This window comes from Molossus molossus, unplaced genomic scaffold, assembly GCF_014108415.1.
Source record: "Molossus molossus isolate mMolMol1 unplaced genomic scaffold, mMolMol1.p scaffold_m16_p_4, whole genome shotgun sequence".
In the NCBI taxonomy this organism is placed as follows: domain Eukaryota; kingdom Metazoa; phylum Chordata; class Mammalia; order Chiroptera; family Molossidae; genus Molossus; species Molossus molossus.
In genome coordinates, this window is record NW_023425377.1 from 64,848,051 (window position 1) to 64,920,139 (window position 72,089).

At 39.3% G+C, this 72,089-nt stretch overlaps 2 protein-coding genes, 1 non-coding gene and 1 pseudogene across 3 annotated transcripts in view; 2 read left to right on the forward strand and 2 right to left on the reverse strand.

Moving 5' to 3' along the window:
• Positions 1 to 1,816: 1,816 nt before the first annotated feature.
• On the forward strand, positions 1,817 to 1,980 carry LOC118616602. The gene has a single exon (XR_004956598.1). It is a non-coding gene; the product is annotated as a U1 spliceosomal RNA (small nuclear RNA).
• A 22,808-nt stretch (positions 1,981 to 24,788) lies between these two features.
• On the forward strand, positions 24,789 to 29,248 carry LOC118643814 (annotated as a pseudogene).
• Positions 29,249 to 32,079: 2,831 nt separating this feature from the next.
• LPL (lipoprotein lipase) lies at positions 32,080 to 56,628 on the reverse strand. The gene is made up of 10 exons (XM_036241460.1): positions 56,358 to 56,628; positions 49,785 to 49,954; positions 45,158 to 45,337; positions 43,354 to 43,465; positions 42,415 to 42,648; positions 40,509 to 40,751; positions 38,349 to 38,469; positions 37,458 to 37,640; positions 35,999 to 36,103; positions 32,080 to 33,600 (listed from the first exon to the last, which is right to left on the reverse strand). Coding segments are annotated over exons 1-10 (1,437 nt in total). The 5' UTR covers positions 56,446 to 56,628; the 3' UTR covers positions 32,080 to 33,599.
• A 10,791-nt stretch (positions 56,629 to 67,419) lies between these two features.
• The window catches only part of LOC118643815 (histone H3.3A-like), a 5,857-nt gene continuing 1,187 nt past the window's right edge, over positions 67,420 to 72,089 (reverse strand). The window contains exon 3 of the mRNA XM_036282186.1: positions 67,420 to 67,752. Within this exon, the coding sequence (XP_036138079.1) occupies positions 67,420 to 67,752 (333 nt within the window). The remainder of the gene's footprint in view (positions 67,753 to 72,089) is intronic.

The following is a 72,089-nucleotide window of genomic DNA, read 5'->3' on the forward strand; positions in this document are numbered from 1 at the left end:
TTATTGCCATTTTTGTTTAGTGTGGTTATATTTTTCTTCTTCCTATTTCTTCTACTAATTACAGCCGTTCTTTTAACATTTTTTGTAGTGCTGGTTTGGTGCTAATATATTCCCTTAGCCTTTTATTTTTTTTTTTTTGTCTGGGAAGCTCTTTATTTTGACCTTGTATTTTGAATAATAGACTTGCTGGGTAGAGTAGTCTTGGATTCAGATCCTTGTTTTTCATGACCTTGATTACTTCATGCCATTCCCTTCTGGCCTGTAGTGTTTCCATTGAGAAGTCAGCTAAGAGCCTTATGGAGGCTCCTTTGTAGGTAACCTGTTGCTTATCTCTTGCTGCTTTTAGGATTCTCTCTTTGTCTTTAATTTTTGGCATTTTAATTACTATTGTCTTGGTGTGGGCCTGTTTGGGTTATTCTTACTTGGGGCTCTCTGTGCTTCTTGAACTTGAATGCCTTCTTCCTTCACCAAATTAGGATAGTTTTCTGTCACTATTCTTCAAATATATTCTCTAACCCTTGCTCATTTTCTTCTTCCTCAGGGACTCTTATGATGTGAATATTATTATGTTTCCAGTTGTCCCACAGTTCTCTTAAGCTGTCTTCCTGTTTTTTAATTGTTTTTTCCTTTTGGTTTTCTGATTGATTGATTTTTTTTCACCCTGTCTTTTAATTCACTGATCCAGTCCTCAGCTTCCTCTACTCTGCTGTTTAGTCCTTTCAACGTGTTCTTTATTTTTGCTATGTCATTCTTCATTTCTTCTTGGTGGTTTTTCATTTTCAATTGGTTGATTTTCAATGTTTCTGTATCTTTACTCATGGTGTTGATGTCCTTAGTCATGCTGTTGAGCTTTCTCAAGCTCATGGCTCTGAACTCTACCTCTGATAACTTGCTTAACTGCATTTCATTTATCTCATCTTTGGTAGAGGTCTCTTGTTCTTTTATTTGGGATTTGTTTTTTTTGTTTCATCATTTTGCTATCTCAGTGGGTTTTGGAGCCTGCCAAATTTTTCCTGTGGGTGTTGGTGTTCTACTGTTTGTGGCTCCTGTCTACTGGGTTTAAATGAACATGGGAGGACCCATGTTAAAATCCTCTGTCAAGTCTTACTTTCCTGGGTTGATTTGCAAGCTCAGGAACAGTTCAGTTACCCTCTAGCTTTTTGCCTGAAGGCTATTAGTCTCAGTTACCTGAAGAGCCTTTAGTTCTCAGGTGAATGAAACACTCCCTCAGGTGTTCAGTAGAAGAGGCTTTCCAGAGGTTGGGGCAGATGCTAGTTGTTATTGAGCCTCAGTTTGCATTTCTTTGGCTCAGCTGGGTGGAGTTGAATTTTCGAGGGAGGGGCTGCTGCTTCTCCCCAGAGGTCCAGGAAGGAGCAAGATGGCCAGTGTTTTGTGTGGCTGCAAGTCAGGAAAAACTCTGAGCACCCTCCAAATCCCGAGTGTCACCACACAGTTCCAGTCCAGTCTGCCCTCCCTCTGCTGGAGCCCAAGGTGAGAGCCTGTAGTTAATTTAGTGCTCTTCCCAGCTGTCTGCACTGTGGAGCCAACTTGAAATTTTAACTCTGAGGGCACTGCTCACAGCTGAAACTGCTGCTGTCCAAGCCCACGGATTGTGCCTCCACAGACCTACCAGGCTTGATTCAGTGTCCCTGGTCATGTGGTCCTCTCCAGCTGCTTTTCTGTTGCTTTTTCCCTACGATTTATCTTTATTTTAGTTGTAATTCCAGTTTGGTCCTGGGAGATTGTTTGTGTAGCTTCCCTTCACTCTGCTGCCATTTCGGAATCCCCAAAAAGACTATTCTTAAAAATCAGTTGAATACTTACTTGGCAAGGGAGATACCATGATCATGAAGGTGGTTTTCCCAGGGCGAGGCTTATCCATTGCACTCCGGATGTGCTGACCCCTGCGATTTTCCCAAATGTGGGAAATTTGACTGCATAATTTGTGGTAGTGGGGGACTGCATTCGCACTCTCCCCTAAAAAAAAAAAGAAAAAAGAAAATCAGTTGACTTTATGACTCTAGATGTATAGGTTTATTTGTGGAGTTAATTCTATTCCACTTAGCTATTTCTATCTTGCGCCAACACTATACTGTCTTAATTACCATTCCTTTATTAGTACGTTTTGAAATGTGAGCCCCCTTACTTTGTTGTTTTTTTTTTGTTGTTGTTGTTTTTTTTAAGATTATTTGGCTGCTCTGAGACCTTTGCAATTTCAAATAAATTTTAGAATCGATGTATCAGTATCTACAAAGAAGACAACTGGGATTCTTATAGGAACTGCATTCAATTTGTAGATCAATTTTGGGGATACTGTAACCTTAACAATGTTAAATTTTTTGATCCATAAACATGAAATATTTTCCCATTTACTTAGATTTTCTTTAATGTCAACAATGGTTTATAGCTTTCAGATGATAAGTTTCGCATTTCTTTTGTTAAATTTATTCCTAAGTATTTTGTTTTTTTGCTGTTGTAAATGGTATTGCTTTCTTAATTTTATTTTCATATTGTTCATTTCAAGTGCATAAAATACAGTGGATTTTTTTTTTTTATTCTCACTTGAGGACACTTTTGCATTTATCTTCAGATAGAGTGGGAGGGAGAGCAGAAAAAAGAGAGAGAGACACATCAACTGGCTGCCACCCACATGACCCCAACCAGGGCCAGGATGAACTGCAACCAAGGTACGTGCTGTCAACAAGAATTGACCCTGGGTCTCTCTGGTCCATGGGCCGATGCTCTAACCACTGAGAAACTGGCCAGGGCTACAATGGATTTTTATAATTTTATATTGTATTCTGAAACTTGTTTGCTTATTTCACTAGTTTTTAGTTGATTCTTTTTTTTTAATTTATTGATTTGAGAGAGAGAGAGAGACATCGATTTGTTGTTGCACTTATTTATGTAATCATTGGTTGACTCTTTTTATGCTCTGATTGGGGATTGAATCAGAGACTTTAGTGTATTGGGATGATGCTCTAACCTACTGAGCTATACAACCAGGGCAGATTTTTTAGTATTTTCTATATATAATATCACATCACCTATAAATTGAGAAGGTTTTGTTTCTTCCTTTCCAATCTGAATGCCTTTTATTGAGTGTTCTTAGCATGAAATGGTATTGGATTTTGTCAATGCTTTTTCTTTATCTAATGAAATGATCATGTGATATTTATTTTTTATTCAATTGATAATGTAATGATATATTAATCAATTTTTAGAATGTAGAACCAACCTTGTATTCCTGGCATAAATTCCACTTTGTCATTATGTATAATTCTTTTTATATGTTACAGGGCTTGATTTGGTAGCATTTTGTCTAGGAATTTTGTGTGCACATTCATAAGAGATATTAGTCTGTAGTTTTCTTTCCTTCTGATGTTTTTCTGATTTTAATATCAGGGTAATATTGGCCTCATAAAATGAATTGGGAAGTTTTTCCTCCTCTGTTACTTCTTGGAAGCATTTGAGAAGATTAGCATTAACTCTTCTAAAATGTTTGATAGAATTCAGCCATAAAACTATCTGGGCTTGAGTTTTTATTTTTGGATAGTTGTTTATTAGGATTAGTATTAGTATTACAAATTAAATCTCTTTACTCGTTGCAGTTTACTCAGATTGTCTATCCTTTAGTCAGGTTTAGTATTTTGTGTCTGTCTAGTAATTTGTCCATTTCATCTAAGTCATCTATTTTGTTACTGTACAATTGTGATAATGTTTCTTTATAATCATTTCTATTTCTATAAAATTGGTAGTAATGAACTTTCTTTGATTTCTGGTTCTAATAATGTAAGTCTTCTCTCTTTTTTTTCTTGGTTAATCTAACTAAAGATTTGTCAATTGTGTTGATTGTTTCAAAAAATTGGGGGGGAGGGTTCATTGATTTTTCTAAATTTTTTTATTCTTTGTTTCATTAAATTAATAAATTATGCTCTAATCTTTATTATTTCTATCCTTTTGCTTGCTTTAGGTTTAGTTTTTTTTATTCTTTTCCAGTGTCCTAAGATGAATGTTAAGGTTGTTGATTTGAGATTCTTCTTCTTCTCCTATTTTTTTTGTCAGTGTATCTAAAATGGAATATTTACAGTATTTTGGTATCTAGGCTTAAGCTGTTTCAGGCTGCTTCCTCAAGATTGGGGCTAACTGGGACTGCATAAAATCTAAAGAAAGTCTTTATTAGCAAATTTTTGTTTGGTAAGTGGGCTGTTTGCTCAAGTGAACAGACTCTTCAATAAATTTTTCTGTAGGAATTTCCTAAAACAATGGGTGGAATTATATTTTCTTTTATAGTCATATTTTTTCTGGAAGTTCCTCTGGAACAAACAACTATGTCATGTTGTCATAGATGATCTACAGAATTATCTAAGTCATGAGGACACAGATGGTTTCAGTTCTCACCCCCTAAACAAAGTCCTTCTAAGATGTTTCCTGCCTGAGTCACTGGTAACAGCCACCACCCTCCTACTCCCCCTGGGGAAAGAACTTGGTGCATATTTTTACTTCCCTATTCTTTAAGGCATTCTCTCACCCTCAACTATCATGCTTTGCAGTTGCTTCCCAAATGTTCTTTCAGCATCTCTGCTGTCTCTACTCTTTCTTTTACATAAAGTTTTATTTCTTAAATAAATAAATCATCTTGTATATAAATGATTTACAATAGTTTCACAATGTTTACATACAGGGTGGGGGCAAAAGTGGGTTTACAGTTGTGAGTGCGTAAAACAGTTTATTCTTGTGTTATTATTTATTAATTATTGTATTATTTTCCATATGAACAACTATAAATCTACTTTTGCCCCACCATGTATATTAAACTATTATGTGTACAATCTAAATATATTCATTTTTTGTTTGTTATATATACCTCAATTAACCTTTTGGAAAAAAGTTTTCCAATGCATAAAGTAAAACCTGAACTTAACAGCACTGACTTCAAGACACTCTCTGAGCTGATCCCATCTTCTTAATTTGTTTCATACTACATGTATTATATTCAATTTATTTAAACTAAAAATAATAATTAAAAAACATTTACCCATTTCTCTCCATTTTTTAATATAGGCATTCACAGCTAAAATTTTTCATCTAAACACTGCTTTAGCTGCATCTCATAAGATCTGGTATATTGTTTCTTCATTTTCAGTCATCTCAAAGTGTTTTCTAAAATCCTTTTGATGTCTTCTTTGGTCCTTTGGTTATTTATGAATATGTTGTTTACTTTTCACATATTTGTGAGTGTTCCAATTTTTTTCTGCTATTGACTCTTAATTTTATTCCACTGTAGCTGGAGAATATGCTTTGCATCATTTATAACCTTGTAATTTTATTTCAGTGTTTTATGACTACTTTCTATCCTGGACAATGTTCCATGTGCACTTGTGATGTTGTTCACTGCAATATACTATAGATATCTGTTAGGTCTAGTTTACTTTTGGTCTTCTGCCTCATTTTTGTATTTATTATTGAAAGTGGAGTATGGACATCTCCAACTTTTGTTTAATTGTCTAGTTTTCACGTCTGACAGTTTTTCTTCATGTATTTTGGTGTTCTGTAATTCGTTGTATATATGTTTACAATTGTAATATTTTTCTCATAGATTGGCAATTTTATTATTAGAAAGTATACCTCTTTGTCTTTAGTGAAATTTTTTGTTTTAAATTTAATTTTGTCTGATAGTAGTATAGCCACTTGAGCTTTCTTATGTTGTTGTTTGCATGCTATATTTTAATTATTTTACTATCAATCAATTTGTAGCTTTAATTGCCCATTTATTTATTTAAAAAAAATTTTTTTATTCATATTAGAGAGAGAGAGGGAGAAATAGAAACATCAACGAGAGAGAACATTGAATGGCCACCTCCTGCATGTACCACACTGGGGACCAGGCTCACAATGTGGGCATGTGCCCTGACATGGGTCACCGCTCAACCACTAAGTGACACCAGCCAGGCTGTGATGGTTGTTTATACATTTTGAATACAAGTTCTTCATTGATATTTGTTTTTCAAATATTTTGCCTCATCTGACTTGTCTTTTTATTTTATTTCTTTTTTTTTTCTGTAACTGAGCATTATTTTTATTTTAAGCTGCAGTAACAATAACCTTATCAATAACAATAATCTTATCAATGGAGGCCCACCCTCCCACTTGGCTGCAGTAACAATAATCTTATCAATGGAGGTTTACTCCCTTCCTCGGGGCTGTGTCCAGATTAGGAAATTTCTGAAATGCCATCACAAGAGTGGAAGACATCAGATCTTTGCATCACTGGTCCCCACAAGGAGTCCAAGATTCTCTTCATCCACTCCAGTGTTGGTTTTTAGTCTGGCCCCTCCAATCATGGTGACTGCCTGGCATGAGGGCTGAGGATATCTGTGGCTTTCTTGTCCTGTAATGTGGTAGAAATCTCTGTGAGATGGCTCTGCTGCCTTCCACAAAACATGTTTGCTGATGAAGAACTTGAAGTTTCAGGTTAGGTGGCAAGAAAGAAAGAAGGAAAGAAGGAAGGAAAGAAGGAAGGAAGGAAAAAGGGAAGGAAGGAAAAAAGGAAGGAAGGAAGGAAGGAAGGAAGGAAGGAAGGAAGGAAGGAAGGAAGGAAGGAAGGAAGGAAGGAAGGAAGGAGGGAGGGAGGGAGGGAAGGAGGGAAGGAGGAAGGAAGGAAGGAAGGAAGGAAGGAAGGAAGGAAGGAAGGAAGGAAGGAAGGAAGGAAGGAAGGGAGAAAGAAAGAAAGAAAGAAAGAAAGAAAGAAAGAAAGAAAGAAAGAAAGAAAGAAAGAAAGAAGTAAATAAATAAATAACCTGGCACATCTTGTCTTTTTCTTTTCTTTTTTTTATATTGAATCTATTGGGATGACATTGGTTAATAAAATTATATAGATTTTTAGGTGTACAATTTCATAATACATCATCTGTATATTGTATTGTGAGTTCACCACCCAAGTCAACTCTCTTTCCATCACCATTTATCCTCCTTTTACCCTCTCCTACCTCTCCCCACCCCTCTCTCCCTCTGGTAATTACCATCCTGTTGTTTGTGTATGAGGGTTTTTTGTTTTTGTTTTTTGCTTAATCACTTCACCTTTTTATTTTTATCTTTAGCCCAGGCCATTTTTGCATTTATCTTCAGATAGATCTTGAGGGAGAAAAGGAGGAAGAGAGAGAGAGAAACATCCATGTGAGAGAGACACATGGAGTGATTGCCACCCACACAACCCCAACCGAAGCCGGGGACAAACTGCAACCAAGGTACATGCCCTCAATGGGAACGGAACCTGGGACTCTCTGGTCCAAGGGCCAATGCTCTAACCGCTGAGCCAAACTGGCCAGGGCTATCGCTTCCCTTTTTTGACCCAGCTCTGAAACCCCCTCAGCTCTGACAGTCATCAGTCTGTTCTCTGAATCTATGAGTCTCTTTCTATTTGTTTGTTAGTTTATTTTGTTCATTAGATTCCACATGTAAGTAAAATAATATGGTATTTATCTCTCTCTGACTGGCATATTTCACTTAGCACAATGCCCTTCAGGTCCATCCATCATGTCACAAAAGGTAAGATTTTCTTCTTTTTTATACCTGAATAGTATTTCATTGTGCAATGTAACACAGCTTTTTTATCCACTCATCTACCAGTGGGCACTTGGGCTGCTTCCAAATCACAGCTATTGTAAATACCAATGCAATGAACACAGGGGTGCTTCTTTTGAATTAGTGTGTTCAGCTTCTTCAGCTATATACACAGAAGTGGAATTGCTTAGTCATAAGGCAACTCCATTTTAATTTTTTGAGGTAACTCCATACTGCTTTCCACAGTGGCTGCACCAATCTGCATTCCCACTAAAAGTACACGAAGGTTCCCTTTTCACCACATCTTGGCCAACACCTGCTGTTTGTTGATGTATTGATGATAGCTATTTTGAAAAGTGTAAGGTAATATCTCATTGTAGTTTTAATTTGCCTTTGTCTGATGATTAGTGACATTGAACATCTTTTCATATGTCTATTGGTCATCTCTGTGTGTCCTCTTTGGAGAAGTGTCTATTCATTTGCCCATTTTTTTATTGGATTGTTTGATTTTTTTGTTGTTGTAGGTTGTATAAGTTCTTTATAAATTTGTGATATTAACCCCTTATCAGATGTGTCATTGGAGAATATGTTCTCCCATTCAGTAGGTTGCCTTTTTATTTTGTTGATAGTTTCCTTTACTGTGAAAAAACTTTTTAATTCGATGTAGTTCTGTTTTTTTTCTTTTGTTTCCCTTGCCCAAAGAGATGTAACAGAAAAAATATTGCTATGAGATATGTTCGAGATTTTACTGCCTATATTTTCTTCTAGAGTTTTTATAGTTTTGAGTCCAAATTTAAGTCTTCAATCCATTTTGCATTCATTATTGTGTACTGTGTCAGAAGGTGGTCTAGTTTTATTTATTTTTTGCTTATGTCTGTCCAATTCCCCCAACACCATTTATTGAATAGACTATTTTTACCCCATTACATGTTCTGGCCTCCTTTGTCAAATATTAATTGATCATAAAGGCATGGGTTTATTTCTGGGCTCTGTATTCTGTTCCATTAATCTGTATGTCTATTTTTATGCCAGTACCTGCTGTTTTGATTACTGTGGCCTTATAGTAGTTTGATATCAGGTAGCATGATTCCTCCAACTTTGTTCTTCTTTTCCAAGATTGCTGTTGCTATTCAGAGCCTATTATGGGAAATTTTTAGAATATTTGTTCTAGTTCTGTGAAATATACCATTGGTGTCTTGATAGAAAATGTGTTAAATCTATAGATTGCTTTGGATAGTATAGACATTTTAATGGTGTAATTCTTCTTATCCATGAACACAGTATATGCTTCCACTTATTTGTATCTTCTTCAATTTCTTTCTTCGGTGTCTTATAATTTTCAGAGTATAGGTCTTTTATGTCCTTGGTTAAATTTATTCCTAGATATTTTTTAATGCAATTATAAATAGGTTTGTGATCTTAGTTTCACTTTCTGATAGTTCATTATTGGTGTATAGAGATGCAACCGATTTCTGGATATTTATTTTGTATCTTGCTACTTTACTGAATTTAATTTATCAGTTCTAGTAGTTTTGGGTGGAATCTTTGGGGTTTTCTATATACAGTATCATGTCATCTGGAAATAATGATAGTTTCACTTCTTCCTTTCAAGTAAGGATGCCTTTTATTCTTCTTGTCTGATTACTGTGACTAGGACTTCCAGTACTACATTGAATAAGAGCAGTGAAAGTGATCATCCCTGTCTTATTCCTGATTATAAGGGAAACATGTTTAATTTTTGTCCATTGAGTATGATGTTGACTGTGGGTTTCTCACATATGGCCTTTATTATGTTGAAGAATGTTCCGCCTATTCCCACTTTGCTGAGAAGTTGTTGTTGTTTTTATCACAAATGGATGCTGTATTTTATCAAATGCTTTTTTTTTGCATCTATTGATATGATCATGTAATTTTTATCCTTCATTTTATTTATGTGGTCTATCACATTTGTTGATTTCAGGATATTGTTCATACCTTGCATCCCAGGAATAAATCCCACTTGATTATGGTGTATAATTTTTTTAATGTATTGCTGTATCCGGTTTACTAATATTTCGTTGAGGACTTTCGCAACTCTGTTCACCAAGGATATCGGCCTATAATTTTCTTTCTGCGTAGTGTTCCTTATCTGGTTTTAGAATTAAGATAATGCTGGCCTCATAAAATGAACTCGGTAGTCTTCTCTCTTCTTAAAATTTTTGGAATAGTTTGAGGATATGTGTTAGTTCTTTGAATGTTTGGTAAAATTCTCCTGTGAAGCCATCTGGTCCAGGACTTTTGTTTGTTGGGAGTTTTTGATTACTACTTCAGTTTCACTAGTGTAATCTGTCTACTCAGATTTGCTGACTCATCATGATTTAGTTTTAGAAGATTGTATGTTTCTAGGAATTCATTCATTTCATCAAGATTGTCCAACTTGTTGGCATATAGTTGTTTGTAATATTTTCTTATAATCTTTTGTATTTCTTTGGTGTCAGTTGTTACTTCTTCTCTTTCATTTCTGATTTTGTTTATTTCGGTTCTTTCTCTTGTTTTCTTGATGGGTCTGGTTAAAGGTTTGTCAACATCATTTACCTTTTCAAAGAACCAGCTCTTGGTTTCATTGATCTTTTGTATTGTACTTTTAGACTCTATTTCATTTATTTCTGCTGATTTTTATTATTTCCTTTCTTTTTTTTGGGGGGGGGGGGATATTTTCATTTACTTAAATTGTTAGGTAGAATATAAAACTGAATTTGTAGCTAGTACAAGAGAATGAACTTAACTGTTTGGTATTTAGTGGGAATATCTTCTACACAGGATCCCAAGAGATATACAGAAAAAGGGACAAAGCCCTAATATTAAGTAAATAAAACTCATGTTTCAAACAAGTTATACAAAAATTGTTTTATACTCCCTCTTTACTTATATTTATAAAGTGTATATTTAACAAAAGTAGGCATATCCTTTCTATGTACAACGATGATTATAATATGCAAACAACAAAACTATCAGTCTGTTACCCAAAAATCCCAGTATTTAGCTCTCAAATCTTAAGTCACTGAGTGAATTGAATAAGGATTAATGGTTAAAAATAAAATGTTACTGCCACATTCCAGACAAAAGAAAGCAAAAAACAATTCAAAATTAATCTAATATCAGTAGGTTTAACCTAAAGGTTTTTAAGAAGCTTAATACCATTTCATTATTACTTTATTGGAAAATTGGGAGTTATTGGGCAGTGCTGGTCTTACTAGTAGTAAACAATGATAAAGTCAAGTGAGGGGGATAAAAAAAAAAACCTAAGAACAACCACCAGTGAGGCTGTTGTAGTTCACACCAAGTTCCATGAGCATCCTCATAACCGTTCTTTTGAACCCTGTATCTGGTAAATTGCTTGCCTCCTTTTATTCAGCTCTTTTTCTCAATAGTTATTCTGTTCTTTCAATTGGAGTATTTTTTTGGTCTCCACATTGTGGCTGCCTCTTTGTGTTTATTTCTGTGTACTGTAAACCCTCAATTTTGTGGACCTCAATTTAACAGACTTTGGATTTAACAGATAAAATTTCTGGTCCATATGTCATATGTGAAAATTAACAACTTGTTAATTTTAAAATGCGTTTAACCAAGATTTGCCTGTAATTAAATTAATAGGTTATTTTTTGTTATTAATTCACTGTTAATTTTAACAAATTTCAGCAAATAGGCTATATGTTGGAAAAAAACACTATAGTAATTTCACTGATGTAGATATGTGATAGTTATTTATAACTATAGTCTACACATTTAAATCCAAGAGTCACTGTTTGTAAATAATGTTCAGCAAATATTTAGCATGTGATCACACCGCACTGTGTGTGGTAATTGGTTCTGTTGTCAGGTGGCCTGACTTTCTGCAGCCGTGATAACCCATGATGGCCAGTCTTCCAGCATGCACTAAGCCACGCCCCAGCTGTGTGCATTTGTTTACTTGCAGTGACTGGTGAATGCACGCATTTACTGGACCTATTCAGTATAAATTTAAAATTACAGTAATATAATAGAAAACTTTCTGTGACATTATAGTTTTTATACATACTTTGAATTACACAAATGCTTCCACATAAATAAAAACAGGTAAACTAACTAATTTGTTAATTTTTTTAACATACACATTCAGAAAACCTACTTTATTATATAATAGACTTTCAGCTTTAACAGACATCTCCTCGCCTGAATTAGTCCATTATATTGAGGTTTTACTGTATTAGGTAGATCTGCTATGACTCCCAGTCGTGGTAGGGTCGACTTATGCAGTAGGTGCTCTGTGAGACCCAGTGGTGCAACCTCCTTGATCACCTGAGCTGGGAGTCCCAGGAATGTCCCTTGCATGGGTTATGTGGGCCCTCCTGTTGTAATTGAGTCTTGATAGCTGCTGTTGGCCCATTCGTGCATGGGGTCAACACTCAGGCCGGCTATGAGTATCGACCCCAACCATAGTGTATACGCTGCTGTGTAGGTGCCGACCACACAGAGCGGAATTTGCCTCAGCAGAGTCTGGTGCCTGCCAAAATCTCCCTTTGGACAAGCCACTTGTGAATCTAAATGAGTCCTACTCTGATGTTGTCCAAAGCTGGCCACTGGGTGTATTGATTCTTGGGCCTTTTGGGAGGAACTCTGGTGTAGGCTAATGTCAGACACTGCCTGTGACTGGCCCTGAGCAACCTGTTTGGAGCTTCAAAGCAATGCACAGTTTGTGGCTATGTCTGCTGGGCCTGGGTGTGTACAGGAAGGATCAAGCTGCACACCAAGACTGAGTTTTAACAACAGCACCAGGCCCAAGGAGCAGGTCATCCAAAGTCCCAAGGAACCTTGAGATTCACCTCTGCCTACCTCCACCTATCTGCTGCTTGTTAGGCTCAGTCACTGAAAAAGCCTCTGGCAGTACTCTAGTAGTATGAGGTATATTCTCAGTGAGTCACCAGGTAGGGGCCAGTGGTGTTCAACATATTTATACAGGTTCAAACTTGTTGCCAGGGCTAGGTCTGATATTCCAGGGTATATCAAATCCAGCTGCCACCAGCTGGGTGTTTGCACAGCTTTGTGGTGGCGTGGGGTCTCAAGGCGTTGTCAGGGTAAGGCCAACAGAGCTTACCAGGCCCAAGAGACCAGATCTGGCTGTGGGAATGGGAGCTCTGCACCACTCAGGCACGTGAGGGAAAAATTCCCCGTCCCAGAGCTACACCACTCATTCTGTCCCAGATTCTGCCATAGCCTGAAACCAGTGGGTGGGGCCACTGGGAGTTGGGAGAGGGAGAGGTGCCGGTCAGGCTTGGGGGAAGAGGAGGGTGAGTGGCCCCCCATCCCAGAGCCACACAACTCAGCCTGTCCTGATTCTTCCCAGATCTCAGCAGGGTGGGGCCACTGGGAGTTGGGAGAGGGAGTGGTACCAGTCAGATTCATGGGAAAGGAGGGGGAATGGCCCCCTGCCCCACAGCCACACAACTCACTGATTCTGTCTAGACCTCTACATCCCACCCAGGCAGCTGACTCCTCAGCAGCGTGCAAACCACACAGGGTGGGGCCATCTTTTAATTTTTCTTAACACTGTTTTTGGAAGAGCAGAAGTTTTAAATGTTTATTAAATCTTAGTTATCAATATTTTCTTTTATGGTTTGTGCTTTTTGTATCTTATCTAAGAGAGCTTTCCCTAACCCAATGTCACAAAGATTTTCTTCTAGAGGTTTTACAATTTTAGTTTTTACATTTAGGCCTATTCATAGATAATTTTTTAATTTAGTGCAAGTTATGAATAGAGGTGGGTTTCGTTTTTGTTGTTTGGTTTTTATTAGAAAGGGATGACTAATTCTAGCACCATTTGTTGAAAAGATGATCCTTTCTCCATTAAATTACATGGAAACTTTGTAGATATATGTTTGTAGATTCTACTGGAGTATCTACATAGATGATCATGTCGTCTGCAAATAAACACAGTTTTACCTCTTCCTTTTTAATCTGTATGACTTTTATTTATTTTTCTTGTCTATTGTACTGAATGAGACCTAGTATAATGTTGAATAGGAGTGGTAAGGTGACCATCCTTACTTTGTTCCTGATTTTAAGGGAAAATAATTTGATATTTCACTACTAATATGATATTACCTGTAAGTTTTTTTTAATGCCTGTGATGGATAATTTTGTGTCAACTTGAGTGTCTTAAGGCTGTACAGATAGTTGGTAAAACTTTATTTCTGGGTATTTCTGTGAGAGTCTCTCCAGAAGGGATTAACATTTGAATCAGTAGACTGAGTGAAGGTCACCCTCACCATTGCTGAGGGGCACCATCCAATCCACTGAGTGTCTGAACAGAACAAAAAGGCAGACCTCCTTGCTTGATCTGAGACATCTTCCTCTGTCCTCAGTGACACTTCTGGTTATTGGGTTTTTGGATTCAGATCAGGACTTACACTATTGGCCCCTAATTTTCAGGCCTTTGGACTTGGACTAAATGACACCACCTGTTTTCTGGGTTATCCAGCTTGCAGACAGCAGACTGTCAGACTTCTTGGCCTCCATAAGCCAATTCCTAATATATATGATCTGCCATTGGTTCTATTTCTCTTGGTAAACCCTGACTAATATTATACCTTTTGTCAGATGATGTACCCTTCCATTTATAATTTATTGAGAGTTTTTATCTTGAATGAATATTAAATTTTGACAAATATTTTATCATCCTCAATTTTTTTAAACATCTTTTTTAAAATTTTTTATTTTTAATCCTCACCGGAGGTTATTATTTTTTCCTGTTTATCTTCAGATAGAATGGGAGGGAGGGAGAGAGAGAGAAACATTGACATAAGAGGGCTACATCGACTGGTCACCCTCTGCACGACTCTGACTAGGGCCGTGGATGAACCGCAACCGAGGTATGTGCCCTTAACCAAAATTGAACCCAAGACTCACTGGTCCATGCGTTAACACCCTAACTGCCGAGCCAAACCTGCCAGAGCTATCATCCTCAATTTTTTTATGGTTACATAATAATCCTAATTGATAGACACATGTGTTGGACACAGATTTGCTGTTACAAACAAAATTGTGATGAGTGATACCATACTAATATCTTTTTTATATATATCTCCAAGATAAATTTCCAGGAACAGGAATATTGAAAAAGAATGTGTATTTATATATTTTTTAAGTATTATCAATTGCCTTCCATGGGGATTGTATCAATGTACATTCTCGCTACCAATGTTGAAAGTTCTTATTTCCTTTCAGGGTTGCTAGCAAAATGTTTTGTGTGTTTTGTTTTGTTTTCAATTTTTTTTCTGTACTGATTTAAGAGAGAGATGAAGGGAGAGGGAGAGAGAGATAGAAACATCGATGAGAGAGAACATCGATTGACTGCCTCCTGCACGCCTCCCACATTGGGGATTGGCCCACAACCTGGGCATGTGCCCTGACCGGGAATCGAACTGGCGACCTCTTGGTGCAGGGGTCGATGCTCAACCAGTGAGCCACACTGGCCAGGCATAAAGTGTACTTTGACACTATTGGATTTTCCCAATCTAAATTAGTAAAAAGTTACTTTTCAGTATATTTTTAAATTTTATCTTTTGTTATGAATGACAATGGCTAGTTTTTCATCTGTTTAAGAGCCTTTTATAGTTATTTTTCTATTCCCATCTTTTCCTCCTTTTTTCATGTGTGTGTGTGTGGTATTTTTATTAGTTTTCAGAAATTTTTTATATATCTTTTTTTTGGTCAATTTGTTATCTTTTGACTTTGCTTTTGGTGTGTGTATAAAAGCCATATGTCAGCTTATCTTAAGTCACATTTTTTCTATTTCTATAAGCATTTGGGATTGTGACTTAAGGGAAACATTTTGATTTTATCAATTTCTTTGACAAATCATTTTGTGAAATGTGGTGAACCTTATTATAATAGTGTGCCAATTCCTGCTCATTTCTTTCAGTGTGACTTGAGTGTTTCTTCTTCCACTGGCGTGGACAAAGGTACTGTCCTGACTTCTCACACCATGCCTCTCGGATTAGAAGGGCAGTAAAGGCCAGGGAGCAGAGCGACGCTGTATGGTGCATGTGCAGTTAAAATGTACCCTTGTGTTCACGTTATCTTGAAATAATTAGTTGCCTAGTTTCAGATAGAATGTTCCATATCCCTGAGAATATACTCATCATTGGCATCGTAGCCCAAATCACATGTGGAAGTAGAGAATTCCTAGGTTCTTATTCTATAACCCAGATTCTCCAACTTGAGGACTTCCAAGAGCCTAATTTTCTAGCTCTCACTTGGATATCAAAGTGCTGAGTTCACAGTCATGACCTCAAAGAACTCTTTATTTAACTTGTACTGTCATGCCCTCAGAATATGACACAATCTCACATGATGTTGGCACATACAATGATAAAAGAAAGTTATTTTTTCTTTTTAAGTTAATATTAATTATATAGTTTTATGACACAAACATCTTCCTTCCTTCTTTTTAACTTCTGTTTTCTGTTGCTTCTTTTAAAACTCCAACTCAACTCACCCTCTCTTTCCTTAGCGTTTTTGGGTATCTCAGTTCCTTTTTGTTTGCTTTTTCTTAGGACATATAGGAAAATTTCTCCCTAGAGATAATTATGTTCACATTTGTTACATTCTTAAGAAATTTATTTTAATGAATCAGAATATATTTTTAGAACATCTTAAATGTCCTGTTCCCAGGAAGAATAAGTATACTGAACAATTTTGGTTATACTCACTGCTCCTAGTAAGTTTCTACTGTCCATCTGAGAAGGCAAAACAAACCATGATGTACATCACTTTCTGGGAGAATAAAATAGTGGAGGCAACATAGAGCTAAAGCATAATATAGCACAGCAGTATTTTTCTAGCCCTCAACTTTTTATTCAGGTACCTCTAACATTTTTAAATCTTTTCTAATGAATTTCGGTGAGGGACAGGGCAGTGAGTAAAGTCAGTGTTCGTATGTGCAATGCCTTTGCATGAATTACTAAAAGATGCGCACACTGGGCAGATGAGTGATAAGAAGGCCTCCACTTCTGAACACATGAAGCTTACGAAGACCCATGTGACGTGGAGCTCTCCTGTCTACGCCCACATGCCTGCTCAAACTTGCCAGTGGCCCCGTGCCCTAGTGCTTGACCAAACGCCTACATGTAGGAGGTACCTAATAAAATTTGTCAGTTTGAACTGACCCTACACTTTTCTTCCTCTATCCCTTCACCTGTTAATAATATCATTTGTCACAACCCACCACCAAAGCATTAAGTGGCAGAGATGTCAAGGTTACCTGACTGACAGAGTCCCCCAGAAGCCAGTACAGTTTATAAAAACCACCAGAGACCCCAGTGCATTAAAAGCTTGCTGGGAACATGTTGAGTCGAAGCTCCCATCAGACCCCACACTATGGATCCCAAATCTGGCCATCTGTAGATGGATCCTTTCTCCCAGTCTCAGGCATACCTCCACAAGGGATGGGCTGCAAGACAGTAGGAGAAACAGACACATGGCAGAACTCAAAGTTGTCTCTCTTTTCTATCCTAGTCCCTTGTCCATGATTTGCTCTGTGTACTCTGGTTTTCTTTTTCCTCAGGAAAAGTTTTTCCTGCCAAAATATTTCTGGTGGACCATCTCCAACTGCTCTGATACATTCAAACAGGCTTAAAACTTAGAGGGATAAAACACCAATGACTTTGAAGTCAGACGTGGGTTTGAATGCCACCTCTTCCACTTAGTAGCTATGAGTCTTTAATTTCTAAGCTACTAAATTTCTCTGCATTTTAATTTACTCATCAATAAAAGGAAGATAAAAATACCTTTTCGAGGGGCTTTTGTGAGAATAAAACAAATGTAAACAAAGTGCCTAGTACAGTTCCTACATAGTTCCTATAGAGAAAATCATAGCTACTATTTTTATCAAAGCACCATCCTAGCAAATGTATGCCACACTTGTGTTGACAGATCCTAGTGGTCATGTAGCAACAGAAGAAAAGATTGAGAGAGGGAGTTCAGAAGAGTGAATATAGTATTTAAGATACAGAGAAGATGGCGTGGTTATTATAGGCAAGAGGGCCACATGAGCAAACATGTTGAGGTCAGACTGAGAACCATTGTTTAGGGAAAGAATAAGAGACCATGCTCTCTGGGGCAGAGCTTCCATGTTAGATGAATGAAGAATAACTTGGTTGAATTGGAGAAGCATAGAAAGTACAATAATTTATTGTCTCTCTTATTAGCCACTCTTCTTGACTTGCAATTTGGACCATTAGATCACCATTAAGGGGTTTAAAGAACTCCCAATTTTTATTTCCTGACTTAGGAGATGGTCTTGGGATTACCTCTCCTGGCAGCCGCATTGTGGTGGTGTGGTAGTGGACTTTGTACATAGTCTTTCCTCATTAGCAATGGGACAATGTTGACGACTTTATAGGATTATCACAGAAATTAGAGAAGAAGATGCATGTGCGAACCTGGAACCAGAGTCCAGGATCTCAGAGGCAGAGCATGTGCCTGCCCTCAGGGTCTTATCTATGACATGAGCTCTGTTGCCATACTAGTCTCTTCTTGGAATGCAAAGATTGTAAAGAAAATTTCACCATCTTTGACTAATGTGGCCAAATTTTGCAAATCTTATTACTGATCTTATCTCCTTTAGAAATTCCTCTAGTTGTGTCATAAGAAGGAGTTTCATTTAGATTGTGAAATCTTTGTCTTTCATCTTTGGCCAAAGAAGCATTGTCTCAACTCATCAATTAAGAGATTTCTAAGCTTGAAAAAGAATAGAGATGTTGGAACTCTGTCAGAGGAATGGGAGAAGGCAGAGCAGTAACTTAGGTCTGGGTATTACCCTTAATCTCACTTCTTAGACAAAGTTCCATTTGAGGTCTGGAAGCCTGGGATGAAAACATAAAGAATCTGAGCCATGATGAAATAGGGAGGTCCCCAGACTGGAGCTTTGGTGCAGGCTTTCTGAATTAATTCTTTTTAGAGTCCAAATTGGCTGAAAAAGCAATCATTATGAGTAAATGATTTGTGAGAATGGGAGTTGCAAATGTTATTCAATGGAGAAAGGACAGTCTTTTCAACAAATAATGCTGGAACAATTTGACTATGCAAGAAAACAAAAACAAACCATTAACTACCACCACCACCTTAGCAACAACAACAAAAATCTATCCATAACTTATACCATATAAAATAATTAACTAGAAATAGGCTAAATGTAAAACAGTAAATAACAATATGCACACACACATGCTCACATGTGCAAATAATAATTTACAGTGTTGTTAGTTAGAGAAATTAAGTTTTGAATAAAAGAAGGGACTGTTATGTTCTATTCTAGAAAGCTTACCTGGCTATTATATTATTAATAGACTACTGGGTAGCTAGGACAAGCAAAGAGAGCAGGGGAAGACTATTGCAATAATCCAGGTGAGAGCTGATGGTGGTGGCATTAAAAAGGGTGAAAAGTGGCCCTGGCCAGTATGGCTCAGTTGGTTGGGCATGGTCCCATGCACTGAAGGGTCATGGGTTTGATTCCTGGTCAGGGCACATGCCTGTTTCAAGTTCAATCCCAGGGCCAATCAGTGTTTGTCTCTCAAACTGATGTTTCTCTCTCTCTCCCTCCCCCTTCTTCTCCCTGAAAAGCAATAAAACATGTTTTTTAAAAAGGGCAAAAAGTGGTCAGATTCTGGATATATTTTAAGCAGAGATGATAGGTTTTCTTGACTGATTGCTTAAGCCACATGAAAAGAAAAGAAAGGTTTCAAGGAAAGATTCCAAGATTTTCTTCCTGAGCAACCAGAAGAAAGAAGTTGCCATAACTGGGGGAAGAAAACTGGGTAAGCCATAGTTTCTACGATCAATAGCTATGGTTTTAACATTAGATTGGAAATGTCTATTAAACGCAAGTGGAGAAGTTTATTTATTAACTTTACTGAGAAACAATTGACAAAAATAATTGTATATATTTAAAGTGTACAATGTGATGATTTGATATACATTGCAGAATGATTACTAAGATAAATATATTAATATATTCATCATCTCACATAGTAAATATAGTTAAATCTGTGTGTGTGTGTGTGTGTGTGTGTGTAATCTACTCTCCACAACTTTCAAGTATATAATACTGTATTATTATTATTATTATTATTATTATTATTATTTTTAATCCTCACCAGAGGACATTTTTGCATTTATCTTCAGATAGAGCTGGAGGGAGAGAAGGGGGAAGAGAGAGAGAGAGAAACAATGATGTGAGAGGGACATATTGAGTGGCTGCCACCCACACGAACCCAGCCAGGGCCGGGGACAAACTGCAACTGAGGTATGTGCCCTTAGCAGGAACCAAACCCGGGTCTCTCTGGTCCACAGGTTGATGCTCCAACTGCTGAGCCAGACAGGCCAGGGCTAATACTGTATTATTAACTGTAGTTACCATGCTATACATTAGATCCCTAGGAATCCTTCTTACAACTAAAAATTTCCAAGTAGATATATTTAATAGGCAATTGGATGTATGCAAGTCTGGAATATAGAAGAAAGGTACAAGCTAAAGATATAAATTTTGGTCCATCATCACATACCTGGTGCTTAAAGCCATGGAACTAAATAGGATCACCTTAAAGAGATGGCCAGGGACTGAGCACTGGAGTAATCAAACCTTTAAAGTTCAGGAAGAGGAGCAGGAATCAACAAATAAAATTGGAAAGGAGTAGGCAATCAGAGAGGAAGACAGCAAATCGTGGAGTTTGGAGACCAGTTAAAAGGTGTTTCAAGGAGCCCGGCCAGTGTGGCTCAGTGGATTGAGCATCACCCCATGGACTGAGAAGTCCCAGTTTGATTCCCCGTCAGGACATATGTCCAGGTTGTGGGCACGATCCCCAGTAGGGGGCATGCAGGAGGCAGCTGATCAATGTTTCTTTCTCACATCAATGTTTCTTTCTCACATCAATGTTTCTTTCTCACATCAATGTTTCTCTCTCTCTCTCTTTTCCTCTCTCTCTAAAAGAAAATCAATAAAAACATATTTGAAAAAGATGTTTCAAGGAAAGAGCAACCAGCTGGGTAAAATTATGCTCAAAAGACAAGTAAGAAGAGAAAGGAGACTTGACCATTGGGTTTAGCATCATGGCAATTATCAATAAACTTAAGAAGAGCAAGATTGGTAGAGTGAAAGTGGCAGATTAATTGGACTTTGAGACTGGAGAGAAAAAGTAGAAACAATGAGTAGAAACAAGTCAGACAATTTTTCTGTAAAGAAGAACACAGAGCTCTGATTGATTTGGCTCATCAGTAGAGCGTCAGCTTGCGAACCAAAGAGTCGCGGGTTTGATTCCGGTCAAGGGCACATACTTTTGTTGCAGTTTGTCCCTGGACCTGGTCAGGGTTGTGTGGGAGGCAGACAGTCGACGTGTCCCTCTCATGTCAATGTTTTTTTCTCTCTCTCTGTCCCGCTCTACCTGAAAAATAGAAAAAAAAAAGAAAAAGAGAAGAACACAGAAATAGAATGACAGTTGGTGATAAATGTGGGAAGTTTTGTTTTTAAGTAGGAACTACTATAGTATGCTTGATAAAATGATTCAGAAAGGAAGTAAAAGCTGAGGGGCAGAAGAGAACAGGAACAACTTTATAGCAATGTCTAAACAGGAATAAAAGGAATTCCTTCTCCTGAACAACTGATATGTGTAGGGAGTTTTGCTTAGATGGGATCAAGGAAAACAACTACCAGGAGGGAAACATAGCATATGGACATTATAGCTAGGAAACTGGTAGATTTAGGACTGGAGCACATAGTTCTCCTTATGATTGCCCCTATATTCTCATTAAATTAGGAGGCTAAACCATCAGCTGAGAGTGAAAGGAGGTGAGGAGTTATTGGAGGTTGAGATGAAATAATCAACTGGGAGAACAAGAGTGTTTGGAAATGTAGAAGGATTTCTGGGCAGCTACAAGGGCCATTTAAATGAGTTGGTGACTAATTTAAACTGAGATAGTTAGCAGAAGAGAAGTATGCATGTGTCAACAAGGAGAGATAGACCATAATAAGTTTGTTGACATGAGCTTTATCAAACTTTGGGCTTGAGAGAAGAAAAAGGAACAATGGTCTAAAAGTAGTCAAGGAGTAGCAAGAAGTATATCTACCCCACCCTCAGGCCGAGCGATAAAAAAGGAAAGAGAATACCTACCATTAGAGAAACTACAGGAAAAAAAGGTATTCTCAAGGGATAGCCCGGTCTCAGAGAAAGAAGGTGAAGACTATGTTCAGGCAAGAGGCTGAGTATACAATGGACTTTGCTAAAGACAAATCAAGACTTTCACAAGAAACTGGAAGGCTACATGTGGTAGGAGATGGATAGGAACAGGATGGTTAGGGAATGTGCAGAGTCATAAGGGGATAAAGTCAGGAGATGATGGCCTAGAAATCTTGAGCTTCTTTGGTGAACAATGAAAACAAAGTTATTGAGCATGATGAAATTGAGGCATGATAGTCTCTAAGACAGGTTGTTACATTAAAGCTGCAATCATTGGGGAGGTATTTTCAAGGTATTCTTGCTGGAGCAAATGGAGTTTTGTGAAATGCCTCTTCAGTTATAGACCCCCAGGTGTATGGGGATCTCAGTAAGAAGCAAACTGTTCTTTAATATATCCATGGGCAAATATTATATAACTTCTTTTCTCTTTTGTCTTGATTTTGATAGTTCATTGACATAAAACAGACTACATTTCTCAAGTGCACAACTTAATAAGTGAGCTAGTGAAACCATCATCTCAATCAAGATAATGAGCATATATCTACAACCCCTGAATGTTCTAATCACGTCCCTTTATAAACCCTCTCTCCTGTCCCCCCTCCCTTCATTTTAGGCAATCACTAATTCACTTCCTTGTCATTATAGATTAATTTGAAATTACTAGAAATCTATATAAATAATACAGTAGATAGTCTTGTTTTGTCTGGCTTCTTTTATACAACATAATTATGTTATTGAGCATATCCATACAAACAAATCCATACTTTGACATTTTCATGTTGAGTTATTCGGGCTGTTTTTGTTGTGCAGCTATTACAAATAGATCTGCTATGAATAGGTCTGCAGGGACGTATGATCTCATTTCCCTTTGGTAAATACCTAGGAGTAAATAGGCTGAATCATATGGTAGGTGAATGTTTAACTTTTTAAAGAATCTGCCAAACTGTTTTCCAAAATGAGTGTCCATTTTCATTTTCACCAATAGTATATGAGAGTTCTAGTTGCTCATTATTGCTATTACTCTCTCAATTCCTGCTTTTGGCGGGGAATTTATAACATTTACAGTTAATGTTATTATTGATGTGGATCAATTTAAGTATATCATTTTGCTAATTGTTTTTCATTTGTTTCATTTGTTATTGGTTCCTTTCTTGCTCTTTTTCTGTCTTCTTTTTGATTTTTTTCTCTTTATAACATCATCATTCTTCCTTTTCTTGGTTTATTAATGCAAACTGTTTTGTTATTCTGTTTATTGCTTTATTATTTATGGTGTAAAGCTGTAGCATATCACAGTCTGCATTCTAATGCTGTTGTATTATACAGCTTCACTTGTAGCATAGGGCCTTACAGTAGAATACCTTCATTTCGCCCCACCCCAGCCCCAGCCTCTGGTCCATTGTTGCCATCCATTTGCTTCTATATATGTGATAAAGCCCAGAATTCTTTGTTGTTACTTTTTGCTTTAAACAGGTGACTGTTTAAACACATTTAAGTGTTTAGAAAGTGTTAAAAAAAATCTTAAATATTTACCCAAATAGTTACCTTTTCCAGTGGTCTTCATTATGTTGTGTAAATCCATATTTCCATCTGGTAATAATTTCTTTGTACCTTAAGGAACATTTAACATTTCTTATAGTCTTCATCTGCTGGTAATAAATTCTTTCACCTTTTGTATGTCTAAAAAAATATTTTTGTTTATTTGTTTTTGAAAAGTATTTTACTGGATACAGAATTCTATGGACAGTTTTTTCTTTGAGTATTTCAAAGATGTTCATTAGTATTCTCATGCATTTTTTTTTTTAACAAGAAACATTCTGGCTCTAGCCAGTTTGGCTCAGCAGTTAGAGCATCCGTCCTCAGATCAAAGGGTCCTGGCTTTGATTCCCAGGTTTGATCCCTGGCCCCAGTAAGGGTCATGCAGGAGGCAACCATTCAATGAGTCTCTCTCACATTGATATCTCTCGCTGTCGTTCTCCTCCCTCTCTCTCTCCTTCCCTCCCTCCCTCCTTTTCACTCTCTAAAGATCAGTGGAGCCCTGGCTGGATTGGCTCAGCGGTAGAGCATTGGCCTGCAGACCAAAGATTGCGGTCAAGGGCACATAACTCGGTTGCGGGCCCTGGTCAGGGTCGTGCGGGAGGCAACCAGTTGATGTGTCCTTCTCATGTCAGTGTTTCTCTCTTTCTCTCTTTCTCCTTTTCTCTCCATCTCTCTTCCTTCCACGCTATCTGAAGATAAGTGGGAAAATATCCTCAGGTGAGGATTAAAAAGAATAATTTTTAAAAATCAGTGGAAAAATATCCTTGGGTGAGGATTAACAAAAAACTTGTTAATGAATCTCTAATAAATAAATGTCAGTCCCCTTGAGGAAGATATTCATGACTCACAATGGCCTTTCAGTATCACTCTCTCTGTGAAGGTGGATATTTTAAATGAGGAAACTCAAACAGAGAGACTAAGTAAATTGGCCAAGGTTACAAGCAGTGAATGACAGGCACTAGATTCAAGTTCAGGTGTGTCTTTTGCCAAAGCCCGCATTCTTTACTCCATTATGCTTCTTACAAATGAAAGTGAGTTATTTAGGCCACATTTGATATCGAAGACTAAGTGACTGTAGGCCAACAAAAATACCAATATTGTGAAATTCAAAGGTCAAAGGTCTCATTGAGAATAGCAATGACATCTACAAACTAACTTCTCTCCTTCCTCCCTTCCTTCAGTCCTTTCCTTTTTTCCCTCCTACCACATACTTTTACTGTATTTATCAGGTTCGTCATCTGACAGTTGATTGAAATTAAAACCCTCTAATCATTCAGAACAGTGGTGAAGTGGTACTGCCAGCCAAAGCCAGGTTTTATTTTTTTTAAAGGAAGAAAGGAAGAAAAGAAATGAAACTATTGATCCAGGGTAGCTCAAACATTCCTCTTCATCTGCTGCTTGAACTTGACTTTCAGCTTCTCACCTTCCTCCCTGAACACCATGAGCTTCTGTACCTGCTCCAACTTCTTCACAAACTACAGGACCTGGGTTCCACGCCATCACCCAGCCACCAGGCCCAGCCAGCTCGCAGCATGGCTACAACCTATGCAGATGCTGAAGTCTCGGGCTCCTGGATCTCTGTGTCCTACTCCACCAGTGTGCAGGGCAGCTGGGGGTCTTGGAGCCTGGCTACAAAGTTGGCTGTGGTTCTGGCAGGCACAGGGGACATCCAGAGCAAGAAGGAGACTATGCCTGAATGACTGCTTGGCCTCCTACCTGAGGAGAGTGAGGAGCCTGGAGGCTGATAATCGGAGACTGGAGAACAAAATCGGGGAACACCTGGAGAAGAAGGGACCCCAAGTCAAAGACTGAGGGCATTATTTCAAGACGATTGAGACCTGAGAGCTCAGATCTTTGCAAGTTCTATGGACAATGCCCACGTCGTTCTGCAGATTGACAATGCCCGTCTTGCTGATGATGACTTCAGAGTCAAGCATGAGATAGAGTTGGCCATACACCAGTCTGTGCAGAGTGACATCAGTGGCCTTGGGAAGGTCATTGATGACACCAATTTCACTCAACTGCAGCTGGAGACAGAGATGGAGACTCTCAAGGAGGAGCTTCTCTTTTTGAAGAACAACCACAAGGAGAAAGTAAATAGTCTACTAAACCAGATTGCCAGCTCTAGATTGACCATGAAAATGGATGCCCTCAAATCTCAGGACCTCAGCAAGATCATGGTAGACTTTGGGGTCCAGTATAATGAGCTGCTGTGAAGAACCAAGAGGAGCTGGACAAGTACTGGTCCCAGCAGACGGAGGAGAACACCACAGTGGTCACCTAGCAGACCGCCTAGATAGGAGCTGCTGAGATGACACTCATAGAGCTGAGATGTATGGTCCAGTCCTTGGAGACTGGCCTGGGCTCTATGAGAAACCTGAAGGCCAGTTTGGAAAACAGCCTGAGGGAGGTGGAGACGTGCTGAGCCACACAGATGAAACAGCCCAATGAGATCCTGCTGCACCTGGCATTAGAGCTGGCCCAGACCTGGGCAGAAGGGCAGCACCAGGCCTAGGAGTATGAGACTCTACATCAATGTCAAGCTAGAGGTGAGATTACCACCTACCACCACTTGCTGGAAGAAGGGGAGAACTTTGATCTTGGTGATGCCCTAGATAACAGCCACTCCATAGTTTTTAAAAAATTACTCTTCATAAACACAAATCAGGGTATTTTTTTTTTTAGAAACCATGTTTGTCTGTTGTTTAGTGTTTTTAAGCAACTTTACTTTCTCATGGAAAGAAGCTTAGGAATTGGCCGACTCTGCTGGTAACTTGCAACCTAAAAGTCCTGGTGTTAGATCCCACCTAACTTGAAAAGGGCCCAAAGGAATGCTGTAAGGAAACAAACTTCATGCATTAAGAATTTGGATATGTGTATAGTCAGACATTTGGGGTCATAAATGATTGCCTCTACCTGAAATAGAAAGAAGGGGAAATATAAACTTTATTTGTTTTATTTCTTTCATATGCGGTTATGAAAGGGAAGCAGCATAGTGTAGGGAAAGAAAGGGCTTAGAATATATCCATCTTGTATTGATTTTTTTCAGTGCTCTTAAATCCAGCATGTTATTCTAACGTGTCTTCAGAACGTGGCTCCTGTTTCCACTTCGACCCCTTGGATGTGCTGTAGCTTTAGGAAGGCCCACCTGGAGGCACTTCAGGAGCCCTGGCCCGCTCCACTCAGTGCCCAGACGCCAGGCGCCCCGAACCTGCACACGTATTCCACCACCTCCTGAGATCCCCCCAGCGTTTCTCCTTCCTCCACGACAATGAGGGAGGTCAGATGGAGTTGGGGTCTGATGCCTGGCTTGAAGTGAAAACACTGACAACTGATGAAGAATTTGCTTCCAGAACCCTGGGTTGAGTTGCTTGAAGCCCAGGCCATCCTGTGTGTGAAGCTTTTCCTTCCAAAGACAACTCTTTTCAAAGACAACCTTGATCCCTAAGTCTATCATGGAGGGCAGTTTTCTATTTAAAGGCTTGTTACCACACATTTTCTGGTGAAAAGACTGAGAAAAATCATTGAAAGACATTTTATTCTGTTGAAATTCTGATTTGGAGATGTATTTCAAGCCTTCACCAAATTTCAGTATCCTAGATCAGCAGGAGTTGGGGTCCCAAAGCAGCTGTAGTGGTTTGAAGAGTGAAACGAGAATAATCAAGCACAGATGTTGCATTTCTGAAATTCAGGCAGCATGGTTTGAATGCTAATAAGGTGGATCAGAGCCTTGGGTTATCCCAGAAGTAGCTGATAAGTATACCTTATTAAATGGTGTCATTCAATTATAATAATTCTGTTTTCCTAAAGTCTTTCCCTAACAAGAAGAAGAGAGGCTGTTTGTCTCTAAACATTTTAAGAGGTCATTACAGATTTTATAAAACCTTACTTATTTTACTTTACGATAACTAGGAAAACAAAACATATGGTCCATGACACTTTAAATGAAGAAAATGTGGGCTGGGAAATCAAACCAATAGTAAGCGAATCTGAGTCCCGGGAGGGAAATCCCTGGTTTAGAAATTGGTGCAGGAGTCAGCACCCTCTCCTAGGCTTGGCAACAGGAAACATGCTATGATTTGTTTAGTGACACGGTGGCCAGAGCCAGGGAAAATCATGTGCAAGCATGTGCCTGGACACGGAGAAAACCAAGCCAGCCAATACACCAATTTTTAAGTTAATCTCTTCTCGCTCCTTCCCTTTGCATCCCAAGTCTTCAGGTATCTGGATAGCCGAGAGCCTCAGACCCACTCAGCTTTCCTCGAGGTTGTCCTCTGTCTCTGGGGCAACCAGGCTCTCACTGAGACAGAATATTTACCACATGTAGCACAGTGCCTGGAACACAAGAAGGTATTTGATAAACATGGTGAGCACCTGTGCTGCCTGTCTGTTTTGTCCCTTCACCTTGATTTGCTTAGAGAGATCTCAACAAAGACTTGGCATGTCTCTTCACAAAGCTCCAAGTCCCTGAACTGAGGAGTGTTATAATAGAAGGGAGACCACACACCGACTTGCAGCCATGCTATTGGATAAAAACTGGAATGGCCAGGGAGGATAGCTAACTCAAACACAAAAAATGTCTAAGCCACAGGAATCGCCTAAGATTTGTGTGTGAAACCAGTTTTCTGGATGGCAATGCTGTGAGAAGGAGGGAAAGAATTTAGTTGGTTAAGTTAGTTGGTTATTCTTAGCCCCAAATCCCATTGTATGACTCTACAAATAATCACATTATGTAGAGGAAATGTATTATGAAAATGAAACACAACAACCCTGGCTGGTTTGGCTCAGCGGTTAGAGCATCAGCCTGCGGTCCAGAGAGACCCGGGTTCAGTTCCCACTAAGGGCACAGACCTCAGATGCAGTTTGTCCCCAGCCCTAGTTGGGGTCATGCGGGAGGCAGCCACTCGATGTGTCCCTTTCATGATGATGTTTCTCTTTCTCTCTCTCTCTCTCTCTTCCTCTCTCTCCCTCCCACTCTGTCTGAACAAAAAATGGAAAAGTGTCCTGGGGTGAAGATAAAAAAATAAAATTAAAGGGTAAGAGATCTATAAAAAAAAAAAATGAAACACAACAGAAATAGAAATCAAAGAGCTGATTATCCTTTTTTTTTTTTTTTTTGCCTTACCAAAGAAAAGCCAGAGGGAGGAAAAGAGGGTTCTTTCAGAATGTAACCTTCCCTGATTCTTTTGAAACACGGTTTTCTAAATGTTCAATTTGTAAATAAGTATTGGAGAGTCGCCTATCAGGTAAACTATGTATATTTGTTACATAACAACAACAAAAAAACACCCACAAATTTAGCAGCTTCAAACAATAAACATTATTTAACAATTTTTGTGGGTCAAGGATTTGGGAATATTTTTCCTGGGTCTCTCAAGAGGCTGCATTCAAGCTATTGGTGGGTTTGCTGTCCCTGATGTCCACCTGGGTCTTGCGAAACCACTTCGAGCCTGCCCTGTGGTTACTGATGAGAGGGGTTAGTCCTTTGCTCTATGGGCCTCTCCCTAGAGTCGCTCACAAAATGGCTTACCCTAGAGCAAGTGACCCAAGAGAGAGATGGCACAAGAGAACAACCAAAGTGCAAGTCACGGTCCTGTTATAACCTTATTTTGGAAGTGACATGCCATCACTCTGCATGGTGCTGGTCACCGTGATCAGTGTGGGAGGAAACTGCCGAAGCATGTGAACACCAGGAAGTGAGAATTTGGGGAACCATCTTAATGGCTGGTCATTACACTATTCCAGTTGTTCTGCACACCTTAGACCTGCAGCCATGTAGTGCCTCTGTCTGGAACACCGTGATGACAAGTAAAGATGTGAGGTGTGAAGAGCTAGTTGGCATCCATAGTAAGAGTGCCCTCCGTGGGCAGGCTTGCCACCACGTCACACAGACGTTTTAATGCAAATTCATTGATCTTATTAGAAGTCCAAGGCATGCACCTTCTAATGCAAATGCATTGTGTTATGTTTGTATGTGAGCAAACTTATAATTAAGCACATAGCTTAGAATCCATTTAGGAAACATAATGACGTAAACAATGTGGATACACTGTAAGAATCAGTTCTAGGTCCGTGTATTACTAAGTAGAACTATAACATCAGGCAAGTCACTTAACCTCTCTAAGCTTATTTTTCAACCATAAAATGAGTGTGTGGAGTAGGTGGTTTCTAACAACACTACTACTTCTAAAAATGGTTATTTAATAATATTCTCATTATGGAAAATTTTCAATAAGATGCATTTCAGAGTACAAATTTCTAGACAATAGCATTTTGACAGAGAAATGCATCACAAATTGGCCTATAATCCTGCTGAATGAGGGCATTTTAAAATAAGACATTTTTACTAGAACAAGGCTATTGACAGCATTCACTGATGACAAGCTGCCACGTGCTGTGCCCGGGCTTGTCCAGGCCAGCGTGAGAGGATGTGGGTGAGTCGGCCGAGCTTCCTCCTGTAGGGGCCAGAGCGGTGTGTTCCCAAAGTAGTCTTCATAGGTCACATACTCAGCATGTGATCATTTCAATCCCCACAGGTCTAAGTGTATACATTTTTTAATTTACATCCCATAAAATTTACCTATTTTAAGTGTAAAATTCAATAACTTTTAGTAAATTACAGAGTTGTACAATCATAACCACAATCTAATTTCCATCATTCCCAAAAGATGCCTTATATCCATTTGTAGCCCATTGTTTGTCCAACTTTCATCCTCAGGCAACCACTAAATTTGCTGTCTCTATAAGTTGCCTTTTCTAGAAATGTCATACAAATGGAATCATATAATATGTAGTCTTTTGCATCATGTAGTCATATAGTAAAAGGTATTCAAGGTGCATCCATGTTGTAGCATGTATCAGCAGTTCTTTTAATTTCAGAATAATATTCATTTGTAAGGATATTTGCTTATCTCTTCACCAATTGTATGGACTTCCACTTCGGGGCTGTTGTGAATAATGCTCCTATGAACATTTCTGTCAAATCTTTGTGGACATAGGTTTTCATTTCTTTCAGGTGTACACCTAAGTAATGGAATTACTGGGTCGTATGAGTTAAACTCTATAATTAATTTCTCAAAAAACTGCCAAACTATTCTCCAGATTGGCTACACCACTTCACATCGCCATTTTTCATTGTACTGACAGGCATTGATGGCAGTGAGGAAAATGTGAACTGGGGAATCTCTTCCGGTCAGGGGGACCCCAGCTCTAGAAAACCTTATGCCTGACTGACAAAGAAGTTTTGGGTCAGTGACCACTGAAACCGTTGTTTTCTGGGCTAAATTCTTCCTGATTGCACTAAGAAGCAACCCCTACTTACTTGTGTGGTGCTCTTGTACGTTCTTTTTCACTATCAAGACCATCCAAAGCGAAGTTCTAAAAAATGCACCTCCCATCCCAAATAGTTTATTTTATTGCATAAATGCCAATCTCTTTGTAGCTAGCACTTAGACCTCAGAAAGAGACAATGTATTCCAAAACATAGTCAAAGATATTTTTATATTGATCTAACATTGTACTTGTGAAGAAGTATCCTGCAGGCAAGAAAATTTCTGTGTACTATTTTATTTAGGAAAAATCCTGTATCGTTTTCCTCTGTAGTTAACTTAAAGGATCTTTAAGACATGGCTGGACCTCAAGGGTAATATGCTAAGTAAGTTAGACAGAGAAAGACAAATACCGTATGATTTCATTTATATGTGAAACTAAAAATATAAAATAAATCGACAAACAAAACAGAAATAGACTCATAGATACAGAGAACATTTTGATGGTTGCCAGATGGGAGGGAATCAGAAGATGGGTAAAAACAGTGAAGGGATTAAAAAGTACAAATTGGCAGTTATAAAAATAGTTATGGGGATATAAAGTACAGCACAAGAAATATAGTCAATAATATTGTAATAACTATGTATGGTGTCAGATGGGTACTAGACTTATTGGGGATCACTCTGTAAGTTATATAAATGTCTAATCATTATATTGTACACTTGAAACTAATATAATAGTGTATGTAAACTGTGATTTAAAAATTAAAAATTATTTTTTAAAAAATTTAGCTTGTGGACCGTGTAAAACTAGGTCACAGTGAATTGGTTTGGCCCATGGGCTGTAATATGGTGATGAATAAATAAATAAAGGATCTTTAAGTAAGGCACTGTACAAATGTAAACATAAACAATATATATAATGTGCACTATTATTTTAGAAGCTGTAGTTTTTACTGAGTCTAGTGGTTACGCAATAAAAATTTGCTGATGAATCTGCCCTAAGAATAAATGTCTATTTTAAGGGACTAAAATGACACAAATAATGACTTAGTGTTGTAATAAAATGTTGTCAATTTTATTAAAACTTCACATAGTTAAGTAAGTCTGTTTTTCTTAAAGCCCATTTTATTGTATTGCTTCATCAGAGTCAGCTGGCTCAGTGAGACTGTCACTGATGAAGACGTACAAAGTCAGCACCGCACATCTGTAGATGCAGAGAGCCATGGCGACCTTTCCCGTATGTACAGCCCCCTTTTACACACACACACATATTTACAGCTAATAAATAACACGTAAAGCCAAAGCATTGTTAATATATAATTTAGAGTGAAGTCTAGAGAAGCCAGAGTTCCCAGGGCCAGGCGTTGATTTGATTCATATGTTCTTAAGTTTGTGCACCCTTGCTCAAAACCCATATCCAGAAAACTGATGAATTAGCAATAAAGGGGGATGCCAACCACTAATCACACAAGGTTTTATTTTTAGAGAGAATTCATGCCAGACTGGCTGATATCGATCACAACAATCTTTCTACTCTGTACAGGCACAACCGTATTTCTCAGAGAAGGGCTTACGTTTGGCACCTCTGGAACAGTTTCTACACCAACAAATTCTGATACATCTTTTGATCATTCATCTTCCAAGCCTCACTGAATAATTATTGTACACGTGGGGCTTCGTATGTGAGCATGTATGTGTTCAGGTGCCCACATGTGTTCACAGTTTGGATTCCCAGCAATAGCCTCTGAGATATTTGACTTCTTTTTCATTTTATATTAATATATAGAAAAGCATTCTGAACACAGGAGGTCTAGTTTATAAATAACTGCTCACTCACTCCTGACTAGTTGTTAAAAACAACTCTCATGCCATTTCCTGTGGCCGTGGCAATTGAGGATTCTTTGAATTGCCTACAATGGTTTTAAGCACTGTTTATGAATATGTCCCAGTGACTTTTCCATCTCTCTACTTAGTAAAAATGGTCTTTGTCTAGAATTTGTAGGCTTTTGAGTGATGCAAAATTTGAATTTAAACACATTTTCTTATCGAAACCAGGGAAGAAAGAGACACGCTCCAAGTCTGACTGAAGCATGACTGAGATGAGCCTAAAACCGAATAGAAACCACTAAATGACTACGAACCAATGAATATAGTTTTGAAAATCTGATGCTAAAATTATGGATCATTGTCTCTCTCCATAGCTAAAATTATGTGTCAGCTGAGTGTGGCAGGCTTGTTTTAACACCTACCCAGGGAACACTGATAAAATATAACTGAGAAAAAGCTAGAAAAGGAGAGGAGAGATTAAGCCATAAACTATAAAGCTGATTAAGACTTAATTGTTCTAACTTTTATATCTCTTTTAATTTGTAACAGTTATGATGCATCCAACCACAGGGAGTGTTTAAAGAGCCAGTTCAGCTCCTCACTCCAAGTCACTGGTTCCTGGTTAGCTCCCGGGCCACGTCCACCAGCAAGAGCTGCCGTTCCAATAAGGGCAGGCGTTTGGACAGGTAAGGAGATAAGTCGGACTCAGGCCACAGAAAGTTATTTTCTATATTTGGACTTGGAGTAAACTTTGAGAATGCATAGATTCAGAAAATTCAAAATTCCTACTAAAATATGAGGTTCTAATCAATTGTAGGCTATGGCTAAACTCACTACATAAAAAAGCTTTATTATTTTACCACAAGCCCAAACAATTCTTATTTCTTTCTCAAAGGACAAAATGCAGTGCTTTTCATATGTGCTGTTTTTTTTTTTTTTTTAATGTTGGAAGATGTGCTATTTGGCCACTGTACTCCTCAAATTGAATTAGCCACTTTTTAGTATTTGAGACTGTCTCTTAAAATAACTAAGAAGGATAGCTGGGATTAATACTCAGGAAAATTCACTTTTAACCACCCAAAGCTCTGGGCATGTTTTGTAGAAGTTACTTCATGCTTCACAGAATTCATGTGCTGTCCTTCCTCCTGTAGATTCTGAGAAAGAAAAAAAGAGAGAGAGAGACAGAGGGCAGTTTATTATCTGCTTAGTGTTTACATCCCTCTCCCTTCCCCCAACACCTCCAGGATGAAAAAAAAAATGTCAACTGGAACAAAGTTGTGAGAAAAAACCCAGGGAAGATGTGGATAATGGGTCAGAGAACGTGGCCAGTTCCTAGAAAGGAAAGGCACTCTGACGCCTACTTAGCCACGTTCCAATAAAGAGGATCATTTTCAGAAGACTGAACCAAATGGTTTCGAAATTTAGAAAGATGTCTGTACTTCTAAAACGTGCTAAATGAAATGCCTGTGGGTTTTGTTTTTTCTTGTGATATGAGACTTCTAAAGAGTTATGTCAGAAGATGAAAGAAAGAGAAATTTTGTCTGATTGATTTAATCACAGAGGAAACTGCAGATGGTTGTTAGTCTGATTCATAGTTACCTCCTAAAAAAAAGTTCAGATGCATTCAAAAAAGCTGCCTGTGTCTATTGTCTCTGTAATCCTATAGTCAGACAAGGAATGTATCATTAGCCTTTCTCAGGTAAATTCTTATAACTAAAAATACATTATAGACAGATGGAGGTATTTCCTAATTTGGGGTTTGTTTGTTTTTCACATTGACATATAGATTTAAAGTTGTGAATAATTTAGGGGAATGTATGTGTACTTGTGCAGTTGTGTGTGTTTTTATGTCACATAAATTCATGTATAAAACTTCACATAGGAGTCCCTTTCAAAGTGTTAAAGTATTTGTGAAATTGCCTCAAATTTGTGATGAGGCAAAACAAAGCAATGAACATCTTAGTAGAACAGTCTTCACTTATATAAATTCAGTTACTCTGCCTGGCTCAAGACTAGTAACTATTCTCCATTTCCAGTTTATCTTGAGTGTCTTAATGTTCTTAATTCAGATGGCTTCACCTTGCCACTCAAAAGTATATATGCCATAATTCCATTTTTGTAAAATAATAAAAAAACATACAAATATAATACACGCTTGGAAAAAGTCTGAAAATATATACAGGCATATCTCTGAGATATTACGGGTTCGGTTCCATACCACCACAATAAAGCGAGTGTCACATTAAAGTGAGTCACACAAATGTTTTGGTTTCCCAGTGCATAGAAAATTTACACTATACTGTAGTCTATTAAGTGTGCAATAGCATTGTCAAAAAAACAATGCCCATGCCTTAATTTAAAATGCTTTATTGCTAAAAAATGCTAACCATTATCTGAGCCGGTTGGAAAAATAGAACCGACAGACTTGCTTGGTGCAGGGTTGCCACAAACCTTCAATTTGTTAAAAACCCAATGTCTGAGAAGCTCAATAAAATGAGGTCTGCCTGTATATTAAAATGTTAATTTGGGGTTGTCACTGGGTGATAGAGTCACAATGATTTTCTTTTTGCCTCTTTTTCCTAATCTATCCATAATCCATAATTATCCATGGATAAATTACATTAAAAATAGAAATTCAAAATAATAGAGATATTCCATATAGGCTCTTTAACATGTTTTTTTCTGATTAGGCCATTCTTATTCTGTACTTTTGTCTACAAATGTAACTGGGAGAAGACAAACCAAAAGCAATAGCCTTTTCTGCTTCCAGATAACATTGTAACCAGTCTTTTCCATTGTTTCTTTCATCATTGGCTTGTAGTGACCTACGCTTTCTCTTCTTCACACCTGCCTCTCACTAGCACTTGGCATCTGGCAGGGGAAGGAGCGGAGGAATGAAAGTGGCGTAGAGCAGGAATTCAGGAAGGGTCACATGCTTGGTCTCCACTTAGTACTGACGCTCTGGAAAGATTCAGCTGCCAGCTGCCACGTGGATTAGCCTTAAAGGTCAGGTAGAAAAGAGCCAGGAGTTGTTTTGAGGTGGAAAAGAGAATCGTCTCCTATACTCTCACTCCATTAACTCCCCACCTTTGGAGATCTGAGATGACAGCTGGTGGCTGCCCCTTGGTTTCTGTCCCCGAGTTGCTGGCACTCAGAGCATCGTAAAAGGACTATGTAGCCACGGCTGATGTTTCGCTCTCCTGGGAGGAGCAGCACCCACGGCCACGTGGCCACTAGCCTGTGCTGTACGTTCTGCACACAGTATTGGGACAGTAGCAGGCGTGCAGCACGCGAGAAGGCACGGGTGAAGATTTTCTGGTTGTTCAAGGAGTAAAATAAAATCTAAATATTGTGCCTGATATGAAGGTCAAAGCTGGCAGAAAGAACAGAAAGAGAGAAAAAAAGAGAAAGTACTGCCCAAAGCAAATGGACCAGTCTGACGTGTATATGGAAGGGCTAAAGAAGACCGCCGGAGGCTCTGATCACGAGACTCAGCGCAGCCCTCGGCACGCGAGCTCAGGCACCCAGAGAGCTTTAGTCCATGATGCTCACCAGCCAGACTTTTTATTCAGAGACCTGTCATGGCATTTTACAAATACCACAGATGACTTTCCTTTCTGCAGACGAGACACTTTCTCCCTGGAACAGAAGATCGCCCTGTGGAGAGAAAATAATGGATGTGAATATGCCGTGTGGATTAATGAAGAAGACTGTTCAAAAATGTGTGTTTGGGTCAGGCCTGTTTAAATCCCATGTGATCCATCTGACTAATTCTTTTAATATTTCTAATAATTAACAGTTTACACTCAGGCCATCTGGTCGGCACCACATCTGAATCAGAGGGTTATTTAAGGGCCTAGCCCTCTGTTCGGCAATAAAGCTGGTTCATCAATCTAGATGCCATACAGCCTGGAGCAGCCTTAAAATCACAAGGCTTTCCCCAAGAGATGCTACAAGGTCAGGTTCACCCCCTCTGAGGATCTGCCTTCAGGAATTCGCAAACCAGCCTCCCCCTGGGGCAGCCACATCCTTTTTTTTCTTTTTTGGTTATAAAAGAGAAATAACTTACCAAACCTAATTTTAAAAGTCATATTTTTATTAACAATAAACCCCTGTGCATTTCAAATAAAAGTTCTCAATCCTATTGATCTCTCTACGCGATTCATCGTATGTGTGGGGTGGGACTGGGCAGGCAGGGGGAGGTTATCTTGGCATCTCATCCTTGAAGAGGAGGAATGTCAAAGTAACATCTCTGAGGTTCTGTCCATAATTGTTTTGTGCTTGCAAGAGGCAGTGAGCGATGAGAAGCTGAGCTCCCTGACTTCTCATCTCAGCGCTCACTCGTGCTGTGACCCATGCGGGGCTTGTGTTCTTTCCAAGAAATTCAGAAACACCGTTACTTCCCTAGTATGATAATTAAAGAACACTCCCCCAGAAATTATAGGTGTAATTATCTAGCTGATACAGTTTCTTGGTTTTTTTTGTTTTTGTTTTTTTTTCAGTTACAGTTGACATTGAATACTATATTAGTTTCAGGTGCACACACAGCACAGTGGTTAGACATTTATATAATTTACGAAGTGATTCCCCCTGACAAGTCTAGTACCCACCTGGCACGATACATATTTATTACAGTATTATTGACTATATTTCCTATGCTGTACTTTACATCCCCGTGATTATTTTATAACTACCCATCTGTATTTTTCAATCTCTTCCCCTTTTTCACCCAGCCCCCAACCCTCCTCCATCTGTGAGCCATCAGTTTGTTCTTTGTATCTAGGAGTCTGTTTCTGTTTTATTTATTTTGTTTTTTAGATTCCACATATACGTGAAATCATATGGTATTCACTTTTCTCTGTCGAACTTATTCCACTTACTAGAGCTGATACCGTTTTAAAGACAGAGCCACTCAAGTTTCCTGTGAGTGCTGAGGGCTCCAGAAACACTCTCTCTAGGTAATGTCATCAGACTGGGTTTAAAGGGAATGGAGGAAAATAAATGTAATTACTTCTTCTGAGTCTCTCCTGCTTTTACTCTGATCTTCTCAATAGCAAAGCCGGGGCTGCTCCACCAGTCCGACCAGCTGAAGTAGGAGTCGCTGTTCCATTTGAGCTTCATCAGCAGCAGCTCCCCGATGTCCACCTCCGTGTAAATGAGGAAGGAGTATGTCTTATTTGTGGAAATTTCGGGCCTGAATACAAAAATCAACGTATTTGGTGGTCAGTCCTGGGAATTGAGGGTTTTCTTTTTCCTCTTTTCTTCTTCCCAAGTTGTAAATAGCTTTATTGTTTGGGGTGGAAGGTATTTTAAAAATGCAAAAAGTGTCCAACAAAATCCTCAAGATGTCAATGGCATTTAGTGTATTTCAAAAGAGATCTCCACCCCTTTAATAAATTCCAACTTTTATCCTAACAATATGAACTATTTAATAAAATTTAAGAGAAAAAATCCATTAGCCAATTATTCGGAGACATTATTTTCATTTTTATATATTCTCTTTCAATTTGTATTGATCTATGAACATGTTTATTTTGTAATAATCATAGTATACATACAATTCTCTATTCTTTCTCTGTTAATTTCATAGCTTACCTTCTAACTTGCCATGTTTTACCTAGTTTTATATAATTATAGTTTTTAGAGGCTAGATCGATTTTGTTGATTTTTTTACGTCACAATTCATATAATTGTGGCCTCCGTGTTGAACACTTTGTTTCTAATCTGTGCTCTTATATATACCACTGTAATGAACATCTATTTACATATAGCTTTTTAAAAAATTATTTTTAATATTTTTTATAGGTGTCTTACTCCTCTTCTGTTCCTCAGACCAATGGTTATGGCAGGTGGCATCACATAGCAAAGCCACACGCGGGAGGTCATATCATGGACTACTCACAGGGTGAAAGGGATGTTCTCGCTCTCGGCCACAGTGCCGTACAGAGAGATCTCGAAGGCCTGGTTGGTCTGTGTGTCACTCTCGGTCCCAGAAAAATGTATCTTCACTTGGTAATGGAAGACTGTAGGGAGAAGATCGAAACAAGTGCTAATTAGTCTCGATGAATATACCACAGACCGGATTTCACTGGAGATCAAGCAGGAAGTGCTCACACACAACTATCAGTGCAGCTTAAAAAATTTCTTCAGGTCTGTGCAGTGTTCTCTACTAGAAAATTCAAGCCTTGAATTCTGCTCCCTTTCAGAAAAGCGTAGTGGATAGGCAAAGCCCAGGTGTCTCTGAGTTGCTGAGTGGTCCTAGAAAGTAGTCATCTCTGATGAGGTACTAGGGAGATTAAATCAAGTGGCCAAATTATCCATGATGCTATACCAAACATATTTGCTGTTTGTTACCGTGTCACTGTATGTGACTACGTTTCTTCACGTTTTGTGGGTATGTCTGACCTTCCTACTCTGTTTGAGCTCTTCTGGGTCAGAGGATCAAGCTCACCCTCTCTCCCCTCATCATCTAGCACTGGGTAGGTATACAGCAGTCTCACAATAAACTTGTTTCATTGAAACACCAATGAGGCTGTAAAGACTGCCAGTTCCTAAAGTGGCCTGTGTTAGAGACAGCCTCTGGAGGCAGGCACTGAACTCGAACATCTCCCTGCTCACCCATCTATTCAAAAGTCCTGAGAAGATGGGGTAGGGGAGAGGATAAGGGGACAGGCAGCAGACTTAAGACATAGCCACTACAGAGTGAGGAGAGAAAGAATTTGCAGTTAAATGGAGCCCTTGTAGGCATCACCACAGACTGGAGAAAAGTCGGGACTGCCAGAATGCCCAGAGACCCTGCCGGACACTGGGTGGCACCGTGAAGAATGTCCATGTGTCCTCTACACCTCACACATGCCTCTTCCTGCTGAGGAGTCAGGGGAACTTGTAAAGGCTTCCTTGAATTACAGGTGCTCTAAATCTCTGGGCCACCAAATGCACCCCTTCAGATTTTCACAAACCACCTTACAAATGGACGCCTCTATGAGACCCATTTCCTCTGGGGAACTGTTCTTTAATATCACTCCTTCCCTTGGACTTCCACCAACTCCACATAAGCCAGCATTTCGGATGTTAGTCCTCCTGGCCAGGTATCTGATTATCTCCTCTCCTGTCTCTCCTCGGTTCCTGTAGGTCTTGCTCTAAACAAGCTGCCATGTTTGACGTTCAAGTATGAACAAATTCATAAAGAAATGGAAATACTTAGGAGGTTTGGTATAACTCTCCCAGGAAGAGTTGTATTTTAAAATACAGGTTGTGCCCAGCTGGTGTGACTCAGTGGCTGAGCATTGACCTGTGTACCAGGAGGTTACCAGTTCGATTCCCGGTCAGGGCACATACCCAGGTCATGGGCTCGATCCCCAGTGGGGGACATGCAGGAGGTGGCCAGTTGATGTTCTCTCTCATCAATGTTTCTATTTATCTCTCCCTCTCCCTTCCTCTTTCTAAAAATCAATAAAGAAAAAAAAATTAATAAAATAAAATATAGGTTGTTCTTGCCTTCACTTAAAGTAAATTTTAGGAGCTGGCAAACTTTTTCTGTAAAAGGCCAGATAGTAAATATTTTAGACTTTGTGGGCCATACAGTCTGTTACAAGTACTCAACTCCACTGTGATGGCAGGAAAGCAGCCTTAGTTAATGTAGAAACAAATGCATGTAACTTTATTCTAATAAAACTTTATCTACAAAAGACGTGGTGGGGAGGATGTGGCCCCATGGGCCTAGTTTGCTGACCCTGGATGGATGATTTCAAATTTGCTCTGAGTCTGGTGTTTGTGGGCTGGCCCATGCTAATGGTCACAACTACAGAGGAGGGTGTCCGCAAGACTGCTGCACAGGGCAGTGCAGATGGTACACTGGACCTTACTAGCAACGAGAACTCAGAGCTTCAATAAAGTAGATCAATGCAACTTCCTACCAACAAACACAAGTGAGGTCTCAGTGTTTAGTAACATCATTTGATCAACTCTGTCGCAACAAACAGAATCAGTACATGAGATACAATGAGATGACAAAAAAATGGGATGAAATTGATTTTCCTGTTTACAGCAGTCTCGAGCTTACCTTTGTAAGGCATTTGAGAACGAGTCTTCAGGTACATTTTGCTGCTTCTTTTGGCTCTGACCTTATTGATCTCATAGCCCAAGTTGTTGCAACGGTTCTTTCTGCAGCTCAGGCAGAGCCCTTTCTCAAAGGCTTCCTTTGAATTGCACCGATAGGCCTTGCTGGGGTTTTCTTCATTCAACAGAGAGTCAATGAAGAGATGAATGGAGCGCTCATGGGAGCACTTCACGAGCTGATCTACATCTGGGGAAGAAGGGAAGCAAAGAAAATTTCAACTCTGTAGAAGTCCTCAATGAGTGCCTCATCTAACATGTCTGAAAGAGCTTAGGTGTGGTGTTAAGAATAAAATGAGCTCAGGCCCTGGCCAGGTGGCTCGGTGGGTTAGAGTATCGTCCCCTACACCAAAGGGCTGTGGGTTCGATTCTGGTCAGGGCATATTCCTAGATTTCAGGTTCAATCCCCCAGCCAGGGCACATTCAGGAGGCAACTGATAAATGTTTCTCTCTCACATAGATCTCTCTCTCTCTCTCTCTTTCCCTTTCTCCATTCTCTCTAAAAAACATATCCTCAGGTGAGGATTTGAAAAAAAAAGAATAGCCCTGGCCAGTTTGGCTTAGCAGTTAGAGCATCAGTCTGTGGACCGAAGAGTCACTGGTTTGACGGCCAAGAGCATGTACGTCAGTTGTGGTTCGATCCCCAGCCCTGGTTGGGGTCGTGCGGGAGGCAACCAATCAACGTGTCTCTCTCTCCCTCCCTCCCTCCCCACTCTACCTGAAAATCAATGGAAAAATATCCTCAGGTGAGGATTAAAACAAAAGAATAATAATAAAATAAAAAGAATAAGATGACTTCAGAATCTAGTCCCATGATTTTTTATTGTATGTCCTATTTAAGGAGATATTCTTGGTGGCAGCTTCTCACCTGCCTCCAATACTGTCAAAGTTGCAAATTTATAGGGAACTTGTGGCTTTACTGCTGGCTTATATTTGTTTAGGAAGCTATGATAACAGGTATCCAAAACAGAAGTTGATTTTTCCCAGTTTATCATATCCTTCTCTTATATTTAAAGCTTGTAATACTGCCAGACGCTTCTAGAAACCACATCATCAGGACATAATGATTAAATAAATAGTATTTTGTCATAGATGCTATGGAAAATTCAAGGGTTTTGTTACTATTAATGATTTTTACATTAAACAAATCAGAAATAATCACAAAGTCATAAGATTATATCTATTAGCATAAATTTTCATAATTATTAAAAATAGTAATGTTATGCTGTAAATTTTATACTACGCACAAGTCTTGAGCATATTATCTACAGGTGTATCCCACTGTCCACAAAGTATGTAAAATTCCCTTAAATAATAAATTTAACACAAGCTAGCATAATTACTAAACTAAATATTAAGCCAATATTATATTTTCTTCTTAAAATTTTGGAATATCTGTTGTTAGAGAATGGTGATTTGTTTTTGATTTGTGCATCTCTTTAAAATGCTGACAAAAGACATGTGGACTAATTAACATGTCCCCTATTTTTTGTAAATTTCAAAATAACTCTACTGGTTTTGCAACTGCACTCAAAGTGTGATAACATGTGGCCAGTTAACATTTTATGCTGCTATTAGCAAAGGCAGTGGAGTTTCCTTGTCTAAACCACACCCGTCTTGTCCTCTGTCCCTGCCAGCGCAACGCCCCATGTGTTCGAGATCATAATACAAGCAAGACGGAATGCCTGACCGACCACAGGAAGGTGACCATGCCGAACATGACACTACATCAGTAACATGACTTGGCTAACTGGGTATATAGAGACAACATACTTGTGGAGAATGGTAGAACACAGGGTCAATAAGCGTTAAGAACACAACTTCTGTTTAATTAACTTCTAAATCATATTTACCTCCAAGGCCTCTCTCTGCAATCACACGAATAGCTTCCCCAATGTTACAGCCCGGTTGAAAAGTGCCTCCATTAGGGTAAATGTCAACATGTCCTACTGGTTTCTGGATTCCGATACTTCGGCCAGGTGACCCTCTGGTGAATGTGTGTAAGACATCTACAAAATCTGCATCATCGGGAGACAGGCGACTTGGAGCTTCTGCATACTCAAAGTTAGGTCCAGCTGGATCTAGGCCTTGATGGGGAAAAAAAAGGCCTCACAGATTTTTAAATTCCTATTGCTTTTAGTCTCCATCAGTTCACCTTCGCATTCCGTTCCTCAATTTGAATGTAACTGGCAGCCACACATACTCTTATTAGTTCCTATTCAATAGTGATTGGATCTTTAAATTTCTGAGTCAGAAAAGTAGACTTAGCTCCCTCTAAAATGGAATTTGAGTTTTAAACTAGCTATGAATTAGTAATTTATACTCGAGATGACTTGATTTCCTTTTGTAAATTATTTTTGAAGCTGGTGAGAGGCCTTTAAACTGTGGTAGGTTCTTTCTTCCTCTCTACATATGCCAAACCATCTGTTTATTACCTCTGGCCTAGATGAATATTTTCCCTTTTCCAAATGGTGTTGGTCCTTTTTCATTTCCCAGTAGTCACGTGAGGGGTGACATATGGGCAACACATTCCCAAAGCCCGGGGCAAAGGGAGGAGGGACACAGGTGGGCTCTCTGTGCTTAACTCTGCTCTGTTCAATTCCGCCAGTAGATGGTCGCCCACGACAGCGAGAGCCTACACTGTCTCTCTCTCCAGAAAAGAGCCCTCCCATGAGATAACCAAGTGGCTGGGCATACCCAGAAGAACACATCTGACAAACATTTCTATTCTCTTTCAGAATGACAGGCATCTCAACTCTTTTGTTATAAGATGAACAGCATAGCCTTCTTACCTGTAATCCTGTTGACCTTCTTATTGGTCAGACTTCCTGCGACGCCAGCAGCATGGGCTCCAAGGCTGTATCCCAAGAGATGGACATTGTCCAGTGGATAGTTAAATTCCTCCTTTGGAAAAGAGAAAGAAAAAAGCATTCTTACAGTTCTTTGCAAAAGATCAAAGCTAAAAGAAATAAAATGAATATAGGCAATAATGAAAACTAATTCAACTTATTTTAATTTTGTGTTACAGATAAGAAAAACAGTGTTGAGATTTTTCTCTTTCCTTAACGACAGATTTGAATTAGAAAGTTTTCAATACATCTGAAAGTGAAATGTATGGAAATCTTAATTTCCATACATATGAAAATATATGTATGCATGCATATGCATGTATAGAGTTATATAGAGACATACATATAAGTATAGATATACATATGTATACATATAGATACACACACACACGCGCACGCACACACACACACACACACACATAAATTTAACTTCAACCCATTATTCCCTACTCTAAATACCCCTGCATCACTTTATTCTTTAAGGTCAGCCAAGCGATGACTAAAAATCAGAAAATATTACAGGGAAAGGGACCACAAAACCACAGACACATATGGTCCAACCTCCTCATTCAACAGATGAGAAGCCTGAGGCCCAGGTGGTGATCTGATTTGCCCAGGTTCATTGTACTGGTTAGCAAAAGAGTCAATGGTCAACTTTCCAATGGTCAGTCCAATAAACATAGCTTATTGTTTACCTCCAAGCATCTGAATTGTTATTTGGCCCTGTCCAAGAATTAGCTTCCTTTCAACTCGAAGGAACTTTTCAAAGGTAATTTTCAGAGTATAATCTCAGAGAATCATTTGGGTAAATCTGGCAGCTAAGTTGGAACTCCTGACTCTAACCACCTCACATCCTACAAACTGTCCCTGCCTTGTTCTTCCTAGCTCAACTCCATCACTCCCCTAACCTGCAACAAAAATCTGGACCCTTAATCCACCCTAAGGAATAAATACTATTAATATTTTCATCAAGCCCTGGCAGGTTCAGTGGTTAGAGCGTCGGTCTATGGACCAGTGAGTCGTGGGTTCAATTCCGGTCAAGGGCATGTACCTCAGTTGTGATTCGTCCCCGGCCCTGGTTAGGGTCGTGAGGGAGGTAGCCACTCAATGTGCCCATTTCATGTCGATGTTTCTTTCTCTTTCTCTCTCTCTCTCTCTCTCTCTTCCTCTCTCTCTGAACAAAAAATGAAAAAAATATCCTCGGCTGAGGATAAAATATATGTGTATGTGTGTGTATGTATGTATGTATATATATATATATATATATATATATATATATGTAGAGAAATATATATATATATATATATATATATATATATTTTTTTTTTTTTTTTTTTCATCAAGAAGGTCAGTATCCCAATAGGTCAAAGCCAGGATAAAATTTCATGTGCCAGCCAACTGGTAGGGAAGGATTGGCCTGAACATGACATCTTTCCTATGCCCAGAAACAACAAGCTTTTCTTTGTTTTGCCCAGTAAGTTCTTGGTCTCAGCAAATCTATTCACTATGAAAATATCAAAGGGCAGAGCAGGGTAGGATTGTGTCTTGGATTTATAGTTTTATCATTCTTATCATAATGCTGCTTTTGGATAAAAAATAATGTTGGCATCCATCCTGAAGATTTGAATTGCCCCAGAAAATACCAATATCTGAGTGAAAAGGAACAAAGACCAGCCATTTGTCCAGCTCTGGCCAAGAGATCTGTTTTGGTTACATATGGCTTCCCCCCCCCCCCCCCCCGTCTTACCGCCATCCAGTTGATAAACGTGGCCACATCCTTTCCCACCAGCTTGGTATAGCCCGCAGACACCGGGTAGTGCTGCTGGGCCCGGGACAGCCAGTCCACCACGATGACATTGGAGTCGGGTTCCCTCTTGTACAGGGCAGCCACAAGTTTGGGCACCCAGCTCTCATACATCCCTGTCACCTGGAGAATGATACAAGCTTTGTTAAAATACCCACCTACAGCTTGTCACAGATATGTCAGCCCAATATATTACATCAAGTAGAAAAAAAATCTACAAGGAAACTCATAGGCTCAGACAGAAGAATCAAAACACACAAAAGACTGTTTAGAGACTCGTAGCTGCCCCTCCTGAGACAAAGCTGAGTATGCCCAAAGCAGGGTGTGCTGAGCTACGGGATGGCAGACTGTGGCTTACCGCGATTTAAATTTTAAAAGCACATTTATAATTCAGTAAAACATCAATAATTTAAACTATTAAAAGAAAAGATCAATATGAACAGGTTAAAATTTTGTAGTAGAATTACAGACTATATTTTAAAAATCAGTTTCAATACCATCAATTAGGCTAATAAATGTTTCCCAACAGAATTATTTGAGGGGATATAAATGCCCTTTTTGCTTATAAAGAATTACATACAACATTTGATGTGCTAATGAAAAAAATAGTTTTAAGTACACTAATCTCTCCTAACAGATGGTAAATTTGCTGAGCAATCTCTTTCTTAATATATAACAAAATGATCAACTTCAGCTCAGACTTTTTCACAAGTCTCTCAAATTTTTCATCATCAACGTGGAAATTAAAGAGGTTTAATAGGCACATCTCCCTAATTCTTAGATAGGTCCTGTTTGAAGGTAAGCAGACTGCCAACAATAATTCTTTGCTTCTTGTTAATAAAGTCCCCAAATTCAAAGTCAAAAGAACTACAGGATCCTCAAATTAACTCTATTTATGTAGAATTTTGATTACGTTTTCAGAGAGTAGACATTGGACACCTGTGGGAAGATGCACACTTTGAAATAATAGAATCATTTAAAAACTGTAGATTATAAAATTGCACACCATCCTGCCATAAACTTGTACACAGCAACAACCTGATTTAAATCCCCAGATCTACCCACCCTTCAAAGACCTGAGAGCAGACCATCTTGTCAAGGTCAGTCACCATGTACTCAACAAAGACGATTCTGAAATCTCTGTGAAAGAAGCTTTTTCAGGGGAGACCTGTGAAGCCTTTAATCTAAGAGTAGTTCTAATAGAAACAAATAGGACTCAAAATTTCAAACCAAGGGACTTAATTTGGAACTTTTATTTATATGGTGGGTTCTTTCAGATTTTTGTTTTATTTGTTTTCTAGACTAGACTATCTAAACATGATCGCTGGCTCACTCCTGAACTCACCACAATTTTGCACCTCACTGCTGTGCCCTGTGGTACAAAACAGCAGGCCTGAGAATCAGAAGACCTTGGTCCAAACCCCAGCTCTTCACTGACTACTTCTATGAACGGCCTAAGCACTGCTCGAACCTTACGAGGCCACCTACAGAACCAATGGGCCAGACTCGGGTGACCTCAAAGTTACCCTCCACCTCATACATTTCTTCTTGGATCATTCTGGTTCCCAATCTTCTTGTAGTGATAAAATTCCAACTCTATAGCTATTTTAAGCATGAAGAGAAAACAAAGAAGAAAAAATACAAAAGTGATGTTGGCCCATTAGGACTGTCATTAAATCTTTGAACACATCTCAGCGAGTCTGCTCCAAGTCTGGGTGCAGCCTGGGTCTTTGAGGGAACCAGCTGGAACACCCACCTTGCACAGAACCTGAGACCTTGGTCCTGGCCCCTTCTCCTCTATTCGAGATGAGAGGTCACCCTATGCAGCTGCCCCTCAAGAGAGGAGGATGTCATTTCTGCAGAAAACAATGTTAATCCCTCCTCCTCGCAACCAGGGGTGCAGACCTCCCACCTCACAGTGAGAGCCCTGTGCCTACAAGACGGTCTGTGAAACCCTAGCAGGTGGCAAAACCCCAGCACAGCTGTGTCTAACTGCCCTCTGAGATGTGCCCCGAGCACACGGCATGCTTAGCATTCCTTTGGGTTTCTCATGACGAAGCTGCAGTCTCCTCATGTCCCTTAGTCCCCAGCCTTCGCATCGCTGAGCAGTCTACCTCAGTCTACCTCAGACAAGGCAGGAAAATACTGTGTGCTCTAACGCCTCATTATAAGTTTTTCTGTGCTATCGGTGTTTCCAAATGAGACCACCTGTCAAAGAGCAAGCAACCCAACTTACTCCTCCTGTGACCGATCCTCATCTTCACTGTCTATCAGCTAACCTAATCCTTTTTAAATTCAACATATATACTGTAACTGACCCAAAAGGGTGGGAAATCCAAGTAAGAACCCACCTTCTTCCATCTGAAAAGGTGTTGTTTTCTAGGTTTTTCTTTTGAAGTTCCTTAAATCAGTACCAATTTTGTATTAATCAGACACACAGCTGAACCCTCCTTCCCTCCTGCACCAGGGTGTCCAGCTGCAGCAGCCGGGAGCTCACTGAGGCAGGACGCGGTCACATGCAGCATGGCTGGACTGTGCAGACAAAGCAGCTCTATGCAGGGAAACTCAGGCCCCAGCCAGCGGCCGGCCCCCAAGCCCAGGCTCTCGCAATGTCAGGACCACGATGTCAGAATACGAGAGGGCTTAGTGGACAGAGGACCAGTGAAAGAAATGAGCACCATCTACTGATCCTGGGCTAGCTGTGTCCTCTTAGCATGAAACAAAAAGAAGAAGGAAAAAAAAAAAAAACCCATGTTTTTAAATAATTCCTAAAGTATAAAATTCTCTCAGGGATAAGATGTCAGATATTTAATGTATTCCTGTCATATACCTGTTTGTTTCGTTCAAACTTTTTGAAAAGTATTCAAAGCCAAGTTCTATAATATAACCAAAATGTCTCTAACACCACCAAAGATTACTTTTTCCTATTTAACTCTTTTAAAAGGATTTGTTAGGAATTTGAATGTGTATATTTATCAAAAGATATATAATTTAATATATTAACTATATTTTATTTTATTTTATTATTATTTTTTTATCCTCACCCGAGGACATTCTTCCATTTTTTGTTCAGATAGAGCGGGAGGGAGAGAGAGGAAGAGAGAGAGAGAGAAACATCGACATGAAGGGACACATCAAGTGGCTGCCACCCACACGACCAACCAGGGCCGGGGACAAACTGCAACCGAGGTACGTGCCCTTAGCGGGAACCGAACCCGGGTCTCTCTGTACTGCAGGCCGACGCTCCAACCGCTGAGCCAAGCCGGCCAGGGCTAACTATATTTTATTTTATTAAAATAAACATCCATGTAAATTCTATTAGAAGTCACCTTCATCTCCATAAAAGTTTTAGCAATTATCTTTTACTATCAATAACAGTTGGGACTAGAAGTATGTCAGTCTTTAGAACTTAGTATCCATTACCATATTTGCAAGTTCTGACATAAAGAAAAAATATTATCTCTTTAATTATCCATTTTATTTAAGTCCTTTTTAATAAACAATTAAATCTGCCCCGGCCGGTTTGGCTCAGCAGTTAGAGCATCAGCCCGTAGACCGGAGAGACCGGGGTTCGGTTCCTGCTAAGGGCATGTGCCTCAGTTGCAGTTTGTCTCTGACCCCGGATAAGGTCATGTGGGTGGCAGCCAGTCGATGTGTCTCTCTCGTGTTGATGTTTCTCTCTCTTTCTTCCTCCCTCTCTCCTTCCCCCTCTATCTGAAGATGGATGCAAAAATGTCCTCGGGTGAGGATAAAAACAACAACAACAATGAAATCTGCTCACTAGGGATTTAAAATATTAAAAATCAACGTCAGTACTTAAGTAAGAACTGCACCACATAGAGTGATATCTGGCATAGTTACAGAGGACTAGTTTATTCATATTTTTAAAAAGTAAATTTAACTGCAGTTTTTACCTTTTCTAATCATCTTGCATGGCAGTTTCCTGGCTAGCCCTCTTTCATGTATAGAAAAGCTCCCTAAAGTTTATCATTGGAGAATGTTGGGAATGGAAAAATGTCTAGTCCAATCTCTTTGTTTTACAGATCAGTAAACTGAGGCCCAGAGATGAGAAGTGGCTTGATCCACATCACAGAGTTGGAAAAGGGCAAAACCAGGACGGGAACCAACACCTCCTCACCGCCCTCCAGCCTCGTCTCACTCTCACAGGTTGTCTTCCCCAGGAGAGAAACTTGGGTGATGCGCTGGACAAATCAGGATCACCACAGCTTTCCCCCAGTGCCCCAGAAGGATAGCCCACATACCGCTGTGCACTTGGACAAAGCCTTGTTTCCCACCTCACAGGAACCGCTGGTTCAAAGGTACCAACCAGGTACCAAGGTAAAATGAAGGTCAGCCCTGTCTGAGCTAAGTACTCATGAATCTGTGACTTCAGATTCCACAGTCCCCAGTCTGAGCCAGAATCATCTTTACTCAATTTTAAAACAACATCATCACAAAGCAAGCAAAAGTATGGGATGTGGAGACCATCACTGGGCTCCCAGCAACCAGGGTAAGCCGGCCAGGACACCAAGTCCACCCCAATCGCTCCTTCCTGAAGAGCCTCTCTTACCGTCCAGCCATGGACCACCACAAAGGTTTTGCTGCTGTGGTTAAAGTGGCAGTGGGCCACGGACTCTGCCACTCCGGGGATGAGGTGGCAAGTGTCCTCAGCTGTGTCTTCGGGGGTCCTCAGAGCAAATTTACTTTCAATGTCTGTAAAATCTTTTTCTCCCATAATTTCTGAAAAGGAAAAATTGGATAGAAAGTTAATTGGAGGACTGTTTTTTGAAAATTTGATGGAATGGTCAGTATATTTTAGGTTTACAAGCAACCAACAGCAATACTATTTTTGTTTATAAAGTTTTAGAAAAAGATGAATGTGGATTGCAAGAGAATGACTGATTCTCCAGTGGTGATCAAAGTCAACAGAGACTGCCTTAAAATAACTGTGAGTTAAGCAATATTGATCTCTCCTATATTTTCCATCCTCTCCTTCAGTCAGGGTGTGTAACTGCTATTTGAAATTCCTTGGTAATTCAATCTTCTCTCAAAATATGAATTAGCCCAGGTCATGCTGCTAGTAGTGAGAAAGAGTGAGAACCAGAACCCAGTGTCTTGGTTCCGGTTCACAGCTCATTATCTCAGAGAACATTGGCTCATGGCTCTCACATTGTATAGTTCCACTGATTTCATATATTATTTCACCCCCTTTAAATCTCTGATTATATCAAAGGAATGTTTTCCCACAACAGGATACAATAAATCTTATTTGAGGGAAGATGGCTTCCTTTTCACCAGCACACTTTTTAAAACGTTAGCAATAAGAAAAGTTGGCAACATGAGGAAGCTTTTATATGGATTGGTCTCACCCCCATGGTAAGATGCAACAGTTCAGGATATGTTCAGAAATCATTTAGTGGGTTGTTCAGAATGCTATGTATGAGCCATGGTTAACTCTTTCCCCAAATATTTATTTTTCCATTTATGTCTTTAGTCTTCCACAAACTCAAAGCTTAAAAAACTACCGCAAAACTGGTTTTGGAGAGAATCCACTTTAGTTCTTCATAATTAATCCCAAAATAAATAAGGAGAGAAAGAGAACTTTAGCCTATTTCTCTCTGGACAATAAATCTAAATGTTGATAAATCTTCACAGGGTATTTGTAAGCAGTACATATCACATCACGGTGAACACTTGAAGTAAACTGTGTTACAGATAACATCAGACTGTTTTACAAAGCAAACACAAAGGGAAGTTATATTAGAAGAAAATATGTACTTTCTTGTCAAGTCAAAATTAACCTGTCTATTCACCATAAGAAAGGAATAGCTTGTAGATTTCAGATTTCACTATTTAAAACTTTTGGAAGATAAATAACTGAGGCTGTTTAGAAATATTTCTAATTCCTTAACTTAAACTTACTCTTTGCATAACTCAAAGCTGAAAAGCCATAATTTTATTTTATTTATTTATTTATTTATTTATTTATTTATTTATTTATTTATTTTGGTATGTGTCCCCAGCAGGAACCGAACCCAGGACTCTCTGGTCCGCAGGCCGACGCTCCAACCACTGAGCTAAACCAGCCAGGGCTGAAAATCTGTAATTTTAAATAACATTGCAAAAATGAGGCACAAAATAAAAATAAGAATGATATCATACCCAGAAAGACAAGCATTCAAACCAAACTTAGATTTATCAGAGGACTGGATAACATTTTCCTTTTTAATTATTTTTCAAAATTCCTAAAACAATGCTGTGGTTACTTCTTGCTAAGTGATTTATTATATGTAACAAGGTGCTCACACACACACACACAATCTCTAGAACCTACACATTCTAAGATAATTTATTCAAATAAGAGATTGATATTTAAAGCTTTCTTTTTCACTTCACATATTAAAATTGCACTTGCAATGCACTCATGCATCAAGAACACACTCTGCTTTTCATCTTATTTGAAGATGCAGGTCTTCCTTTTTCTTCCTAACCAGAAAACACGCTAGTGGCCTTATTATTTACCTGACAATGGAAAAATATATTGTAGATTTTTAATCTGATTCTGTTTTCAATATGCAAGCAGTTCTTTTATTGTTAGAAAGTACTTTAGAAAATTTAAAACTAAATTCGTTTTCCTCTCCCACGTCTCTTCACATCAAATAACTCATGCCTCCTCTCTAAGGATCTCATTTTAACATGTTCAATTAGCAGTCTTTTTAAAGCAGGAAGAAAACCTGGCAGATAGATCTCACTCACCACCTATTACCAAACTGATATTTAAGACTCTTGCCTTACACAACTTCAGAGGACACCACTCACTTTTAGTCACGTTTTCCCTAGAATTAGGCAACATGGTGGCCCTGGTGTTGCTGGTGATTTTGAAATGATTAAGAATATTCTCTGAAATTACTAAGACTGGCTTTGTACATTCACACACACACACACACACACACACACACACGTCTATTCAACCCATAGATCCTCTACCAGATTACCTGTACAGCTCATGGAGAGCTCCAATTTCCCACAACCAAGATTTAATGTTGGATATATACCTTGCAAAGAAAAATAATAGGAAATTCATACATTCTCAAGCAAATTTGTATTCGGAGACCTTTATTTCACTCTCTAAGGAAAGTATTTTTCAAGTTATAGAAAGCACATGAAGCCTTTGACAGGAAGATACTACCACTCTATATGCTATGTGATGTTTTCAAGTCTATGTCAGTTCTATAAGTGAAATAAAAAATGACTGTTTTACCTTCCCTCTGATATTTTGATAGGAATTTTCACACCACGGGTGTTTGTAACCCCTCAAGGATGTCTCAGCATTCCAAAGACGAATGTGCTTTACACATCTCTATTACCCCTCATGTAACAGACTTAGGCCACGCAGAGCTAGGGAGGAAGATGGATCCTGATTGTGAGCATTCAATATGCAATATACATTGGGATTATGCCTGGCTGGCAGATGAACTGGTATGACTTCATTGTTACTAAGGAAATCACTGTTTCCATACATGGAAATTATATTAGTGATTCTGCATTTATTCTTTTAAGGAGATAAGAACCTTTTACCAGGTCCCCTTGGAAATTAAAACCATCTACAATAGTAAAAAAGGGGTATCTAAGGTGTATTTCTTTATAAGAACCTCCATCCTGAATTCAACTTATCATATCAGCACCACCATGCCAATCCAGCCCCATCAGGCATGTCCTTAATCAAGCACTAAGGGGAAATTTTGGAGTGCCAGGCAAATGACTAGTTAATGCATTCCGTGACTATGTAATCTGTATTCCTAAATGCATAACTAAACATCTAAGTGTGTACATAAAGACAAGGAATATGTCTTAATGTAGATAATAACTCACAGAGATAAAATTAGGTTGAGAAGTCAAAGCACTTTAAGGATAAATTTAGAGAGGGTACATTTTTGTTGCTAGAAAAGGAAAAGCATGGCACATCCCAGAAAAGATATTCTAAAGGCAGATCACTGTTATCAGATGAATTTGATTGACATTTATAAGAAGACATTAGGTACAAGAGCTCAATTATAATGCAATTCTCTTTGAAGTTTCTACTTTCTCTCTGTCTCTCTCTTTCTCACACACACACATACACACACACTGTCCTAAAGGACCACATCAGTAATTAATCTGCTCTCTAAAACTGATGGTCACAATTATTGACTCAGGCAGCTTCTGCAGAATGCCAAGAAACAAGTTGAATTGATGAAAATAAAAAACAAGTTTGATGGTGGCGGGGGAATCTATATTGTTATCTAAAATAGAGGTAATAAATTGTACAGCCCAATTTCTCCTCCAGGAATAAAGCAAGAAAGGGGGGCTGAGCTAAAAATACACTGCCTGAAAGTAAAATATTCCTTTGTAACTCTTCCCCAGCGCCTGGCTCACACCTTTCAATATAGCTATTAATCAATCAATCCCTTGCTGAGCTCAGCTCCAGGGCAAGTGGTTTCTGCTATATTGCTGTCATCACCCAACATATTTAACTCAGATGTTAGCCTGGAAATTCACTGTGCCCAGTCAATTCACTTCAGCTACTGAGCACCGACCCATATGCTCAGCTCCTGGTTCTTCAGGTTTCCTGACGAGGCCACACAGAGACTGTGGTGGCCCCGCGAACAAGGAAGCTGAGGGCAGTGCCTCCTATCCTCGTGTTCTTCTTAGAATGAACTGGAGAATGAGTAAGTAAAGTCAGAGTCCAGAGGAGGTACATTCCCTCACATCTACACCTTTCTTCTCCGAAACTCTTACTTTCTTAGATGAACTCACTTGGAGGAGAAAAGGAGCAGAAAGTTGCTGTGCTAGGAGAAGCATAATAAAGGGTGGGGGGGGGGGAGAGAAGGCAGGATGAGAGGGATCATTTCAAGTCTACTTAAAAATGATCCCAGCTGGTGTAGCTCAGTGGACTGAGCATCCTCCCATGCACTGAGAGTCCTACTTCCATTCCCGTGTGAGAGCACATGCCTGGGTTGCCGGCTGGATCTCCAGTAGGGGGCGTGCAGAAGGCAGTGGATGGATGTTTCTATCTCAATTAACTCTCACATCAATGTTTCTATCTCTCTCTCCCTTCCTCTCTCTCTAAAAAAAATCGATAAAAACACACTTTTAAAAAGTGATTCCTCAAGCCCTGACCGGTTTGGCTAGGAGGTTAGAGTGTCAGCCCTCGAACCAGAGTCACAGGTTCAATTCTGGTCAAGGGTACCTCAGTTGCGGTTGTCCCCGGCCCTGGTCAGGATCATTTGGGAAGTAACCAGTCGATGTGTCCCTCTCACATGGATGTTTTGGATGTTTCTCTCTCTCTCTCTCTCTCTCTCTCCCCCCACTGTCTTCCTCCCTCCCACTCTATCTGAAGATAAACAGAAAAATATCCTCAGGTGAGCATTAAAAAAAAACAAAAAACACGACTTCTCAATATATTTACAGCCAGGAAAAGCACGCGTTGTTTAAAATACAATTTAATTAATTAATCACCTAAGTATCCATTTAAATCAAAAGTAACAATTACAGGGACCTAAGAGAAATCTGAGTTTGGTCCAAACTCCTCTTTTAGAGTTGAGGAAGATAAACCTGGAGAGGTGACAGTGACTAGCCCAGGAATTTAAGGTCCTGAATCTCTAAGGGAGCCTAGCAAAACCGTGAACTCTGGATGTAACGTATCTGTGCATGCTTTATGGTAAAAGTAACACTATGCTGTGCTGTACTTTTTAATATAAGAATTTGGAGTTTGTTCCTACTATCTTCTTGGATCGTGTCAAACACTATAAGGGGAACCTGCCACGACACAAGATGTTTAAGACGTTCTAAGTGAACCTCTAGCGTTCTCAAACTGATCTGACAGAAAAGATGCTTGTCTTTTTTATTCAATTCAGCTTTGATAGAATCTACATTTTTTAACCAGACAAAAATTTTCTTTTACACAATTCAGAAATGAAATAAACTTTCAGCTTCAATAAAAGTCACACTCAACTATAACTTGAAGCTCTGTGCCCGCGCCCCCTGGGAGGACAGCTGGGTACCACCACGCTGGGGAAAGCACAGAAAACGCTGCCTCCTTTCGTGACTTGCTTCAGTTGCCTTTTGTTTTTTTTCTTTTTCTGTATTTTATTTATCTATCATTAAAGAAAAAAAAAAACACAGCAGCAAATTCTATGTTGGCTACAGAAAGACAAAACAGTTCATCCTTTTTAGTTGTTATATGTTTGGGCAAAATGAAATTCGCATCTGGCCTCCAACGCCTTAACCGTGGCGAACAGGCGGGTCCCGGGCAGTGTCTGGGGTTCAACCGCGGCCCCCAGGCGGCTCCCAGGGTGGGGCTCAACTAAGAGGTCAGTAAGAATAACCAATGCAAACCTGGCAACCCCCAAGTCCACGTTTTCAGGAGGGTCACCTCTTCGCTAGATTTGCTGGGCGCTAAGAAAAACCCAGCGTGCAAGAGAGGAGCCGCTGGAGAGCTTCCCAGCGCCCTAAGGCAAGCAAGACGCCGTGTCCCCGGCCTCAGCGCCACGCATCCCGGTCCCCCACTCCCACCTCAACACAGAGAGTAAGTGTCCTGTGCTTCTACCATGCAGGAACACCCCCTACCCCCACCCCCGCCTTGGGCCGGCTTCTTCAGAAGGAGCCACTTTCTGCCAGAGCTCCGCGGGCAGGGGCTGAGGCTCAGCCTCGGCCAAGCCAGGGTCACCTTGGCCCACGTGCCTCTCATTCCAGCCCCCCACCCCCCACCCCGAGCGGGGATGTTACTGCTGATCACTGCCATCTGAGCCCTGCCTCCCGCGTCCCGCCCCTCACACTCCCCCTGTCCCTTTCTGGCTGTGCCCGGGCGCCCGGGAACACGACCTCAGCGACCTCAGCGGGAGCGGAGGGTCAGCGCGGGAACCTGGAAGGGCGGGAACTGCGAGCCGCCCAGCTAGATCGGAGGGAGAATTCCCTCCCTGCCTCTGCCGGACCCCACCCCGGGACTTCTCCAAGCAGCGCTCGGGCTACGAGCGTCCTCGGTGCGCGTCCTCGGTGCGCATCCTCGTCCCATTCCGACTTCCTGCCTCCTAACCTCCCGACGCGTGGAAGTGGCCACTGAGCCGAGTCTGCAGGCAGAGGGGAGTCCACGCGCAAAACTTACTGCTGGCGGCGGCCACCCCTCCGTGGGAGGAGGTCAGACTCTGGAGCCATATGCCCAAAACAACCAGGAGCAGCGCTTTGCTCTCCATCTCCGGCTTTGTTCCTCCGTAGGAACTACAGGGCACGGTCGGGAGCGCGGACAGACTGATGGACCACGGAGCCGGAGGCGGGAGCAGGCGGGAGCTTCGGTTCTGTGCGGGTCAAGTTGCCTTTTAAAGGGGAGAGCGGGGCAGCTCAAAGTGGCAGGTTTCCTCGGAGGAAGAGGAATCGAGTCTGACACTGTTTCCACTCCACGGCTGCTTAAGTGACTGGAAATATGCAAATAAACCTCATCATAAGTTGGGGGGAGGGCCCTATATTCACTTCCAAATGTTTGAGCAAACTGTAATGAAGATCAACCTTGACAGCCAGAAGAGGGTGAAAGAGCAGAAGGGATTTGAGTTTCCTATTCGCTTTTCCTAAGGGGTCTGGCTCTCCAGGGCCCCCTGAACAAGCACCAAACACAGGTTTATATGGATTTATATTAAATACTCCGCAAACACCAGTTTTCCAAGGAGGGGAAGTTAAACTGTTAAACTCCATTTGGTCCAAACTTAAACCCACTCCTCTTTTGATGGATCCTATTTGTAACTTGCACGGTTTATTTTCTCCAGAATTCTCCTGGACAATGTCAATTTAGGGATCCATGAACACACACTGTTCTGTAGCTTGTGCTTGATATAAAATACCAGCTTGTAGCTGGTATTTTAACATTGGCAAAATGTATTAGCTGATGTGGTGAAGAAAAGCCCTCTTATTATAACTAGTTTCTAAATTTTCCCTCATGCAAATTATACCCAAACTCATCAAAAAAATGCAAGTATCACTTTTTATCCTTAGAGGCAGAATATCGAGGTCAAATAATCTAAAACTATTGTTATGCAAAGTAAAAGAAGCCAGTCACAAAAGACACATATTGTAAAAGATCCACAAATAGACAACTCTTACAGACAGAAAGTAGATTAGTGGTTGCCTGGAGCTGGGGAATGGGGGAGGGGAAGTATGGAGAAGTTTTGGGGGAATGGTGATGAAAATGTTTTATTTACTTATTATTTTGTTTGTTTTTCTTTATTGATTTTAGAGTGGGGGGAAGGGAGGGGGAGAGAGAGAGAGACATCAATGAAAGAGAAACATTAATTGTCAGCCTCCTGCATGCCTCCCACTGGGGATCAGGCCCACAACCTGGGCATGTACCCTGCCCAAGAATGGAGCAGCAACTTCTTGGTGCATGGGTCGATGCTCAACCACTGAGACACACTAGCCGAACAATGAAAATGTTTTAAATTACGTTATGGTGATTGTTGTACAACTGGGTAAATACACTAAAAAATTGATTGCACACTTTAAATCAATTAACTTTATGGTATGTAAATTATATCTTAATAAAGCTATTAACAAAGATACATTGAGGAATGCAGTTAAAATAAGAAAAATGAAATCATATTGGAAATTGTATTTTTGGCCAAAATGCCGAGAATACTATCAAATATCTTTTTTTTTTTAATGTGGATATTTTTCCATTTATCTTCAGATAGAGTGGGAGGGGGATTGAGAGAGAGAGAGAGAGAGAGAAAGAGAGAGAGAGAGAGAGAGAGAGAGAGAGAGAGAGAGAGAAATGTAAGAGAGACAGGTAGACTGGTTGCCTCCCTCCCACATGACCCCAACCAGGGCTGGGAGAACCGCAACCTAGGTATGTGCCCTTGACCAGAATCAAACCCAAGACTCTTTGGTTCCTGGGCCAACGCTCTAACTACTGAGCCAAACCAGCCAGGACTCAAACATCTTTTTAGTGTAAAGGATTTGCATTAGCTATAAAGGACAATTAACTCTTTTTCGTTTGATTTTTTGGTTAATCCTCACCCAAAGATATTTTTCCATTGATTTTTTTTTTTTTTTAGATAGAGTGGAAGGGAAGGAGGGAGAAAGAGAGAGAGAAACATCCATGTGAGAGAGACACATCTTGGTTGCCTCTGGCACAACCCACACAACCTATCAAGGGTGAGGAATGAACCTGCAACCCAGGTACTTGCCCTTGACTGGGAATTGAACCTGGGGCCCTTCTGTCCTGGGGCCAAGGGTCTAACTTCTAAGCCAAACCAGCCAGGGCCAATTAACTCTATACTGTCCACTTTATATCTGAAAAATAGACTAAAAAAAATCAAAATATCTAATTCACTGTTTTATATGAGATTATTTATCTGAATATCTTTAATGCTTCCTTCTACTCCTCCCTCCCTCCACTTCTCTTTCTCTGTGTCTCTCTTTCACACACACATACACACACACACACACACACAGACTACATTTGTATGTCAGAAAGATAAAAGGCCATACTATTTAAACTATTTAAACAAAAATGAAATACACTGATAATATCCAAATCATTCAAAGTGTGCTATTCTGAATACTAGATTTCTATTTTTAAATTGAGAAATTAAATGGCACAGCATAATATATTGTCTTGTATTGAGATTATTAAATAATATATTGTGCACATTCATTCTATCCTCCAAAGTATGGAGAAATTTTGAAACCTGCCAAAAATTAAACCCCTCAGAAAAACTTGAGAAATAAAGAATGACCAAGCAAGGGATGAGTAACTGTGGTGTGGCAATCCTGCAGAAACTACATAGTAAATTTTAACTTAAAAAAAAAATGGCACGAGAAGAGTACAATTGATTGTGTGTACTCAGGCATAAATGACATAAACAGAAGTGCAAAATGCCTACTATCGTATATATTCATGCAGCCTATTTTCACAAATAAGTTTTTAAGTTATTTGATAATACAACCAAACCAATCTGCTCTTCTGTGCCTTTCAGAGAACTGCAAGAAGATTGCTAAAGAGAAGTCTGATGCTTACAATGTATGTTTAAAATGATTTTCCAGGTTAACAGATAACAAAATCGAAAAAGTTGGGTGATTATTATTATTATTTTTTCTTTATGAAACCGATTTTGGAGTGGCCTGTAGTGTTACACTCCATGTCCATAAGGGATACAGAGATTTCCAAGAAAAATTAACTCATAGCCGCTCAGTCAGCTAGAAAAGCAGACAGGTTGGCTCCAATCTGGAGACAGCGGAGGGCAGGTGGGTGTGGCAGCAGCGCGCTCTCCTGATTGGCTGCTCTCTGAGCGATCAGGTGCCTGCCTGCTGGTCCCGAGGCTCACGGATGTCCAACGCCCCTCCCCCACCCCACCCCCGCCAGCGCGTTAGCGAGGCGCCTCCACTAAACTTCAGCAAAGTTATTTGATCGCCGATAGCGTGAGGCTTGACGTTTCCCGTAACTGACTTTTCCTTTGTAGCAGACTTAAAAAGCTTCAGGACACTTCCTCCTGGTAGACGTTTAAAATGACGTAGGTAAAAGTTATGTAGCTAAAGAAACAACCTGAAACTCCGGAACTCCACAAGTAGGGAAATTGTATCTATCTATCATCTATCTATTGTTTAGATAGCGGGCCTGCTATTTGCACACACGGGACACTTTTCATCCCTTTCTGCATTTAATCATTACAAAAACATCCCGAACGTAATTCTCCCGTTGTACAGATGAAGGAAGATAAAATGCAAGGAATATTAAATACCAGCAACCACAAATCATAAAGTGTTTTTTCCTATGGTGATCCCAAGAAAGAAGAAAAGTATTTGATGTGTTCTATTTTAATGTTGCTGTAATTGCAAAGCGGAAGAGAGTGAAAAGCAGATGTTTTTTGCTTTGTTTTTGTTTTTTTACATGCATGGTTCAGTGCAGATTTTATTTTGTGTTTTTTCGCTAAAGGATGATGACATGCCTGGGCTCTTAAAAGAGCATCAGCACTACTGAAGTGGATCTGATGTCTATCACAAAAATTAGATTTAATGTAGAAAAAAGTATGGCTAATACAAATACAAAATCATAAATACAAAAAATATTTTAAAATCTATTGACTTTTGCCCTGGCTGGTTTGGCTCAGAGGTTAGAGCGTCTAGGAGGTTCCATTCCCGGTCAAAGGGCACTTACCACTGGTTGCAGGTTCCCCCTGGCCTGCATGGGGTTTTGTTTTTTTTGGGGGGGGGGCAACCAATCCATGTCTCTCTGATATCGATGTTTCTCTCTCTGCTACTGTCTCCTTCCTTCACCAGGTTTGAGTAAAGGGATCAGGGTTACTATCTTTGATTTGGAGGTGAAGGAATAGTGGAATGTGAAGAGAATTATTTTCAAATGATGAAAGTGTGGTGTTATATAATGCAGACATATATTAAAGATTTTAGTTTTCTTGGTTTGGGAATATTTATCCCCTCCCCTCTTCTAAAAAGAAAAGAAAAGAAACAAAAACAAAAAGAAAGTAATAAACATTTTAATTCAGCATTAAAAACGTTGACTAAATAAAATTAAGAGAAAAAGAGTGAATTTTTCAAAAATGTCTGTGCTGGAACAGGCATTACGTGAGAGGGCACATCAGCACACACACGCCAGAGACACGGGTGCTGTCACAGAGGAGCTGCCCCAGGCTGGGGCGGGGGCATGCAGGTCTTTCCTAAAGACCTCTCAGACAAACTGAAAAAATGTCCACAGATAACCCACAGGATTGAACATTTATGTTTATTTATAAGTAGCTTCTTTCCCCTTTTCAAAAAAAAATTTTTTTAAAACTTAAGTCCGTGTAAGAAAGAGGAGACTTTATATGAGCCCTAGTTGGTGACTTGACTACGCAAGGCCACCGATGTATGTTGCTGAGGGCTTCACGTTCTGAAATAACCTCAGATGAATCATCGCAGCCCTTGGCCTAAACTGAGAATGAGCTGAGCCTGAGCCCAGCACAGATATGTTTGAAGTGCCCCCTGCTGACTTCCTAGTGACACTGTAACATCTCAAAAAAGCCATTTTAAGAGGCTTGAAACAACTGACTTGAGTAATCATTAAGCTCTTGTATTTTTATTGGAGTTTTTCTTGTTTGTTTTGTAAAATTATATGTAACCAGGAAGAAAGAAGGTATTGTTCTTCTCACCTCTATGATTACTTCCCACAGTATCCAACTGTGCTGGGAAATTAGGAGGTTTGTAGTTAATAGTTGTTGGGTGAATTAATAACACTGAGTAAAAGATGATCCAGTGTTAAAGGGGGAGAAATTACGGTATTATTTATTTTAAATTTTCACTCGCTTCAGTAATTAATGAAACTTGAACCTGTCCATGCGCGCACGCACACACTCTCCGTGCCATAACCTAGTCTACCCAGACCAAATCTATCTGGTTGAGAAAATGGAGCACAACTTCATTTAATTGAGGCTTTTTTGCCAGCCTCACATATTCCTCTTCTTCCTTTTAATTAATTATTTTGTTAAAAAAAAATACTCTTGACCCAAATAAATTCAAGGAGACAAAATTTCAAGCAGTACAAAAGTGTGTGCAACCAGACAAAAGTCCTTCACTGACCGCACACTTCCAATATTCTAGTCTCTCTTCAGAAGCAACTAGTTTCCTTTCTTGAGTATTTTCTAGAAAATTCTATGCATTTACAAACATAAATGTGTATTCATCCATATATTTACAACTTATTTCTTACAGTAATGTCAGCAAACCATAACCACTGCCCTGTGATTTATTTCTTCACCTAATCATGTGCAAAGATGAGCTCATGCAGAAGGGCCCCCTTTTTTCCCTTTCTTTTTAGAGCCATGTGAGTGAGATTCTCATCTATGCTTGTACCATCATTTTTGAACAAGACATCTATTAATAGTTATTTAGATCTTTTGGTAATATGAATCATGTTATAATGAGCAAACACAAATTCTTTTAAATTACTGATTTAAAAAGTATAAATATGTATCATTTTGATAAGTAAATCCACTAGGTCCTCTAATGAACATGCATAAATTTACATTTTTACCTGCATTGTAGAAGACTTGAGTGATTGTGGCCATTCTGACCATTAGTGTGTATTACTGAACTATTTAATCTCTACCAACCTGGAAAGTGAAAAATAGTCTCTTGTTTTAATTTTCATTGTAAATAGTAATAATAATTGCTAACTTCTATATAGTACTTGCTATATGCCAGGCATTATTCCAAGAATTTTACATATATGACTAATGTAATATAAAATAGTTTTACTAAGATATAACTTACAGCCCTGGCTGGTTTGGCACAGTGGTAGGAGCGCTGGCCCGAAGACCGCAGAGATGCGGGTTCAATTGCGGTCAAGGGTACTACCTCAGTTGCAGTTCCATCCCCAGCCAGGTTGGTCTTGCGGGAGGCAGCCAGTCTGTGTGTCTCTCTCACATTGATCCTTCTTTCTCCCTCTCCCTCCCTCCCTCTCACTCTACCTGAAAATCAATGGAAAAATATCCTCAGGTGAGGATGGAAAAAAAAGATATAACTTACATATCACACAAAACATCCATTTAAGGTGTACAAATAAATTGGTTTTTTTTGTTCACAGGTTATGCAAAAATGATCAATTTTAGAACATTTTGATTACACCCAAAGGAGCTCTTTAGCTATCACTCCACTCATCTCCTTCCCCGAACCCCAGCCCTGGGCCACGTTCTGTCTCTATAGATTAACCTATTCTAGATATTTCATATACATGGAATTATATAATAAGTGTTTTTTTCTGACTGGCTTTTTCCACTTAGCATAATATTTTCAAGGTTCATTCATGCTGAAGCATGAGTCAGTACATTCCTTTTCATTGCCAAAAAATACTCCACTATATGGATATAACACATTTTATTTGTCTATTTATCAGTTGCTGTATATCTGGGTTGTTCCTATTTGGGCCCTACTATGACTAATGCTGCTATGTTTTACAAGTGTTTATGTGGACAATATATTTTTAATTCTTTTTGGTGTACACAGAATAGAATTGCTGGGTCTTATGGGAACCATGTTTAAGTCTTTGAAGAACTGCCAGGCTGTTAAGTACCTCTCTCTTTATAGTTTCCCAGAGTTTCCTCTGACTGTCATCACCTCCTTGTTGCAAATTAGTGTTAATTTCTTGATTATTTTACTCACCAAGTTGGGAATAAAATCCACTCATAGCCTCTAACTCCTTAGCACCAAAGAGCTGAGTACCAGAGTAGATACTCAAACATCTTTGTTAACAAATGATAGAATAGAGGAAGAACGGACTGGAGGGGGGGAAGGAGAAGGGGAGGCAAGAAAAGTTTGAAAGGTGAAAATCGGTATATACTGCCAGGTATTTACATTTATCTCAAAACTTATTTTCTACTTTCCTTGTCAAAATAGTTAAATAAATGAGCCAGAATTAAAAGGCCAAATTGAGACCTTTGAAGTTTTAAAGAAGTTTATGTATGAATGAACATGACACTGTGGTGCTGCTATTCACAAAGAACGTAAAGGTGAATGCCAGAAATTAGAACCAGTCAGAAAAATCCAGATCTGAGTTGTTTATTCTAAACATCTGTGCTCATATGGTAGTGCTTTTACTATGTGACTTTGATATTTTATAGCAACTGATATAATTTTATAGGTAACTTTTTCTCCTTGATATTTTAGTGTAAAACTGCCACTTTTATTTTTTTTGTCATCACTGCTAACGTTACAGTATTATTTTATCAAAAATGTATGTTGTTCAGTACCAATTCCAATACCTTCTATTCAAGATATTTAAATACTCTAATACTGACACAATCTGTCACCTATTAGCAGACTTCACAGTAAAGGCTAAGGCATCATACTCAGAATTGAGAATTTACCTGGACCTGGCCTGATTCTCAAAGAAACTTCAGGAAAATCAGTGCACAAATTGATCTTCAGAATTATTTCTAAAACGTCTATTCTGACTTCATACGCCAATCACCATCTTTCCTCTCACCACACAGGGATTTGACTGACCCTTGTCCAACATTCTACACATCTGTCTTAACCCTACTGCAAGTACCCTACTCTAGATGTTCTCTTTGGACCATTTTAAGCTACACAAGTTCAACCCAGATGACTTATTACCTAATAGCAATGTAAGAGGAACACAAATCTGCCAGGACCTTGAGTCTACATTATTACATGCTTTCTCTAGAGGCCTTGAACCCAATTTGTCTGCTTGACTGGCCAGGAAAAAACAGTCTCATGGGCTCAGCCCTGCCTAAATGCGAAAGGCGTTTCCATCTCAGACTTAAGTTCCAGCAGCTCCACTGAGGAGTTTCAAGGAAAACAAATCTCCTTATAACTTGATAGAGAGGATTGAGAATAAGTGGCAAGGTCCACACTGAAAGTTGGAGCTCTGGGCCTCTTCCTGGTTGCTAGGACCCCGGGCCCAGGGATCACTGTGACCTCAGCAGTCTCAGATACCCTGGGATGGAGTGCTCTGTTGCCTCAAGCCCTGTAATACACTCTGAAATGGGCTGCAGCTGGCTTGCATCAGCTTGCTAAAGCTGACTGTTAAATCTTGAGGAGTTTTGCAAGCAGGTTAATTCATTTGTAGTTTGGAATAAGCCACTGCGGGAGTCTTTACACCATTGAAATTGGCAAACGGTACAAACTAAGGCTTTTTCCCCAAGGCAGTTGGCTGTCAAATATGTACCAGTAAACCACATATTCCTAACCTATAAAAACCTACATGTAAATCAGTGGTTCTCAACCAGGAGTGATTTTGGCCTTATGGCAATGTCTGGAGACATTTGAGTTTGTCATAAGTGGGAGAATTGGGAAGTTGTTATTGCCATCTAGTGGGTAGAAGCCAGAGATGCTGCTAAACATTTTACTACAACTCACCATAACAGTGTTCAAGCCCAAATGTCAACAGTGCTGAGGTTGAGGAACCCTGGTGTGTACCTTGAGACAAGAGAGCTTCCTCACTGAGAACAAAGTACATTCCCTGTGATGGAACTGACTATCCCTGTAATTACTCTCTCCTTCCCCATTAAAAGGTTCATAAGGCCCTGGCCAGTTTGGCTCAGTGATTAGAGCGTCAACCCCCAGACCAAAGGGTCACTCGTTCGACTCCTGGTCAAGTGCACATACCTGGGTTGCAGGTTCGATCCCCGTCTCCAGTCAGGATTGTGCAGGAGGCCTCCAATCAATGTTTCTCTCATATCCATGTTTCTCTCCCCCACCCCCTTTCTCCCTTCCACTCTATCTGCAAAAAAAAAAAAAAAAAAGTCAGTGGAAAAATATCCTCAGGTAAGGATTAACAAAAACAAAGAAAAAGGTTCATATAGCCACCTAACAACCACTGCTAAACTCTTGCTGCCTATTCTGTTCATATCTACTCATATTGTATTTGTATCTCATTGCCTTTTTCAAACTATTTTGGTGACATTCTGCTACCTGTAACCAACCAACCCTACCCACCTCTCCAATTATCTTTAAAAAAAAGCTTAATTGAGATATAATTCACATATCATACAATCCACTCATTTAAAGTGTAAATTCAATGGTTTTTAGCATATTCACAGTTCTGTAACCATCACCACAATTAATTTTAGAAACATTTTTATCATCTCAAAAACAAACCCCAAACCTTAACAGTCAATCCCAATTTTTCCCAAGCTCCCCAGCCCTAGACAAACACTAATTTTCTTTCTGTTTCTATAGATTTGCTTATTCTCAATATTTCATATGAATAGAATAATATAATATGTGATATTTGGTGATCATGTTGAATAATATTCTATTGTATGGATATACCAAATTTATTTATCCATTTAACAATTGATGGACATTTGGGTTGTTCCCACTTTGGGGCTATTTTGCATAATGCTGTTATAAACATTGATGGGTACAAGTTTTTGTGTGGGAATATGTTCTCAGCTAGGAGTAGAATCATTGAGTTAAATGGTAACCTTCTGTTTAATTATTTGAGGAATTGCCAGACTTCTTTCCAAAGCAGCTGCACCATTTTTACATTTCTACCAGCAATGTATGAGGGTTTCAATTTCTCCACATTCCCACTAACACTTTTTACTGTCTTCTTTATTATCGACATCCTAGTTGGCGGTATCCCACTGTGGTTTTCATTTACATTTACCTAATAGCTAATGATATTAAGCATTTTGTGTGTGTTTGTGTGTGTGCGCTGGCCATTTGTTTATCTTCTTTGATATTTGTATATTCAGATCTATTGCCCATCTTTTATTATTGAGTTGTAAGATTTTTCATGTATTCTAGATACAAATCCTTTATCAGATGTACGATTTGCAAATTTCTTTCCAATTCTATGAATTGTCTCCTCACATTCTCTTTTTTATAGTTTAAAGTATTTTAATGAAAAATTTACAGGAACAGCGCAGAAGACAGACAACATTAAAAATATGTACTTGCATGTAGGACAACTCAGAAAAGTATAGTGAATGGATGGAATCCACTGTATGGTAAAAATGTACAAACAGCCCTGGATGGTTTGGCTCAGCAGTTAGAACATCAGCCCACGGACCAAAGAGTCTCAGGTTCAGTCTGGTCAAGGGCACATACCTCAGTTGCGGTTCTATCCCCAGCCCTGGTAGGGGTCATTCGGGAGGCAAACAATCGATGTTTCTCTCTCTCTCTCTCTCTCTCTCTCTCTCTCTCTCTCTCTCCTTCCCACTCTATCTGAAGATAAATGGAAAATTATCCTTAGGTGAAGATTTAAAAAAGAATTTTTTAAAATGTACAAACATCATTTAGTTGCCATCAATAAGAAATTTACTTGTTTTTTAAAAAGTCCAAATGCTGTCGTTGTCCAGAAAAATTGAACAGATTTATTTATAATTGTTACAAAGTTGAACTGCTGAAACGTGTTCCCTGAAACGTTTTGACTTGCATTAATGCTTTCTGTCCCCGTGTTTGCATTTAAAAAATTCACACACAAATGAAAATGGAAAAACTGACAATACCTGATTTCTGTCCCCTACTTCCCACTTGAAATCATACACTTAGGTAACTTTTGACCCAATGGGGAAAAATAGCTAATGTTCAGAACCACCAATAACAGGAAGAAGAGAAAAAAATTTTTTTGAAGAATGAAATGGTTCTTACCATAGTGGACTCTTAAACATGTTCTCCATGTATACAGCATGCTAGCTCGATGTTTTCTGGCATAACTGTTACACGTTTGGCTTGGATAGCACACAGACTGGTGTTTTCAAAAGGCCAACCAGGTGGGCCTCACTTGCCTCCAGCAAAGCAGCAATAGCTGCCCTCTGGAAGTGCAGATCTGTTTGAAGTCCTGAGCAACTTCTCACACCAGACAGGATGGGAAGTTTGCAAATCAGAAGTTCAGCGGACTGCTGATAACTTCGAATTTCACAAAATGCCACAGTACCTGGCCGCTGACGATGAGAGTTCTTCAGTCCTCCAGTAGAAGGCGCACTCTTGCCAGCGGCCTCCGTAGCCAGTTGCTTCTCCCGTGCTTTACCACTGGTGGGTTTGCAGGCAGTCTGTTTTGTAGGAGGGATGATACAGAGACTGCCTTACTTATGACCCTTGTTGGGCTGGGGCTCCGTGAGCTAGAGAGGGTACTGGCGCTCGAGAGTGGCTGTGAACCTCTCCTCACATTCCTGATGATGTCCTTTGAAGCACAAAAGTTTTTAAATTTTGATGAAGTACAATGTATGTACAGTAGTTTTTCTTCTATAGTGAATGCTTTTGGTATTGTATCTAAAAATATGATATTCCCTACTCCATGGTCATGATTTACCCGCTTTCTTCCAGTTTTAGCTCTTATATTCAGGCCTGTAATCTATTTTGAGTTCATTTTTATGTATGCTGTAATATAAGGGCCCACGTTTATTCTTTTGCCCATGGATATCCTGTATCTCAGCACCATTTGTTGAAAAGACTATTCTTTTCCCAACCTTGTCGAAATCGATTGACCACGAATAAGACGATTTATTTTTGGACTCTTGATTCTATTCCATCGCTATACCTCTGCCTTTTGCCTGTGCCAGACTATCTTGATTGCTATAGTTTAGTAAGTTTGAAATCAGAAAATGTGAGTCCTCTAACTTTGTTCTTTCTTTTAACATTGCTTTATTATGGTGTTACGAAAAAGACTCAGACCGAACACCGGAGGAAGCGAAGAGTTTCCTTTATTCACGCATGCGGACGGAGGAGACAGTCTCCAAATTCTGGGCCCCAAGTTGCAGGGCGCGCCTACCTTTACAGCCGGCTGGGCAGGCATTCTTTAGAGGAGAGAGCGGTGAGCAGCTTACAGAAGCAGGAAAGAAAAGGGTCTGGTTGTCTCTAGGAGGCAAGAGGGTCTAGTTATCTCCTGGGAAGCAAAAGGGTCTGGTTATCTCCTGGGTACTTGTTTTTTCTAAAATGGCGGTTTACTTCCTCTATCAGTGCGTCCCTTTGATTTACATATGCTATTGATTTCTAATTTTATCTCATTATGGTGAGAGAATATACTTTGTATAATTTATATCCTTTAAAATTTACTGAGGCTTGTGTTATGGTCTAGCATACAGTCTGTCCTGTGGAATATTCCATGAGCACGTGAGAAGAATGAACATTCTGCTATTGTTGGGTAAAATGTTCAGTAGATCTCTGTATCATGTATGTTTTTAATTCTCTGTAAATTATGATGTTTTAATATCTTGAAAAACCACTTTGGTTTTCTATTTTCAAGTACACCTAGCTTTTCTTTTCTCTATAAAATCTTTTATTAATCCTGTCCAATCAATTTTTTATCTGAGAGACTACTTTTCTGATCTAAAATGTTTTAGTTATTGCAGTTATCTTCTCTCCCTGATACTTTGTACTGTTCCCACCCACATCCATTTTCTCCATAGGTAACATGTTTTTCCTAGTTCTATAAACATTCTTCCTGTTAATTTCAGTATCTAGACCGTGGGTGGGTCTGACTGCACAGCTGTGCCTGCCTGCTAGCTCTCCTCTCCCCTGGGTGGTGTTTGAAAGCTTGGCATGTGCTGCTCAGAAATCTGCAAAGATTTACAACAGATTTATATGGAGATTTAATTGATCACTTTTCATATTACTCTGTAACAAAATATATATTTTGGAATTAAGTTAGTCTTAATTTTTGGTGAGTCTTCTCCAAGTGTTTAAAATTTATTTTGAATTGAGATATAATTATAATTACAAAATTAATAAAATATATTACAAATGTCAAAAAATAGTAAAATGTAAAAATTCAACTTTATTGAAAAAACAGTTTTTAATGGGTGGATGGGTGTTTTCGATTTTAATTTACATATATATGGGTTAAAGGTTATTGCTAGAATGATTCAGGGTTCATTTTCAATTTTATTCTTATTTTAAATTTTATATGTATAAACATTAAAAATCTTTTTTCATGTAAATAAATAAGAAGAAATGGAGAAATTTTGTAATACTAATGTCATTTTGCTCTTAGAATTTCTTTTTAGTTATATATAAAAATTATATACTGATCTATCATTAAAAATGACTTTTAAGAATCATTTGCTTATAATTGGATTAGGTCATCTTGCTAGCAAAGAACTTGAAAAATATTTTACCCAGAGTAGAGTCATAAATTTTTGTAACACAGATGTCAATGAATTGTTCCATTGTGGTCCCCAAGGAATTTATGGCCAAGAGCAAAGTACTCAGTAAATGGTAACTATTTTTAATACTATCTCTGGGTCCCAGATAGCCCTGAAGGCAGGCACTGTCTAAATCCCTAGTGTGACACATTTTTGTTATCTTCAGCATATCAAACATCAATTCGCAACTGGACTAATCATCCTTACCTTCTTTGTGAAACCTTCCTTCACACTTCCAGCCCTCAGCAGAACTATTCAAGCATGAAAAACCATTTTATGTCATATCAGGATTAGCTACATACTGTTTTACACTCTCAATTCTGTGTCGGAATCATGTGGCCCGAATCAGATTATGCCCTTTCTGAGGACAGCAGCTCTGAATTGCCATTCAGTAGACTGCATGTCTCCTCATTTAAGTTTTTAATAACATATAACTCTTGCTTATATGTTATTACTCTTTCAGATGGCGTTTCTGGCTTCTGATCACCATCAAGTGAATTTCTTGTTTAACAAGAATTTGCTCATCATCACTTGATTATTATTTGCACTAAATTTCTAAGAAACTCAGCCTCAGGAATTACACAGTTCCTCAGTTTCAACCACAAAACTGGAGAGAGAGACAGGAAACAACATTTAGCTCCTGCATGGAAATAATACTACTTATAGAACTAAGATTACAATCAACTGCTGTACATTCTTTTTTTTTTTTTTTTTTTTGTGGTATGTGCCCCTAGAGGAAACCGAACCCGGAACTCTCTGGTCCGCAGGCCGATGCTCCAACTGCTGAGCCAAACTGGCCAGGGCAACTGCTATACATTCTTGGTCATTAGAATATACTTGTAAATAAATAGGAGAAGGAACTATGCAATAATAAATACAGAAATTATCTAATTAATTTGAATGATTTTATATTATGTTCTAAATAAAAGAGGCATTGTCTGGTCGGTGTAGCTCAGTGGTTGAGCATTGACCCATGCACCAAGAGGTTGCTGGTTCAATTCCCGGTCAAGACACATGCCCAGGTTGTGGGCCCGATCCTCAGTGCGGGGCATGCAGTAGGTGGCCAATCGATGTTCTCTCTCATCGATGTTTCTGTCTCTCTCTCTTTCTCACTTCCTCTGTCTCTAAAAATCAATAAAGGGGAAAAAATTTTAAATTAATAAATAAATAATAGAGGCGTTAATAACTATAGATGCCTAGGGGAAATGATCAGCCAACACTCTACACCAACTTTTTTTTTAATTTTAATCCTCAACCAAGGATATTTTTACATTGATTTTTAGATAGAGTGGGAGGGAGGAAGGGAGAGAGAGAAAAATATATATATTGATGTGATAAGTTGCCTCCCCCATGACCCCAACCAGGACCTGGGATCAAACCAAAACTAAGGTACATGCCTTTGACCTGAGACTCTTTGGTCTGCAGTCCGTCGCTCTAACCACTGAGCAAAACTGGCCAGGGCCCATTTATTTATTTATTCACTATACATTTATTTAAACTGTGTGACTCATGCAAAGGTGAATGTAATTCATTACCCCTGCCCTGAGACTCTTCCTTGTTTCTGAATAGTAATGTGTTCACTGGAAAATCACGTTCCTTATACTGGTATTTCTTTTCTCTACCCCTGCCCCCAAACAAATAAACAAATAAACCAATATGCTGAAGTTCCAGTTAGTAATTTAGGAATGTGCTGTCAAGAAGTTTGTTTCAATCTTTTTTTTATTATTTTTTTTAGAATTCCTTACAGACTTTTTTCCCTACAGCTCCCTATTTATGACATTTCAGTAGCACAAATATACTGTTTTTCTGTTTATGTACTTTGGTACTTTAGAAGACCACATACCATTCTAATATCTGAGATTTTTTTTCATTCCCTAGAAGCCAACGTTAGCCTGCTTGGAAGTGATATTCCTCTTGAGAATGCATGGTCATGACTGAACTACCACACAGTCTGATGGTGTCTGGCTGGCTCTCACGTGTTGTTCCTTGACTGAAAACATAACTGAGCAGAAACTTTATTTCTTTAATCTAAACTTTTCTCCTTTTTTCCTTTTGATTCAAACTAGTCTTGCCCAGCTCAGGAGCACCCTGACTCACTCATCTCCCTCTCCTTTGCACGGACACTCCCTTAATCATTAAGCCCTCCTGACAATTCAGTTCTGGTCAGCATCCAAGAATCTTAGGAACAAAGCTTTAGGTCTGCTGACCACAGGGACAGAGTGTTAGTCAAACTAAAGATAACATCT

Coding starts and splice junctions, on each gene's coding strand:
- LPL (XM_036241460.1), bottom strand. CDS start 56,445: ATGGAGAGCAAAGCGCTGCTCCTGGTTGTTTTGGGCATATGGCTCCAG. Junction 43,466..45,157: donor CGTTTATCAACTGGATGGCG/GTAAGACGGGGG, acceptor TCTTTTCCAAAG/GAGGAATTTAACTATCCACT. Junction 40,752..42,414: donor TGCAGAGAGAGGCCTTGGAG/GTAAATATGATT, acceptor CTTCTTCCCCAG/ATGTAGATCAGCTCGTGAAG.